General features: G+C 37.6%; 1 protein-coding gene across 2 annotated transcripts; it reads left to right on the top strand.

Annotated features, from left to right (window-relative positions):
• Positions 1-39810: 39810 nt before the first annotated feature.
• Positions 39811-56247, top strand: LOC110713109 (ADP-ribosylation factor GTPase-activating protein AGD12-like). 2 transcript variants are annotated; one of them, XM_021891567.1, is made up of 10 exons: positions 39811-40138; positions 41226-41316; positions 41712-41793; positions 43502-43577; positions 43855-44018; positions 44353-44500; positions 45011-45127; positions 49951-50019; positions 52275-52370; positions 55918-56247. In XM_021891567.1, exons 2-10 carry the CDS (start codon positions 41280-41282, stop codon positions 56197-56199), a joined length of 1071 nt encoding a protein of 356 aa, XP_021747259.1. In that variant the 5' UTR covers positions 39811-40138; positions 41226-41279; the 3' UTR covers positions 56200-56247. The 2 variants fall into 2 exon arrangements, with proteins under 2 accessions (XP_021747259.1, XP_021747260.1); XM_021891568.1 differs by lacking the exon at positions 49951-50019 and having other exon boundaries at positions 39818-40138.
• Positions 56248-72089: the final 15842 nt, after the last annotated feature.

The raw sequence follows: 72089 nt of genomic DNA, 5'->3' as shown, positions 1-72089 counted from the left end.
TTCCTTCTCATTTTTGGGTGGTGGCATGGCCATGATCGCCTTTACTTTTGTAGGATCTATTTCAATCCCTCGAGAACTGATCACGTATCCAAGTAATGTGCCTGACGTGACTCCGAATGCACATTTTGCTGGATTTAATCTCATGTTGTACTTACGGAGTCTTTCAAAGAACTTGCGAAGTGCAATAATATGGCCTGGGCGATCTTTAGACTTAACAATCATATCATCGACATAGACCTTCACCTCTTTGTGCATCATGTCGTGTAACAATGCTGTAGCTGCTCTTTGGTAGGTGGCACCTGCGTTTTTCAACCCGAATGGCATTACCGTATGGCAATATGTACCCCATTGCGTGATGAATGTGGTTTTCTCCATGTCTTCTTCGAACATCAATACCTGATTATATCCGGCGTAACCATCCATGAATGACAGGAGCGCATGGTTTGCTGTGTTATCGACCAGAATGTCAATGTGAGGTAGAGGGAACCCATCTTTTGGGCTTGCTTTATTGAGATCCCTGTAATCAACACACATTCTAACCCTTCCATATTTCTTTGGAACTGGAACCACATTTGCTATCCATTCTGGATATTTGGATACTCTAATGAAACCTGCGGCCAACTGCTTCCTGATTTCTTCCTTGATTTTGAGAGCCACATCCGGTTTCATATGGCGCAACTTTTGTTTGATATGCTTCATACCTGGAATGAGTGGTATCGTATGCTGAGCTATATCCCTATCAATTCCTGGCATGTCTTGGTATGACCAAGCAAATACATCAACAAATTCACTAAGCAAGTTAATTAGCTCTTTGCGTTCATCTTGACTTAGTGTTAATCCAATTTTTACTTCTTTAACAGTCGTATCATTGGAAATGTTAACTGTTTATGTATCTTCAATAACTGTTGTTTTATTTTCGTGTTCTTCCATTGCTTTTATTATTTCTTTGTCGTTTTTATCATTAGCAAAGCAATATTGATCAGGGCTAGGGGAATGGCACGCATCGTAAGCAAAGGTACTCATTTTATTGAATTCATTGTCTAATACATCAAGAGAGGCAAGGTCGGCTGCGACCTCACCAGAATTATTAGGACTATAAAGAGAGGACTCAACAAGAGACTCAGGGTTGAAATCTATAGCAGAAAGAGGGTCGGCCTCAGACTCTAAGGACTCGTCTACAGACTTAGACTCAGACTCGGACTCGGACCCAGACGACTCAGACTCATCAAACATAGGACCCTCGCCAGCGGTTATTTCCAACTTCTCTCACTCGGCGTAGTAATCCTCAATGTCTTGCGCCATCCCCTTGAAATGTTGTCAGCTTGGACGATTAACTCGGAAGGGTCAAAATCCTTGTTCGCTATGACAGCTTGAACGAGCTCGGAGTTATCATTGCGGACCGGCTTGGACTCATTTTTCTCCATTCCAAAAAGAAGGTTGATTCCTAGATCATAAGAGTTCAGGCTAGCTGGCTTCTCGGTTGTGAAGAGCTCTTCGTCTTCATCAACGAAGTCACAATCGAGGAACACCTTGAATCTTGGTTCACGGATCCCATCATGGACAAATGGTTCAGGGAATTCATAGCATGGGAAGTCTTCCCCTTCTTTGATGTACTGGCCATTGAAGGTGAACGGATATGGATCCATGGCCATTTCCGTCTTCGTGATTCGAGCATTATTGCGAGCCTTCATCTTCAATGAAGCTTGTTTCAGATCTTCTTTTGTTGGCTTGAATCCCAAGCCAAAAGTATCCTTCTTGAGTGCACCAAGATGGCCCCAAGATTCAGCCATTTTCTTCTTAAGTCCAAGGGTCATTCCAGGGAAATGACCTTGCTTCTTCATAATGGCATTGATACTGTTGTTTGAATAGGGATCGAAGTCGAGATGGAACTTTTCCTCCTCTTCAATCACGAGAACATCATCTAGTGAAAACCCCCAAAGATCTTCATCTTCTTCGTCATGTTCAACATGGACGATAGGAGTATCAATAATTTGAATGTGCATAGGAGAAGCATCAATAGTAATCGGAACCCCTCCAACTATGGCTTTCACTTTCTGGTGAAGCGATGATGGAATCGCCTTTAGCTCATGAAGCCAAGGGCGTCCTAACAACATATTGAAAGAGGCCTTAATGTCCACCACCTGAAATTTGGTGCGACGTTCAATGGCCCCAGTAGTTATATTCAGTATGATAGTACCCACGGCTGGACGGCGAGTATTATCATAAGCACAAATCCCTTGAGTGGAGGGAGTCAATTCTTCATTCTTTATGCCCAACTTCTTTGCAGTACGGAGTGGGCACACATTGATTGCGGAGCCATTATCAACCAGGCTCATAGGAACATTCATTTGCCTACACACCACAGTGAGGTGTAAGGCCTTAGTATGTTGGTCCTCTTCCGGGGGCAGATCCTTATCAGAAAACGAAATCAGATTGCTAGTACTTGGAAATTCAGTAGTGAGAAAGTTGACCAGTCCTTGAGGAGTCATGTCATCATCAACTCCTATCTTCACCAGAGCATTCATCACAGCCTTTCGATGCTCGTGGGAAGTGGCCAAAAGCTTCCATACATTCATCTCCACCTTGGTCTTTTACAGTTGTTTGACCACATCGCTGTTCACAGGGTCGATGGGATCAACTATCGGATGTGATTGTGGTGGAGGTGGAGGTGGATTAGGTTGTTGCAACCATCCACTTCTGGTGAGAACCTTGACCTCAAAGTCCTCCCAAACATCTTCACTGGTGCCAAGAGATGAACATGATATATCCTTGAGATAGACGTCTTCATCATCACTATCCCAAATTCCATTAACTTCTTCAGTACTTGGGATAAATACAACTTCCGGCAGAGGTTCATTCACAGGTTGAATGAGTATCGACGGATCAAAGGATACTTCATCTCCCATGATAGCCAAAGCATCAAAAAGAGGACTTATTTGAATGTTAGGCTTCTTGCCCCCTGGAGGGACAGGAAGTTGATTAGCATCGATCAAGTCTTGGATTGCATCCTTCAGCCTCCAACACTTCTCAGTGTTATGACCCTTGCCTTGATGATACTTGCAATAAGCATTGAGGTCATAGCTAGCGGTCCTATTCTCAGGTCGAGGTTCTGGAAATGGTCTGATTGGCATAATCAGTTCTTGACCATGCAAACGGTCATAAGCAGCATCATAAGTCATTCCTATAGGCGTATAAACCCTCCTTTGCCTTTGGAATCTTTGAGAAGGAGCATTAAGGGCCAGCACGTCATTGATGTTGATATTGTTGGTAGCATTATTGGGCTTAGAAGACGAAGAAGAAGGAGTGTCGTTCTTCTTGTTTTTCCAAGTGTTGTTGTTATTGTTGCTACCAACAGACTTCATTAGCTCATCCTCGATATTGATTCCAATATCGTATACAGCTTCAAAGGTACTCAAAGGTAGAAACTTCAAGTGTTGCTTGTACTTATGAGTCAGATTGGCAATGAACAAGCGAACCATTTCTTTCTCCTTGGGGGGATCAACCAGGAGCGCAGCTGTTTCCCTCCACCTGCTTAAGTAAGTAGTGAAGCCTTCATTCTCTTTCTGTTTGAGAATGGAGAGTTCACGTTCAGAAGTCTTGGCCTGGATGTTACACTTGTAACGATTCATAAAGCTTTCAGCGACATCCTCCCAGGTGGCGACATGTTTGGATTCCAACGAATAGAACCACTGTTGACAGGCATGCTCTAAGGAAAGAGGGAACACTGTAGGGAAGAGTGTCACATCTACTCCCTTAAGGGCCATAGTTGCAGAAAAAGCCTTCAAATGGAAAATCGGATTATCAGTAGGCTTGAATTTGGGAATGTCAGCAGTGGAAAACTTCTCAGGAAGCTTGTCTCTTATGGACGAAGAGATGACAGGTTGTTCCACATAAGTGAACTCTTCAGAAATCTTGCTCATTTGTTCCTTAATCTTGTCCATTGTAGCAGTAGTGACATTGTTTTGATTGTCTTGTTCTACAGTGCTGACTCTAGTGGTGAGTGTTTGCATCATGTCAGACAATCTATCAATTGTCCTGTTGAGGTTCTCGATGTCTTCCTTAGTGGCCATTGGTTGAAAGTAGACTGGAGATGGATCTTATGGAGATGATTGAGGTGGTTTCCTTGTACGCCTCTTTGGTACAAGAGGTTATTGAGGTATGGACTCGAACCGTAACAATCTACCCCTGCTTCTTGACCAAGTGCTGTGACACCGAAACAAACACACCTTTAATGACCAAACTTAACCTTAACCTATCCGGATTAAAAAGAAAATGAAAAAAAAAATATTTTTTATTAAAAATCTATAATTTTGAAACTCTACTTATTATTATTATTTAAATACATGGGAGGATACCATCCAATTTACTCCGAAAAAAAAAACGACACAAAAACGAGACTTCCCTAAAATACGGTCAAAAAAAGTGGTGCACGACTAAAAAAAGTGTGTGAACACGATATGTGAGTGATAAAGTGAGGTTATAGACGCGTGTTTTGACCGTATAGCTAGACACGACACAAAACTGGACACAGCATTCGCACAAAAATCGAAAAAAAGACTAACAGGACACTTTCCTAGGCACCGTGTCACGGTGCAGACTGTCACGGTAGAAAGCCCCGTGTCACGGCACTGTTCACCGTGGCGCGACAGAACATGCCGTGACACGGTGCGCAGTTCCAGGTTAGTTTTGTGATTTTTTCAGATTTTAACCGATTTTAGGTCCGTACTAATTACTATGTGAGAATAAAAACCCTCGGTCATGGGTTAAACAAAAGAGAAAACACATGAGGGTTAGCCCAAACAACCACATAGCATTTAGGCACGATGATGTAAAAAAGTTCGCAACCTAGGGTCAAGATCTATGTTCAACTATTGGTCCAGCTTTGGGTGTCAAAAGGGTACCATGGTTAAGAGTTTAGACGCGTTAGCAAGGCAGCCTCCCTTGAGGGTGTATGCCAACGGGCGGCTCCGCGAGTTCGTGATGAAATCGAACTCGACTCCATGGTTTGGGTGGATTTAATAACTCGGATGAACCCTTATTGCCATGAGCGTTTTTGGGTCGATAGAGCTTAAATCCCCCGGGGCTAAGACGCATGTAGAACACATACGTTTTTTCAGAAAAATCGAAGGAAGTCGACTGTGAGGAAAGAAAATAAGCCACCGGACTGATTTTAGGACTGCCGTGACACGGAAAAAATTCCCGTGTCACGGTACTGCGCAGCGTTAGACGGTGCACTGTACCGTGACACGGCAGATCTGCCGTGGCACGACAGTCAGAAGATCTAACTGGTGCCCTGTTTTCTTTCGCGCGCAACCAAGTTATCCAATTTTTCCTACGGGACAGACCTAATGCGACGTTAAAACGTTTATGCAGATGCAAAAATGCCAAATTAATCACAAATATTTTTTCAAGAATCTTTCAAGTCTCATCCACTCATCTTAATTAAATACCGATCACTCAAATCGATAAATAATTAAGAATCCTCCCTAGTGGAGTCGCCAAATTGTAGGCGTCGCTCGAAGTGCGCCTACGTTAAAAGCATGTGGTGAATATGCTTGGCACTCATAGGAAGTGGGAATTGACATAATACGATTAGGGACAACGATTAGGGACAAACAAAGTAGGGAGCCGCCAACAAGTTTTTAAGGAACTTGTAAACCGTTCACGGATCATAAAAGGCAACCACGAATAAGGGACAACGAAGGCAACAACGATTGACCCGTGAAGGTTACACCCCATTCATAATCCATGAGATTACTAAATCCATATGGTTCGGAACCACGAAAAGAGGATCGGGGATGATGGTACGAAGTGAGTCATGGAGTCACATTCGCTCGTATTGGCCTCTACTCAATTCTTATATTGAAAAGCATTCCTGTGATCTCAAGGGCATACAAAAAAAATATTCAATTCGCTCCAAACTATTATTTAACTAAATTGGTTGAATATTAATGCACACATAATTCTAAAATATTGGTGATCACTTCAATTAATAATAAGATTAAAAGGGATCCTAAACCGGTTGTCCAGATTATCTTATTAGTTGTGATTTTCAATTACATATTCCCTTTAAACATGCAATATGGTGATCAATAAAAATAATAGAATAACATTAATATCAATTTAATAACAATTCCAACAACATAAAATCGTTAGAAAAATAATAAAAACAAAAGGAGCATGACTCTTACTTTGATTCTGTTTGTTTGCAACTACAAAATAATAAACGAGTTAGTAATTTCAAGGAAATAATAAAACAATAATTAAATTAAATTAAGTAAAGTAAAGTTGATTTTGGGGCCAAACCCTCAAACAATTCTACCTTTCACGCCTTGGCTTAAGGACAGAACCACGAGTAAAATATGGACTCCTTTGAGTGTTTGAAGAAGGAATTTTGAAGTGAAAAGGGTAGGCTAGTGTTTAGGCTAAAGCATAGAAGAGAGAAAATAAAATAAGAGAATTACTCGGTGCCCCGTACATCAGAAATGAGGGGGTATTTATAGGGAAAATGTGCTGAGGGAGCACACGGAACCCTAAAATGATAAAAACCCTAAAAAAAGGTATCTCGTGACACGGTCAAACTCTACCGTGACACGGGAAGCTCCACCGTCAGACGGCACACTTTCCCGTGATACGGTACATTTTTGGTGTAACGCGGGAAATTTTTCAGAAAACGGGAAAGAAAACGCGTTAAGGGTTTACGCGGAAAAGACACGGAATGTCCCGTGTCACGGCAGACTTCCCGTGTCACGGGAAATCCCACCGTCAGACGGGAAGGATTCCCGTGACATGGTAGGTACCTGCCGTGGCGTGGGAAATTCCAACCCGTTTTTCCGTCTAAATACATTTTTAACCCTAATTTCCTTCGGCATTTTAAGTGCCGATTGATAATTTCGGGCCTTTTCTAACTTATTATTATTTGGGCTAAAATAAGAAAATAATAAAATAAAAATAAATAAAAGGTTTGGGCCAAAAAATAAATAAAAACAATAAAATAAAAAAGGTTTGGGCTAAACATTAATTAATAAGTTTTGGCTGAAATTAAAACTATGCTTTTACCAAACATGAAGACTAATCCATGGACTGTTCAAAAATATGAATAAAATACGATTTTTTAAGCACTCTCGGGATTAAATATTGAACCCGACCAATAGCGGCGGTGAAAGGTTGTTCACCATCGGGTTTGGTTTTTGGGAGACATTTTTAGGTGTCTACAGACCCGAAAGTGAGAAATCATGTACAACCACTGCATGTAACCAGACGCAACTGAAGGAGCTCCAGCACTAAGTCTGGTGAGGGCACCTAAAACTAAACTATGAGATACCCTCACAGGCTAAAGTCGTATCACCTAATCAAAAATCATTCCTAAAACCACTAACTAAATAGATAGGGAAGTAGGGTCGAATCCACAGGGAAACAATGTTCTTTTATTCCTAATAAATTATTATAATCTAAATTATCAAGAAACAAGGAAGAATTGAGAGAATTATACTATGACAATAATTAAAATAGGGGAAAAAGCAATTATAAAAAGATTTAGGGTCATAGGTTCACCAATAATTAATATTTCGAGATAAAACATAAGAATTAATTATCAATGTAAAAATTAACCAGATTATAAAGGGCTTTCGCTAGGCCTTACAATCACAGAATTAATCTACCGGTATTAAATCGCATCTCTCGAATCTTGACTTAACCATTTATAAATTAACCTGCCTATTGAAATTAAGTATAAACATCAATTCTCATCTCTCGATTCTCGAATCAATATTGCATAACTCATACAATTAAACCTATGAAAATCTAATTGCATAGCATTATAAATCAATAGGAAATTAACCTAACACATTAACAGTCAACAATAATAAATCATCCCTTCATATTAATCATGGATCCCCAAGAACTGTAGTATTAAACTACTCACACATAATTTAATTAAAACTAAACTAATCAATAAAACAAATAAAGTAAGCATGATTAAAAAACAAGAATAATTGAAACTAATATGGAAGCAATGAAACTAGATTAAAGTCGTTTGTAAAAAAAAAATAAAAAAAATAAAAAAAACTAGATTAAAGTTAATAGAACATAAAACATAACGAAAAGTAACAAATCTGAGGGCATGTTCTCATTGACTGAACTCAACTGAACTGAACTGTGTTGAACTGAACTGAACTGAAATGAATATTTTATAAGAGAAGGAAATTAGGAGCTGAATTGAAGTGAACTAAGCTGAATTGAACTGAACTGAACTTAATTTCAATGTAAGAGAACAGACCCTGACAAAAGTTGTAAAACTAATCTAAGAAAATTAATCTAAGAAATATACTAACTAAACCTCAAAACCCACGTAAAAAACTACTACTAGAAAGAAAAATGAAAAAGGAATCTAAAGTCCACTCTAAATTATCAAAGAAAACTAATTCATTAAAAAGCTGCCCCTTTGTTCCCCAAATTACGGGTTTTCTAGCCCACAAAAATACAAAAACCGACTTAACAAAGTCAGTGGATGAAAACAAGCTCGCCCGATCAAATATTTGGCCGCCCGATCGGGCCCGATCAACTAGGCAAAAAAAATGGGCCTTTCTTGTGAGAATCGAGTTTCAGAGTTGGATCTTGTTAACTTGAGTCCAAATTCTCAATTAGCTTGGTCCGTATTTCTTGCAAGATCATTAGACCTCTTTTAATAACCGAATCAAATTCCTTTACCTCAGTCTTGAGCTTCAAATATACAGTCATAAAATACAATCAAACTCTAATATCTTCGTAGCGGTTTAATAAGCTTTGGAATTGTCATAATCTGCAAATTCTTACAAAATAATACCAACTCTATAAAAACACTAGAATACGTATATTAGTAATAAAAATAGCTCCGCAGAGCTCAAATAAGCACAAATATGTAAAATAGGCTCATCATACCCAGGGACAAACCTCTTCCACAACACAGATGTCATCTCGTTCGAGAAGTCTACCCGGTACATCTTCAAGTTAGTCGGCCTCTTGGCCTTCTCTGGCATGATAATGTCACGTGGAATGTCTTGCACGAATCCAAGTTGTCGAACCACTCTATCATGCATGTACGGCTCAATGATGTTGCAGTACTGGATGCAGCCAATGAATAAAGTGGAGGGCACTCCTAGTCTAGGATCAACTCCGTACGGTAGTCAATTCACCTCAAGGTCCGTCAGCGCATCAATTCTAGTACGAAAAGATAATAGGCGCTCCAAGTTCTTGCTAGGACATCCTGCTCCAACATCCCAAGAAGATTCATGAGGGATATTAAGGTCCCTCATCAAGGTACCCTGTTGAGGTCGAAAGCACGAAAAGTACTTGTAAATCCATGCTTGAAAAAGCGTGAGACAACCAGCGATCGAATCAACATCTTTCCGTGAGGCCGTACCCAATTGCTGGTACAAGTATGCTAGAGTAGCTGCACCCCAGGAGTACTCATTAATAGGGGTATCTCCAACACATAGCTCGTGGAGGAAGGAATGATGCGTACAGTTACCACTCTTGTCTAAAAATAGTGTACCTCCAAGCAGTAACCACAAGTACGCAGCATAATGGACACTAAAGTGCCTCTGAGCATCAAACGTCGAGTCAAAATTCTTATCAGTGAACACCCCACTACCCTGCCAAATCATCATGGTGCCGCAAATCTCAGTCAACTCATCCGGAGTCATATCCATGGTAACCGAGCACGCGTCCCGTAAGACGTCAGTGCTAGGCGTAGTGGTAACCATCTATAATATCCCGTATTTTTATATATTATTTATTTAATATATTTTAGGTCAAAATATTTTAAGTATTGGATTATAAATAAATCAAGTATTAATATTTGGGTCAATAATCATTTAATCCAAATATAGTCCATCTTCGTAATAAACCCAATCACTCTGTTTTTGTATATTGGGCTACCTATTTTATTATTCGAGTCTACAATTTATGAGGCCCAAAACTTACCCTAACCTATCCTACATTATAAATACTCTATCTATCCCCAAAGTTTTCCCTCACAAAAGTCATTAAGTCAAAAGGTTAATTACTCCTTATTTTCTTTTTCCTTTTCTTTCCCCTTTTTCTTTTCTTTTCTTTTTTTCTTCTTCTTTTCTTATTTTTCCCCTAATTCTCCTTTTCCTTTTCTTTATTTTCATGTGAAAGCTAAAGGGAGGAAACATGGAGTGTTGCTGCCCCCACCAGCCACTGCCGCCACGCCGGTTGCCGGCGTCCACCAACCGACCACCACCATGGCTCCTTCTTTCTCTCTCTCCTCTTTATTTTCTTACTTTGTTATTTTGATTGATCTTGGTTTTTTATTGTTCAAAATTGTTTTAATTGGTATTAAAATCATGTTTTGATGATTAAAAAGTCTAATTTCATATTATTTAATTGGGTTTTAATTTTCAGATTTTATAATTTTTTAAGTTAGGGTTTTAAAGTTTATAAATACTTGATTTTTAGGGTTCTTTTATCAATTAATTTGGGGGTTTTGAATACCCATTGATTTTGATTATTAACCAAGTATAAAGATATTACTTTGATGAGTTTTCAAGGAGTTTTTAACAAAGTAATGTTGCTGGAATTTTATTTAAAGTAGTAGAATTATGATTTTATTGAAAAGGTTTAATTACTCATTAAAGAAAAGTTTAATTAGGGGCTTTTAAATAATTTTCAGATTTTTTTAAGTAGTCTAAAGTGAATTGAAGTTGCTAGAAATTGTGTATACAAGGGTAATTAATATAGTATTATTGTCCCTTTATGTAGGAGTCTTGATTCGGGAATTGTTGTAGTGTAATCGGCTACTTTAAGGGCTAAATTGAGGTATGTTCGTGTACTTAGCATAATTATGTTATTACGATAGCATGCTAAATGTGTTTGATTGATTACAAATAGTATCATGCTAGGTATAGATTACAAATTTTGATTTGGATGTTATTGGTGATTTGATTATGAAGCATGATTTATTTGTGATGGATTATTGAATGAATGCAAATTAATAGTTTGAAATATTATTTATGAACCACATATTTATTTATTGCATGTTACAGAGCATGTTTAATTAAACTAAATGTTTAATTTGATTTGGAATATTGAAAAGGAATTTTATTATGGTTCATATACTTTTTATTTATGCTATAAGCATGAGGAAAGAGCTATATAAGTGTCTATGTACACGAGTAATAAATTGTATGTTGGTGTCTTAGTGTACTTAAGGTGTTTTTAACACCGAGGGATAAGATTTGTGGTGCTTTATGCGTTTAAGGTGTCATTGGCACCGAGTTAGAATTAAAAATGATTCAACATTTAATATTATGTGGTCACTAATTATTCAAGAATTAAAATTGATACATTTTATTGATTGAATAATTATTGTTGATTTAATTATTATGGTTTGAGAGTCATCACCAAGTTTAATAATCTGTAAATAACGTAAAGTGAAAGAGATTACGCACCAAAACTCTTGGAACATATATACCTTGAGTATGAACATATGGGGGGAGTTATGTGACTTTATATTTGATCATAACTTCTACAAGATTACAGGACGTTGTACAATCCTTTTATTATTATTATGCGTAGGAATTCCGCCACCTATGTGTGGTTATTGATGCTGGCACGGTTAGCTCCCGTGTCAGTAACCTCAGTTTATTTGGGGGAGGTTGAGTGGGAAACCCGTTTGATGCTTAGTCAACAATAAATTAATTATGTAGTGGTCTAGTGAGAAGTTTTATTGAGTGTTGTATGCTTGAAAAACAGGTGCAATGAGGTAAGTTGTGTAATGATAGGGAATTGTACGCTAGTGTGTTATTTACGCTTATGTACTCAGCTTTGCTGATTGTGTGTTTGTTGGCCTTGTCTTTATCTTGGCCCTATGATGACTCATTTCTAATGCAGAGTAGTGGAAACAAGTAGAGAGAAGCTTTTTTAGGTGATGAAGCATATGCATGAATATGCATGAGTGAAGAGCGAATCATGCTAGTTTCTATAAGTATATGATGTGTTTACAGATTTAATTATTTATGATATTGTTATGCATGACTAACGAAGAGGTTTTGAATTTGGTTTGGTTTAATAAGGGCCTATGATGTTTCCAAGTTACAGGTTGATTTTATTTTACTTCGTTTAACTTGGGTTTGACTTTACTTTCATTTGATTGACTTTTTAAGCTGACTTGTTTTGAATGTTTTTTTAAGATAGTCTTCCGCTGTGTGTCTTTGATAGTTGCCTTAGCTTAACCGTTTTCACGGTGGCGGTAGTATCTTAGATATTCCTATTTAAAGTTTCACACAGGGTAAACATAGGTATTTTAAAAGAAAGGAATTTCTAGGGTGTTACACCATCTGACCATTGACACGTAGTCCAAGAATGTTGTACACATCGTGCAACATGATCGTGATCTCACCAAATGGCATATGAAATGTGTTTTTATCTGGCTGCCATCTCTCAACAAAAGCAAAAATCAACGACCAATTAAGTTTTTTAAACATTAGCCCGGGCAAGTGAGACAACCAACTGCCATCAATCAATTCAAGATTCTCCACTAATTGACGACCTCGCCACTAAACCAATTCAGAACACAACTTTGACCTACTCAAATACCACAAAACATTTTTCTCCTGCTTGACCCATATATATGATGCCACGTGACCACCAAAACTAGGAATAACAGTCCCATCCTCGGGACCACCTAGCATCGGCTACTGCACTAACCATTTCTCAGCAGAGCTGGTAGTATGCTGACTCGATTGACCACCAACAAATCTCCCGTGCTGACCCCTATATACCATATGATAATCCTGAGGGTCGATTCTTCATCCCGATCACCAGCATGACTAACCGAGTCTTCGTCCTCCTTGTCAGCTGTAGTTAGTCCACCCGGCGAATACATGGGCCAACTACTGCCTGATAGATGGTCTCTCGACCAACCACTATGAGACCCATATTACTGCTCGTGCTCAAGAAGTGACCCGGTCCTTTCTGAACGAGATGTCTGTCTCCTAACATACGCATTCAAACGTCATGATATTGCATGATGAGCACCAAAACCCTTGATCTACATTAAATTAGTACAAAATCAAAGATTAGTAATATTCATACAAACACCATCACAAAAAATAATTATAATAATAAACCACATATTTTCCAATGTACTAATATCAACTAATAATAACGATAATAATAATATTAATAATAATAACAATAAGAATAATAATAACAACAACAATATCCAAAAAAAACAACAATAATAATAAAAATAACAATAATCATACTAATCATGTTTTTTAACCATAACAACAAAAACAATAATAAAAATAATCACAATAACAACAACAATATCCATAATCACAAAAATCATACTAACACATTAGCAATAACATAATAATACTACTACTACTACTACTACTACTACTACTACTACTACTAATAATAATAATAATAATAATAATAAGAATAATAATAATAATAATAATAATAATAACACTAATAATAACAACAACAATAAAAATAACAAAAATCATAATAATAATAATAATAATAATAATAATAATAATAATAATAACAAGAAAGGAGGTTGACATAGGGTTGTCTAGAGGGAATGACGAGGCCCTCAGACCTGCCGATGTGTTACTTTATTCATGGGATCGTGGTCGTGATATATGTGTCGATATCACAGGGTCAGGGCTATCTGACTTTTTTCCAGGACTGGTTATGGCTGATGCGGCTCATCGAAAGCGGGTTAAGTATGAAGCTCGTTGTCGGGCAATTGGCTACGGTTTAATTCCTTTCTCCTTTTCTTCGCTTGGGGAATTAGAGAAGGAGGTTGTTACATTGCTGAGGCGGATTCAGAGATTCTCGACGACGCGGGACATTGGGGCTCGTGCCGCAGCTCATATCTTCACTAGGGTAGGCTTTGCTATAGCTAGAGAAGTGGAGGCCTAGATTGTATCTCGGCTTCCCACTAATTTATTATAGGTTGTATGACTTTTGTATTTGAGATAAAATAATAATAATAATAATAATAATAATAATAATAACATAATCATAATAATAACAACAAAAAAATAATAATAACAACAACAATAATCATAATAACAATAATAATAATAACAACACTACTATTGTAGACACCCATTTGTGTCTCCCCAAAATCAAACCCGGTGATGAGTACCTTTCACGTCGAATCATAATCGAATGAAGTGAAAGTGTGGAAAGTCTAGTGTTGCGGATAGTTTTAATTTCCCTTTGGACAGTCAATCCAGTTTGGTTGGTTCATAAAGAGGGTCCAATAATGGTTTAGTTGGATGGGGCTTCAAAAGAGCTTTCCAACGATATATTATAAGCCCAATTCCGATGAATAATGAGGAAGTTATGGCCAAATTACTAAACTTGGCCCGATTTAAGGCTTATATGTGGCCTAATGATCTAGAGGAGGGTCTAATATGGATTTATCATTCCTAATGCAATTAGGAATGGTTTTAGTCTTCTAGATTCTTCTAGAAGGTTCTTTTCGTTCCTAATTCAATTAGCATTGATAAATTGACTTTTGTTGACTTTTTGGAATTTTAATCAGAATAAAAGAGTGTTTTTGAGGAACGACTTTATCCTCCTGTACGGTTAAATTTTATCTGAATATAGAAAACGCGTAAAAAAAATTAATTAGCGTCTGGCGCTAATGTCAGCGTCTGGCGCTAACTTCGTTTTTTCACGTCGAAACTATGATTTATTTTTCTATCTTTTTGGCTGGTTTTCTCTATAAATAGCCTCCTAAAAACTCCATTTTGAATCATCTACAATCATCAATTCTCAAGAACTCTCTAATTCTCTTCTCTCTCGAAGTTTTCTTTTTCACTTTTCTAAACCAACCCTTTTACATACAAAATTCCGCATTCACAAGATCTAGACACACCTAGCATAACTCGAAGTTGCCTTCGCCCTAGACATGAAAGGTTTTAATTTCTGAGGGTTTGGTCACAAATCTCTCTTTCTATTATTTAATTTAATTGTTTTATTATTTTCCTTGAAGTTACTAACGCGTGTATTTTGTTATTAGAAAGAGATACGAGGCATCCAAGTAAGTGCTTTAATGGTTTTATTGATATTATGATATAGAAATCATGTCTAAGTTGTTATTATGATTCCTAGCGTCATGTTAGGGTATTTTGATCTTCCTAGTATCATGTTTAGGGTAACTTTAATATCAAATATGACAATTGTGATGTTTCCTATATTCTTTCCTAATAGCATGTTAGTATCATGTTAGGGTTAAAGCTTTGATTTTTATTGTTTAGTGACATGCTAGGGTTTGTTATTAATCTTGTTAGTATCATGCCTAGGGTCTTGCTAATATTATGCTTTATCATGATTATGATAAATATGATTATTTTATGATGATTATTATTATTATGATGATTGTTTTTATTGTTATTATTATGTTGCTTGATATTTATTGCTATTGCTTGATCACGCCTTTTATGCATGTTTAAAGGGAATTGGTACTTGTAACCACGCTTAATAAGATAATTAATAATCTTGTTTAGGGTTAATTTGATTATAATTTAAGTGATCGCCAATAATAGATTTATTTGTGCATTAATATTCAACCAACATAGATTAAACAGGTTTTGGGTTAATCCTATTGATTGCATGTTAGTCAGAAAGCGCACATGAATACGATCAGAATAAAGTAGAGGCCTATTATTAGGGCAGGTTCAATCTCTTTTAGGTTGGATTTGTACCTTCATCCCCGAACTACCAGTCATGGTTCTAGACCTATTGGAGTTGACAATCTCCTGGATCGTTAAGGGGTGTAACCTTCACCCTATGAACGGTTTACAAGTTCCTAAAACTTGTTGGCGACTCTTTTGCTCTATCTTTTTTCCCTTTGGACGCCACCGTACTTTAGTGTATGATCACAGTGGGGTTCAAGCTAGGGATAATGCTTGAAATATTTCCTACAGTTTTTTGGCGACTCTGCTGGGGAGGATTTCTATTTTAATTCCTGAAATTTATTTCGGCAATGATTTAGAATGAGTGGATGAGACTCGAAAAGTTCTAAGTATTTCATGTGCGTAATTTTGATTAACATTATTGTCATATGAATAAAAAAGATCTCATTGGATAGACCATCCGTAATGGGTTAAAACATAGGATTATTACACGTAGGAAATTTGAGGAATATCTTTCACAACTAGGATCAAAATAATGCTGCGCGAAACTGGAAAATTTTATCGAGCACAGTAAGCCGCTGAGGCATGTAGGAACTAGCTTCAGTGAACAAAGACTAGCGCCAACTTTTTGACGTTAGCGCTAGGTGACAGCTTCTGCCGCCAGGCGCTAAAGCCAAAAGGTGGCGATGGACTCTGTTTGCTGGCGCCAAGTTCTTCCAATACCGAGCCAGAAATATGCGTTCTAATTTCGACCAGTTTTTAGCACTATTTGCTCGATCCTACTTCTTAATTGAGTTTTTCTCACTTTTCTAAAACCCATATGTTTTTCTACATATGGACATAACCCTCTGGGAATTCATGCTCCATCTACCAGATTGAACGCTCTGAGCAACAAAGGGTACATCCGAGAATGTTGAATTCACCAGACCATGGAAGTGAGTTTTTCTAAACTCGCGGTGTCCCATCCACTCGCGCCAACCCTTCACGGTTAGGCTTCCGCGCGGTGCATCTGGACAATTAACCATGGACCCTCTATTGACTAACCCATATCCCGAACTTTAGAGAACTAGAGCCATGGTTAGGTTGCAAACTCATTGCATCATGTTGTGCCTACTTGACTAATTGTGCATTATTGGTTGTGCATACTCTATGTGTTTTTCCTAACCGTTTGTTTGACTTGTGTTAAGATTAAATAAATTGATTTATGACTAAAAAGAACTTTGCCTAACTAATTAATTAATTAATTAATTAATTTGAGTAAATAAAGTTTAATATTTAATCAGAGTTGACTTAGTACGACTTTAGGCATACCGTGTAGAGTAATAATACCGAAAACAGTTTCAGATCGACGCTTCAGCAATGGCGCCAAAATTTGAACTGTAGCGCCACTCTGTGGAGTGTAGCGCCTGGCGAAATTCCTGTCGTCTGGCGCTACACTAAAAAAGAGAGGCGCCAGTCCTGTCGTTTTGGCGACAGTTCGATTTATCGCTCGAGTCATCACTTTATGTTTAATTGAGCAGTTTTCTAGTCGATTCGGTTAATTTTTACTAGTAATTATACCTTGTCAAGTCATTAATCGAGGCTAAGCACTAAGTCCCATTGTCTTACACAAGAGTCAAAGCATGCCACTTACACTCACCATATAAAGCACACACTAATGTACACTTTGACCATGTCTAAGGGAGTCTTGTATGCGCGTTTTTCCGTCATTTTTTTAGGGGTAAGTCGGATATAATCCTCCAAATATATAACTTGTTTGAACCCTATACTTAACTCCCAAAAATATATACCTTATTTTTGCCAAAAATATGCACCTATTTTTGCCTTTTCTCTTTCAAACCGTAAAGTCAAGGTCAATTTGAGTCAAATAATTAAAACAAAAACGGTTTAATTTACATCGCGTGGTTAAGAAAGGAAGGGCATTTGATCAAAGACAACCTTTTTATCCAATTCCAACTTTTTGACAACCCCATCGCTCGTAAGAGGAAAGCTAAGACAATAATGGCAACACAAGAGGAAGTCAATGAGCTCAGGAACCAACTGATTACTGTGACTGAGGCGTTAAAGGTTCTAACCCTCAAGATTGATGATCCTGTGAAACAACAATAGATGGACCTCATGCAAGAGAGTTGATGAGTCATATTTCTATAGGATTTATAGGCACGTTTATGCTAAGTTTATAGTTTCTTTTTAGGTCTTTTAGTCGCTTTTTAGGTCGTAAATACATAAGTTGTTTGTTTTGTACTCTATTAAGCTCCGTTTGTGTTTTTCTTAATGTTTCAGGTGATTTGATAGACATCTGGACACTTTCGAAGTGTTTGGAGTTGATTCAGATAATATTTATATGGAAGCCGACGAATCGAGCTTATTAATCGTAGATACCATGTTCGTGAATGTTTATTTTGAGATTTATATGCATGAGGAATGATTATAGCATCCACAAGGGTTGTTATGCACTTTTCGGAATTGAATTTGAGTTAGAAACAAAGTTAAACGATGTTTTACCAAGTGGCAAAACAGACCTTTGGTCACTCTTTTGATCATAACTTGAGTTCTACAGATTGGATTGAAGCGATTCAAATTGCGTTGGAAACTAGACTTGAAGATCTTTCCAACAGTAGGTTACAAGCCTATATAAACTTATAAATCAGAAGTTACAAGCCTGTGAAGTTGACACAATGCCCAGTAGCCCAGAGCGAGAGCTCGCAAGGTAGCTCGCATATGCCTCGAGCAATAGCAGCCCCGAGCGAGAGCTCACTCGACCAGGGAGCTATAGCTCCAGTTTACCCATGAAAGCAGCAAGCAAGGGGCATCGTAGCACGTCTTTTTCTTGGCCCTCGATTCCATCGAGCATCTTCGTGCCACGTCATCTTCTATCGTCCAATCGTTTGACAACTTGTGTAATTTATATTCTACTTTTCTTTAATTATTTTTAGATTAGTTTTAGGATAATATAAATACTCCAAGGGATATTATTTTTCCCTTATGCCTTTTTATACTTTTTATTTTACGTTCGTTGGAGTTTTCTCTTTTGAACCCTAGTTTCTCATGGCATCTCCATGGATTTCTTCCATGGATGAATCTTGGGTTTACTATTTTAATTCATTGAGGTATTTTTTTTATATCTCTTATTTTTAATTATATTTTATTCCTTAGATCTAGTTTTAATTATTTCTTCCATGTTTGAGTAGTTTATTTCTAGGGTTTGGGAATCCATGTTTATACAATGAATCTTGATTGATGTTTTTAATATTTTGATTATTAATTTCTCTAATTGATAGTGTTTTATTGTTAATCTTGCAACCTGATCAATTTTTTGATTAATTCATGTTAATAAGAGTTTGAATCGAAAGATCTTACTTTTAGAGGCTTCCCTACAATTAGCAATTCTGATTATGTTAGCGATCGAACTACATATGTTAAATTAAGAGCGTTACGACCCGACTGTAGGCTTAGCAATTTCTCTAGATAATTGATTGATTGAATTGTTATTGATATTTGATAGATTTAGAGATATAAGCATGGTGAACCACAACCCTAGGTCTTTTTATTAATTATTTTTTCCCTCTTTTAGTTTAGAATATATTTTCATCCCAATTTTCGCGACATAGTTTAGTTTCTCCATACCTTGAAAGCTAGATTGAATATCCATCTCTCTGTGGATTGGACCCTACTTACCCTACTACATTGTTAGTTGGTTTTGTTAGGAATTTATTTTTGACAGGTGTACGACAACCTATCAAAAGTCTGAGCAAACTGTCTAATGACTACAAGTTTCAAAGGATTAGCTCACAAGGGGTCTCGGTGGACAAGGATCTTTATCCGCAGAAGTTCAATGCCAACGACATCCCGAAATTCAAAGCAACTGACTACCCTTACTTTCATTTAAGAGCCTTCGAAACAATAATGAGTATTAAGGGTATCGGGTATCGACAAGAAAGTATTTCCCTCTTTGTTCTCACTATCTCTCGAAACCGTTTGCCAACAATGGTTCTTTTCTCTTGAGAAAGAAAGAACCTCTACTTGGGAATATATAGTAAACTCTTTCATTGACAGATACAAATGCAATATTCAAGTTGAGACTGACTATAAGGAACTTGAAATCCTCAAGCAGAAAGAGAATGAAGGTTTCACCTCTTTCTTTAACAAATGGAGAGAAACCTCAGCTAAGATCATTGAGGTGCCAAGTGAAAAAGAGTCCGTAAGGTTATTCATCAAAAACCTTCACCAGAAGTATTCTAAGCATCTCAAATACCAAAATAATCTCCATACCTTCAAGGCCGTCTACGACATTGGAATTAATATTGAAGACGACCTGGCTAAGTTGAAAGCTGCTAACAGTAACTCCAACAATGGCTGGAAAGGCAAGAAGAATCACAATCCTTCTTCTTCCAAAACCACCCACTCAAATAATGTTGGTACCTTTAACTTAAGTGAAGTCCTTGCTATGAATAATCAAGGACAAAAGAAATCATTTAGGAGGAACTTTACTCCTATTGGTATGAGTTATGACACCGCATTTGACCGATTAAATGCAAAAGGTCTTATAACTCCTATTGGACCATTTGGGGACCCACCATTCAAGAAGAGGACGGCTAATTGGAACCCCAATGCACATTTCAAGTATCACCAAGGTAGGGGCCATTTTACCGAGAATTGTTGGAAGCTTAAGGAAGCCATCCAAGACTTGATCGACAATAACAAGCTACCATTGCCTCCTGCTAGTAAGAAGCCAAGTATTGATAATGCGCCTCTCGCTCACTCCTTAGCCATCTCTGATGAGGAAAACGAGGTTGATCCCTCATCTCTCATCAAACCTGTCGAAGAAATCCATGCTATCGAAGAAGATGAGGAGATCTTTTTTGATGCCATGGATAACCTTCCAGAATTAGCAAGTAAAGAGGACATATAATTGCTTACATTGTCCATGTTGGAAGGATCAAACTTGCTACGTGAAGCCCTCGAAGTTGTGAAGAAACTTCAGAAAAAGTATGACGAGGTTCCACCCTCGAAAAATAAACCTAGGAAAGAGTTCACACCCATGGGAATGACCTATGATGCGAAACACTTTTCTTTGCAAGTAATCGAAAAACCCAAGAAGAGTAATAGACTCTACACTCCAAATGGGATTCCATATGCTCAAATGTTCAAAATGCTCTCCGAGAGTGGCGAGGTCAAACCTCTCGAACCGAGACCATTTGGAATCGTTAAAAAGAACAGATAGATTTTATTGTCAATACATCAACCAGGGGGTCACACTATTGAAAACTATTTTAAATTTAAGGATTTAATTCAGAAGATGATTGATGACAAAAGACTAGTCCAAGTCCCACAAGAAGAAGACGTAAATATTAATGGAGTTTGGGACAGCGATGAAGAAGACGTTTACTTGAAAGACATGGTAGGACCTCCACCTTCGGTGTCATATGCCATGGATGACTTCTGGGTAGAAGAAGATTCATCTATAGACGTCCTCACAAGATCTGAAAGAATGCAACCTCATGTTTCGACACAACCTATGCAACCACACAGCAAGTTCCCATACCTATCATAGAAGACAATGACATTGTCAAACAGTTCAAGAAAACCAAGGTTGAAATGAACGTATGGAATCTTCTGGAAACATCTCGAGAGCATAGGTTGGCTGTAATGAATGCCTTGGATAAGATAGGGATAGATTCTGACACCACTCCTGAGGGGTTGGCTAACTTCCTTACGAGTGATCTCCCTAGTCCTATCAAATTGATCACCTTTTTCGACAAGGATTTACCTCCAGAAGGTGAAAAGCATTATAAGGCGTTAAACCTCACAGTGGTTTGCAAGAGAATGAACGTCCATATGACTCTTGTATACAATGGATCAGCCATTAATCTCAGTCCACTTAGAACTGCGAGAATGCTAGACATAAGGGATGAAGACCTAACCCCGTCAACGCAAGGAATAAGAGCTTATGATAATTCTCGTCGTCAAGCTCTTGGTAAAATCACTATGAATATAACGGCGGGAGCAATAGAACACGCTACTACGTTCCAAGTAGTAGATATTAAGGCTTCGTTCAATCTATTGTTGGGACGCCCTTGGCTTCATGACCTAAAGGTCGTCCCTTCATCACTCCACCAACAGGTAAAAGCTATAGTTGGAGGAATTCTCATTACAATCGATGCTTCACCCATGAGGATTAAAGCTATAGAGAATCCAATAATTAATTTGGAGCACGATGAAGACGATGAAGATTTGTGGGGCTTTAACGAAGAGGTCTCCTTAATCGAGGAGGATGAAAGGACCCCTCTTTGCCACGACCCCCACTCCAATATGGTAGTGAACGCTATTCTAAAGAAGCAAGGACATTTTCCTGGGATGACCCTAGGAAAGAAGAAAGGAATAGCAAAACCGCTGGAATCACCTAGCCTCCCTAAATTTGACACTTTCGAACTCGGTTTCGAACCGACTCAGGAAGATCTCAAGCGAGCCCAGGAAAAGTCAAAGGCACGTAGGGACGCTCGCATCCAAAAGAAAGTAATCCCAATGGATCAAATCCTCTTACCCTTAATGGACAATTTATAAAAAAAAGGAGATAACTATCCATGTTACGAATTTCCTGAACCATTTGTCGTAAATGGCATAAGGAAACCGGGATTCGAGATTTTCTTAGATTGCTACTTCATAGAAGAAATCCCAACTCCTTTCCACAAGGAGAAATCACCCCCATGCTTTGACTTTAATGTCATGGGATTACTATTCGGGCGAGAAAAAGATGAGCCAACATAGAAAGAGGATAGCTCCTCGCTCATCCAAACAGTCCTACAAAGCGAAAGCTTTGATCCCTCAAGGCTCATCACCCCCATGCTTTGACTACTCCAAGAGGAAGGAAAATCTCCATCACAACAGGGCAAGGACCGATGTTCGAAGAGTCGTCTGAGTTAGAGTCAGAGTCTCTCTCAATACAGTCATCTAAGTCTTTAGTTGTAGTGCCCCCTCCTTCTATCTCTTACCCTAGATAGTTAGTGATCAAATCCCTGAGGACATATCCCTCTTTGATGTAATGATCTCAGAATTTAATAATATGTCTTCTTCTCCTTACTCTTTGTGTTCTTCTTTAACCCAAGATGATGAGTATTGCTTAACTAACAATGAAAATGACAAAGAACTTATTAAAGCAATGGAAACACTTGAAAAGAAAACATCGATAATTGAGGAAACTGAGACGGTTGATATCTCAAATGATTCAACCAATAAAAGAGAAGTTAATATCAGATTAACGCTTAATGAACAAGAAAGAACCGATTTAATTAACATACTTAAAGAATTCATCGATGTATTCGCTTGGTCATATGAAGATATGTCAGGCATTAACAGAGAAATAGCTAAACACACCATACCATTAATTCCAAGAATGAAATCTGTAAAACAAAAGTTACGTCGAATGAAACCCGACGTAGCTCTTAAAATAAAAGAGGAAGTTCAAAAACAAATAACTGCAGGTTTTATCAAGGTATCCAAATACCCCGAGTGGGTCGCCAACGTTGTCCCAGTTCCGAAAAAGGATGGAAGGGTAAGAATGTGTGTCGACTATCGAGATCTAAATAAGGCAAGTCCAAAGGACGACTTCCCTTTACCACACATAGATATTCTAGTAGATAACACAGCAGATCATGCGCTCCTCTCATTCATGGATGGATATGCGGGATATAATCAGATTTTCATGGCGGAAGAAGACATGGAGAAAACAACCTTCATAACACCATGGGGTACTTACTGCTACACGGTAATGTCATTCGGGTTGAAAAACGTGGGTGCTACTTACCAACGAGCAGCGACTGCCTTGCTCCATGACATGATGCATAAAGAAGTTAAAGTATACGTGGACGATATGATTGTAAAATCAAAAGATCGTCCAGGCCATCAAATAGCCTTGAGAAAATTCTTCGAAAGGCTGAGAAAATACAACATGAGGCTAAATCCATCTAAGTGTGCTTTTAGAGTCACCTCAGGCAAGCTTTTGGGTTATGTCATAAGCTCTAGAGAAATAAAGATAGATCCAACCAAGATTAAGGCAATCATGTCAATTCCACCGCCCAAAACCGAGAAGCAAATTCGAGGATTTATTGGTCGGTTGAAATACATAAGCAGGTTCATATCAAAATTGACAACAATATGTGAACCAATCTTCAAAAAGCTTAAAAAGAATGTACCAGTGATATGGGATGATGAGTGTCAAAAAGCCTTTGAAAAGATCAAAGTCTATCTCGCAAATCCTCCCGTATTAGCACTAGAACTTCCGGGAATACCTCTTAGATTGTACTTAACAGTCACCAAAGAGACAATGGGAGCCATGCTAGCACAAGAAGTAGAAGACAAAGAAAATGTGATCTACTATCTAAGAAAAAAGATGCTCGAGTATGAAGCACGCTATACACCACTTGAGAAATTGTGCCTCGCATTGGTATGGGCCACAACCAAGTTAAGACATTACATGCTCGTGCATACAGTCTTCGTAGTTTCCCGATTAAATCCACTCAAGTATTTATTCGAGAAATCTACACTCAATGGGCGCATATCAAGATGGATAGTCAACTTAGCCCAGTTCGATGTAAGGTTCATGCCACAAAAAGCTATCAAAGGATCCGTGGTTTCGGATTTTCTAGCAGACTTTCCAATAGAAGACTCGACGCCAATACACGACAATGAATTTCCAGACGAAGACTTGATGGTCACTGAAGATGATACTTGGACCTTATACTTCGACGAAGCCTCAAACCAAAAGGGATGTGGCGTTGGAGTATTACTAGTATCACCCAAATAAGAACATGTTCCAATCTCTATAAAGCTTGATTTCGATGTTACTAACAACGCTTCTGAGTATGAAGCATGCGTGGTAGGCCTCGAAACAACTTTGGCATTGGGAGTGAAAAAGCTACGAATATTTGGAGACTCTTCATTGATCATCAATCAAATCTCTAAAAGATGAAAAGTAAGGAGCGATAGCCTAGCCCCTTACAAACTTATCTGGAAACTCTCACTAATTAGTTAGAGAAGGTGGAATACACACATCTACCTAGAGAAGAAAATCAATTTGTCGATGCCTTGGCAAGACTAGCCTCAATGGTTAGGATTCCTACGGAAATCGAGCAAATGCCTCTAACTATAGAAAAAAGGCATAAACCGGCTTACATTCAAGCTATAGAAGATGATGAGGTGACCCATGAAGAAGAAGAAGAAGAAGAAGAAGAAGAAGAAGAAGAAGAAGAAGAAGAAGAAGAAGAAGAAGAAGAAGAAGAAGAAGAAGAAGAAGAAGAAGAAGAAGAAGAAGAAGAAGAAGAAGAACCATGGTATAAGGATATACTCAACTATGTCACCAAAGGAGAATACCCTCCCCACGCTGATAAAAGAGAAAAACGAGCATTAAGACTCTTGGCTTCCCAATATGTACTCATAGACAACGAGCTACACAAAGGGTACCTAAGGGTCGAGCTCTCTTATGTGTAGGAAAATAAGATGCTCAAAGAGCAATGAGGATAGTCCACGAAGGAATTTTTGGAACTCACGTAAATGGCAAAATGTTAGTCCAAAAGATAATGCGAGAAGGATATTATTGGACTACAATGAATAGGGATTGCCATCAATGCGTTAAAAGATGCCCTAAGTGTCAAATCTACGCTAATTTACAACATGTTCCTCCATCTTTACTCTACACCTACACGTCGCCATGGACATTCTCTACATGGGGAATTGACATCATCGGCAAAATCACTCCCCCAGGAACAGGAGGTCACGAATATATCTTAGTGGCAATTGGTTACTTCACAAAGTGGGTCGAAGCACAATCATACGCCAAACTCACTGCAAAACATGTAGCACTATTTATCGAAAGAAATACTATTTGTCGATATGGAGTCCAACATGAAACTAATCTAATCTATCTAAAATAAAATGTTGATTGAAAGTTGTGAGAAAATAACCCCAAAGAGGGTATTTAAAATACAAATTAAAATAATATAAAAGAAATTAAAAGGAAATAAAACTAAATAAAACAATTAAAATAACTAATAACTAAACTAAAAACCAAAAAAACAAAACTACAATAAAATAAAATAAAATAAAAATGAAATGGAAAAAGAAACCCCAAAAACCCCCCAAAACCGCCAGACCCACGAAATCCCACCACTATCTCCCTTCACTTCCTGCTTTCATTTCACCATTATCAATCAGCAAACAATCATCATAATCACCACCGTAAATCAACATCATCATCATCTAGCATCACCAAGTTCTCGGCCTTTGGATTAATTGAAGGAATCGTGGCCGTCCAATTCTCATAAAAATCACGTGTGATGCTCGTGAAATGGTTCGATCAAACCTCGGGTAGGTTCGACCGAACTACGGGGTTGGTTTACGGCAGAAAGGCTGCTTGTTGACACCAACCATATTTTCTATTTTCCACCAAGGGATGACCCATTTGATGGCAAAATTGCAAGACCCGAAGAACTTCTTCCATTCGTGGCGCCCCATCTTAGAGAAGCGTTTTTTCCTTCTCACAAAGCAATTTGGAGTGTACTTCTCGATATTGTCTGGAGGACTAATTAATTCTAGTATTTCCATTAGCCACATATGTAAAAAAAATTCAATGCAAATAAATTATTATTACTATACAAAAATATGTTTTTGATTTCTGTAATTAAAAATATTATTTTTCTACTAGTAATAAAATTGGAGAGCCCCGAAAAGGCGCTTTCGGATTTTTCTTTAATTCGTCAAGACTAAGCATAGACTCTCCAACTATTAATGGCATTGGATTTCTCCCAGATTCTATCTGCTCCAAAACAGTTGATATGATTGCTTGACCCTCATTAGTTCTACCACTAATGAGAAGATATTGGTTAAGCATGCAAAAAAGAAAAGCTCTTCTTCTATAAACATGAAAAGACTCAGAATAAGGTCTACCGAAATAATGGCGAGCAAATTCTTTCAAATTAACTATGCTACCATCTACTATTTTTGTTAGATCTTTGTCTTTTAAATTGAAGAAGCGTTTAAAATCCTTATAATAATATTCGTTTATTTTAGGGATTACTACAAGATCTAATGCAGGGAAGCCTAAAATAGCATCGAATTCTTCTGGCAAAGGGCTAATTTCATCATACCCTAATCTAAAACAATAAGTATCCACATCCCAATATTCTAAAGCGGTATGAATAAAGTCTACATCAAGATCTACCCCTTTGACACCATAAATACTCCCCATATGAAAAACATCTAATTCTTTTCTCTCCTTGGCAGTTAGAACTGACACCATTCATGAGTGAAGTTGGTAAAACTTTTAGAGACTAGAGACATGATTATTATTTTTTCAAAAGCTAAGAATATATTTAATCTGCTGAAATTATAAAGAAAATCGGCTGGGCAAGGGGCTATTTATATACAAAATCGGCGCAGTTTTAATCCGGGAAGGATTCGGAGTCAGCGCTCATTAGCGCCAGACGCCAAATATTGGCGCCTGACGCCAGAGCCTGGCGCCAAACGCTAAGCGTAGCGCCTGGCGCTACACCAAAACGTGTGGCGCCAGGTGGCGCTAACGTGTCTTATTGTACGAGCTTTCCAAAAACCGCGTTTTTTAGCCTGATTCGAGTCTGGCCAATGACTTTACGGTCTTTTATTCTTTTTTTTATACCTTTTTTTTTCTAATTTCATTTATTTCTTCTTCTTAATTAATATAACTATTATATTAATTATATTATTTTTCGGATTTTATTTTGACTTCACTTCCAAGTTTTTATAAATCCAATATTTTTTTGACTTTTATTATTTCATTTTTTTCTTTTTGGGGGAGAAAGTCGAATACCCTCCATCAATAATAAAAATGACGGAATTTTTGCGCAAAATTAATTGTCAAAATTAATTCTTTGCACACACAAACATGCACATTAAAAAATGAAAAAAATAATAAATAATAAATAAATACTGAATAAACTTATAAGTAATATGTATATACAAGCATGTCTAAATAATGAGGCTAAATAAAGACAAAGTTCTATACAAAGTCAAAATAAAATAAAAAGCACAGGAACAAACTATGGCGCCGGGGGACGTACACCCATCATCTCATAAAACTGCGCCGTACGAGGAGTAACCTCTCCACTAGCTCCAGCTCTGGTCTCCTCGGGAGGTGGAAAACTCAGCACAAGACTTGTCCACCCAAGATTAACCTGAGGCTGAGGCTGCGGAGGCTGCTGCGATGACGAGCCGACCTCGTACATCCCACCACCTCTAAGAGTCGAAGTAGCCTCTCCCTGGCCCACCGGCGCAACATGTGCAACCTCAGATGAAGAGCATGAGCCCTCTACCGCCTCGGTGCGGGCAGCCTCAAAACGACCACCTCGACCGCCATAACCAGTGCGGTGACGTCTCGAGCTAGACCTCGTCGGCTCCCTCTGCACCTCTGGTCTCGTACGAGTATGAGAAGGAATGGGCTGACCCTGCAAATGAAACTAAAATCAGAAATATGCAAAATAGAAGCAGTAATGCAAAAACGTAAGAAGGGAAACTACATCCTGGACGGCGTCGTCACGACGACATGTAGCCACATTCCTCATCCGAACGAGCTGGCTCCGGAAGGCATCTATGCACCGTGCCATCGTTGTGACCACCTCGCGCGAGAACTGTCAAGAAAATAAAGTCAGTAAAGATGCATAACATATATGAACAAAAGCTGCAAATAATTAAGCTTACCCGAGTCTGGTGGCGAGGAATCGACCGCTCCACGAAGCGCTCACCCTCAGCAGCTAAGGAATCATCTCCTTAATCGGCCCGTATGTCCCCTGATAATGAATAGACATACGAGATGGCATGAACTCAGTAGGTTCAGCCTGACAAAAGCAAATCAAAGTCAGTAAAGCATTACTTGGGGGCTACTTAACGAAAAGTAAAAGCCGAACATCATACCGCCACTTCCTCAGCCAGTAAGGGACTGGGGCTAACAACGGCAGTAGCTCCTCCTCATAGCACTGCCCAGGGATCGTATAAGATCGCCAAGGGGTACCAGCTATCTCTGACATGCTCACCAACCTCGCGGCGTTGAACATGTGATGACTCGGTGGAGGAACAGGAACGACAAAGGTGTCCGAGGAATGCTGAATAGCAACCCTCTCTCCAAGATACGCGATTGCTCCATATGTCCCCAAGAAATAGCGACGCTTGGCAGTATACTGCACTGCTAGCCCAGTGTAACACCCCAATAATTCTCCCTTTTCCAAACCACTTACTTTAAATAAAAAATAGAGGAGAATCATTGGCATGTTACCGCCACGTGTTAAAACGTTAAGGCTTTATCAAAGTATTGCAGCGGAAATCCAACTTAAATATTAAAATAATATAATTTAGAAAACCAATAAGTCAAAGCTTACAAATTGGAACCATAAAGGCCCTTATTAAAACCAAACCAATATTCCAAAATCCCAAAACATAATTAAAATAGTAAAACATAAATAAGTTCAACACAAAGAACGAATACTCTCAATCACACCAATCCCTTGACAATGCGTATGTCAAATCCCCGAACTTCACATCATCAAGATAACCTGTGCAATACTGCTCCCCAATAATACAAGTGTAATAATTGGATCATCACAGGGTCATTGAAAGGCGAAGGCCATGACCAAAAGAAAACACACAAAAGTACGCAATCAGCAAAGCTGAGTACATACAAGCTACAACGTACCAAGCCTAGCATGCTCAACTAATTAAAGTAAATAAACATACAACATAAATTCATTAATCAAGACTCCACACTTAAACAATTCAATCGACTCAACATACTTGCTAATCAATTCCAAACACTTGACTCTTTATATTTAATTTAATTAATTTAGTTGGAGTAAGCAATAGACGAGGTTGTCCAATCCACCAAATCATTTTTGTCCCAAATGACCATTTAAAATAAAAGTTTAGCGCGATGCAAGAATGGGCACGACTCCATTCTCACAAAGTTAGTCTAGGATAATCAACATTACTAGCTCAATTAAATAATGTAGTTCAAAACTACATAACACATTGTACTCTGAAAATAACCTTTATCAACTCAACCTCGAATAATAATAATACCATTCTTTACTCAACTCTGTATCCCATAAGTGTGCCATATTCGTTGTCCTATACCTAGCCTTGGACATGGGTAATTCGAATAAAACCAACAAGTATAAAAACTTGAATACTCCCAATAACTAGAAAACACCCTGAACCAGACCACATACGGGTCAATTCCCACTGTAGGGGACCATAGAAAAATAAATAATAAAGATTGTACCTCATTCTTAACTCATGATCATTATCTCATTACCAACATGCCAAGGACTAAGGTCTATAACGCCGAGCCTCAAACCCATAACAAAATAATAATCTCAACCTTTTTGATCTCATACATCGATCAAATAATCATAAACTTGATAATAAATTCTCAATATTGGCACATGTTCCCAAATAATATAATAATTCGAACTCGATTCAATCGTAGTATATCTCAACTCTTATAGGGAAATCATACTAGTTACCCAAATGTAATCAATTTTCAACCCAAAATAATACTATGCATTAGTAACCCTAAAACCTCAATAAAACAATACTCCCTATAAAAACAACATTAAAAACCCTAGAAAAATAACACAATCAATCAATACCACAAAAATAATACGACAATTAGAATCATATAATACCACACGCTAATCATATACATATAAATCATGATCATATATAATTCACAAATTATAAAATTTACACATAACAATACGGAGTACAATTAATACTAACAATTTATAATCAAACAAGTCAAAAAAATTAATTAAGGTAGTGTGATTACATATGCTAGTAATACAAACATCTCCAAATAGGTTCGTGTGATTACACATAATAAATAATACAATCAAATTAATCAAACAATTTTCATCAAAGTGTTCTCTAATCATGAAACTAAGTTCTTTTCTTTGGTACCTAAACATGATACTACTTACAACGAAGTAGACATGTACGTACCTCGTATAAACAATACTTTGTGCCACTTTTAATCACTTAAAAGTCTTCTAAGAAATAATCACTTCCTAGAAAACAAGCAACAATAATAAATTAATACTTAACCAAATTTCCAGCAATATAATTTAGATTAAAACTCCTTAAAACTTCATTAAAAACATGTTTTTATGGTTAATTATGCATTAGAAATACAATAGGAACAAAAGTCCCAATTTAATTAGTCATAAGAACCCTAAAATCCCAATTTAAATAAATTAAAACCCTTTGGTTTTTAAACTTATAAAATCTGAAAATTATAACAACAATTATAATCTGAATTATTAGTTTAAAACATAAAAACATGATTTTGATACTAAAAATATAAACTTTATACTATAAAATCAAAACCCAAAACTAATCATAAACATTAAGCATAAAAAAAACTTCGTTAAAAATCAAAAACTGCCCGAAAATCATATTTAGAGGCTGAATTTGGCCACGAGAGGGTGGTGCACACTACCAAAGGTAGTGAATCTTTCTTAAAACACTGTTTCCACATGGAAAACACTACTTTTTTGTCAAAATCGGATGAGTTCAGAACCTGATCGGGATTAAAACGGGATTAATATTAACGAACCAAAATCTAAACATTAAAACACGAATTTACGTGTTCAAAATAATCTGGAATTAAGTTAAACTAATTAGTAGTATAATCACCAAAATTTCAAAACATCATTACTATAAAAGCCCTAAATCGATTGTTCATAAAAACCCTAAAATCATGATTTTCAATGATTAAAACCCTAGGTTATTAAATTTACAAAATCTGAAAATTTATAAAATCTGAAATTATAAAGTTTAATCATCAAAATACAATTTGATACTAATTAAATTAATTTCAAACAATAAAATCAAAACCCATAATCAATAATTATAATTACACAAATTAATAAAATAAAGGAGAAAGAAAATAAGACTAACCTTTTGTGTGGGGAAATTTTTGGGATGTATGGGGTATTTATAGGAGAGAGGGTAGTAGGGTAAGTAGGGATATTGGGCCTCATTAAATTAATGGGTCAATTAAGAAAGTAAACTGGGTTTGGTTTGTTTGTTGGACATAAATTATAGAAGGAAGGTTCATAAAAAGTTCTTTGTAATAAAATCGTTTATCAACCCCAAAAATAATTTGAAACTTTTGAAATTAAATTCCGGAAAAATACAAGTAAATATTATAAATAATATATAATTTCATTTATAATATATTTTAAAATATGGGGGATTACACCCAGGGACAACCAAACGACCCACGGCCGGTACAGAACGTCAGGCTCTTGCAAAGAACGCATATCAGATAAGAATTTATCGAAGTTAATGCAAAGTACCCAAATATACAAAGAATGATACCGAGATGATCCAATCTCGGACGTAAGCAGTGGACATCCCAGCACGGCGGCTTCCCCAGGAAGCACTCACTGGAAACCTGCGCGGCGATGGTCTTGTCGCCGTAACCGAGGGAAAGTACTCGTAGAACCAGATCTACAAAACGCAAAAATTATCAGCAAGTGATAATAAAAGCTTAAATCAGAGCTAAACTTTATGGGAGATAAAGTATACCTCTACGACCCTCCAAAAGCCGGATAGAGCGACGTTCCCCGTGAAGGACCGGTGTGGACACGAGTCTCGTAACGCTCGGATGAAGTCAGCATAGGCTAAGCTGGCCTAGTCATAAGTCCCGATCAAGTGTAGATCACGCATTGCAGGAAGGTAGTAAAGTAGCACTCTACTACCTTTGTCAGGGGAGAACGTCCCTGACAGCAAAATAAGTACAAAGATGTGCACCCGCTGCTCTCGGGTGGTCACATCGTCATCAAAAGCCGCTGCTAGAGTCGAATGGCGAATCCCCTTCGCGCTGAACTAGGTCGACTCTACCTCAGCACGAGCCCGAACATCAATTAGACCCAAGAGCTCCTCGACCTCGGGAGAAAAGATGCTGATCTCGTTGTCAAACGGCAGCGCAACAGAGCTAAATTCCAGTCCCGTAATGAGACTGAAGTCGGTCGGGATGACCATCATCTCACCCCAAGGAAAGTGGAAAGTGTTGGTGGTGTCCCAAAAGAACTCCACCAGAGCTCAAACCACATGGTAACCCCTGCTAGAGGTAATCATAGCCTCTGAGGTCTCGTAAAGCGCAACCAGTCCGCAAGACTCCCATAGAAGTCTCGCCTCGTTGTCATTGGCAATGTACATCTTAAACAGGTCGCCCAAGATGTCGCAATCAGAACCATGGCAGTGCGTCCTACCAACCGTAATACCCCGTCGCACCCTCTCAGAAATGTGGTGAACAGGAGAAAAGTGCAGAGTCCGCTCATCCCACTCAGGGAGTCGGCCGAGAGAAGTGGACGGATCGGCATCGTCCTCTACGGGCTCGTGCTCCCGTCGAACGTCTCGGGACCGTGAACCCGAACCTCGCTGTCTAACCATGATACATTGTGCAAAATTATCATAAATTAAGGTTCTATAGTATCTAAGGTTCTCTTAGCCGTATGATACTATGTTCGCAAAAAAAAAGAGTACGTAGTACTAAAATAGAGCACAAATTCAAATTGAGCATATACGACATTTTCCAAGCATTCAAACAATATCTTGAAATACTATAGTAATTATTGTGACAAATTGGACAAGAATTGCTAGCAAAAACGTCAAGAATAAGCTACATTGTCTTCCCGACCTTAAGAGGTCCAACAGTGGTGATTTGTTCGTTTCTTCACCAAATTGAGTCAAAAATGTCTCAAATTACTCCCAAGTCAATATATAAACATAATCAAGCAATTTCATGGCATAAAATTTGACAAACAAAGAGAATTAAGCAATTTAAGTTTTGAATTTTCAAGAAATTCGTGAACTAATATGTGCGAAATTCATTAAGACCGGGGTGAGTTTGAAGAAAACTTACATAGATCGGGAAAATGGATGGAATAAGCTTTGATTTGAAACAAATTTGAGCGAATTCGGTTGAGAAACGAGTAAGAACGAGCCAAATGAAGTTTTGAGCGAATTCTCGAGCAAAACACGAGCAGAAGCAACGGAAATGAAGAAGAGAAGGGTATTTATGGAAAACCCGACTCTAGCGCCAAGCGAAGGACCTTAGCGCCAGTCGATAAGGCTTAGCGCCTACCGCTAGTGCCAGCGTCTGGCGCTACAGCCAAAAATGCAGTGCTACAGCCAAATATGCGGCGCTAGCGTTATATCAGCAGCGACAAACTGTCTAGCCACTCAGGGCGGTTATTCCAACCTCTTGCAATATATTTTGGGTTCCTTGGTACGCCAGTTAGCCCCTCTAAGCAATTTGACATGATTTTAGTAATTGGCTTGATTACAATTACATAAAGTGATCGACCTGATGAATGATCGTCTCACTTGGCTTAAAGCGCCTAAGCATTGGCTCATTGCAAAGCACCGACATACTGGCTCATTCAGCGAAAGGCACCGACATACAGGTTCAAAAGCAGCAGAAGCGCCGACGTACAGGCATAATGGAAGCAAAGTTCAAGCGAGTTTTTAAAGATCGACAAGCGTGGGTCTTCGGTAATTTTCCTTGGAAAATTATCGCAACAAATGAGGATAGCTTCAAGCGAGGATATCTTCGGCAGCATTCCCCTAGCTTGCGGAGAGTTGTCACAAACAACTGGAGGTGATTTCAAGAAAAGTTGTCTTCGATCGTGTTCCCTGGCTTGCGGAAGATGATCACAAAATGCTAGAAGGTGGTTTCAAGCGAAGCAATCTTCGATGGTGTTCTCTAGCTTGAAGAAGTCTATCATAGCGGAATTGGAGGCAGTTACAAGTGTAGCAGTTTTCAGGCGGCATTCTCTAGCTTGCAGGAGGTTGTCGAAAATAAAAAAATACAGCAATGCGGCAGCAAAATCGGTTACTTTCAAAGACCCGTGCTCGACGGTACAGGATACGCGTTTCTTAACTCTTTTATTTGTTTAACTAACGCTAGTTTGCAGGTATCGGCGTTACAAGAGTGGTTTAGGATTGCAGAACGTTCTGAATCATTCTCCGTCCCTATCGCTACTTTGACTTTTGTTTTCGAAACTTGCATTTCTCCAAACTCAGTCAAAGTGGGGGCTTCTGTAGACACCCATTTTTGTCTCCCCAAAACCAAATCTGGTGATGAGTACCTTTCACGTCGAATCATAATCGAATAAGTGGAAGTGTGGAAAGTCTAATGTTGCGGGTAGTTTTAATTTCTTTTCCTTTTCTCTATTTTTGAAAACCTATTTTAAGAAAACAGTCAATCCATTTTGGTTTGTTCATAGAGAGGGTCCAATAATGGTGTAGTTGGATGGGGCTTGAAAAGTGCTTTCCAACGATATATTATAAGCCCAATTCCGATGAATAATGAGGAAGTTATGGCCAAATTACTAAACTGGACCCGGTTTGAGCCTTATATGTGGCCCAATGATCTAGAGGAGGGTCTAATATGGATTTATCATTCCTAATGCAATTAGGAATGGTTTTAGTTTTCTAGATTCTTCTAGAAGGTTCTTTTCGTTCCTAATTCAATTAACATTGATAAATTGACTTTTGTTGACTTTTTGGAATTTTAATCAGAATAAAAGAGTGTTTTTGAGGAAAATACGATTTTATCCTCGTATACGGTTAAATTTTATCTGAATTTAGAAAACGCGTAATAAAATTGATTAGCGCCTAACGCCAGACATTAGCGCATGGCGCTAAGCCTGGTGCCTAGCGCTAACGTTAGCGTCTGGCGTTAATGTCAGCGTCTGGCGCTAACTTCGTTTTTTCACGTCGAAACTATGGTTTATTTTTCTATCTTTTTGGTTGATTTTCTCTATAAATAGCCTCCTAAAAACTCCGTTTTGAATCATCTACAATCATCAATTCTCAAGAACTCTCTAATTCTCTTCTCTATCGAAGTTTTCTTTTTCACTTTTCTAAACCAACCCTTTTACATACAAAATTCCGCATTCACAAGATCTAGACACACCTAGCATAACTCGAAGTTGCCTTCGCCCTAGATGTGAATGGTTTTAATTTCTGAGGGTTTGGTCCCAAATCTCTCTTTCAATTATTTAATTTAATTGTTTTATTATTTTCCTTGAAGTTACTAACGCGTGTATTTTGTTATTAGAAAGAGATACGAGGCATCCAAGTAAGTGCTTTAATGGTTTTATTGATATTATGATATAGAAATCATGTCTAGGTTGTTATTATGATTCCTAGCGTCATGTTATGGTATTTTGATCTTCCTAGTATCATGTTTAGGGTAACTTTAATATCAAATATGACAATTTTGATGTTTCCTATATTCTTTCCTAATAGCATGTTAGTATCATGTTAGGGTTAAAGCTTTAATTTTTATTGTTTATTGACATGTTAGGGTTTGTTATTAATCTTGTTAGTATCATGCCTAGGGTCTTGCTATTATTATGCTTTAGCATGATTATGATTAATATGATTATTTTATGATGATTGTTTTTATTGTTATTATCATGTTGCTTGATATTTATTGGTATTGCTTGATCACGCCTTTTATGCATGTTTAAAGGGAATTGGTACTTGTAATCACGCTTAATAAGATAATTAATAATCTTGTTTAGGGTTAATTTGATTATAATTTAAGTGATCGCCAATAATAGATTTATTTGTGAATTAATATTCAACCAACATAGATTAAACATGTTTAGGGTTAATCCTATTGATTGCATGTTATTCAGAAAGTGCACATGAATACGATCAGAATAAAGTAGAGGCCTATTATTAGGGCAGGTTCAATCTCTTTTAGGTTGGATTTGTACCTTCATCCCCGAACTACCAGTCATGGTTCCAGACCTATTGGAGTTGACGGTTTCCCGGATCGTTAAAGAGTGTAACCTTCACCCTGTGAACGGTTTACCAGTTCATAAAACTTGTTGGCGACTCTTTTGCTCTATCTTTTTTCCCTTTGGACGCCACCGTACTTTAGTGTATGATCATAGTGGGGTTCAAGCTAGGGATAATGCTTGAAATATTCCCTACAACTATCAACAATAATAATTAAAATAATACTAATCATAATAATAATAAAAACAATAATAGTACTACTAATAACAATAACCATAATAATAATAACAACAACAACAAAATAAAATATAAAAATAATATTAATCGGAAATCCCAGGCATCTACCCAGAATTTTTTTTTCTTAAAAATAATATTAATCGGAAATCCCAGGCATCTACCCAGAATTTTCAGACACACCTGGGAGGATCCGCCTGAAATTTCCGGATCCTCTTAGGTTTCTTCGGAAATTTTAGGCGGATCCCTTATGTTTTTTTAAAAAAAATTTAGCTGCTCGCCGCCGCCGGCCAAGTTCCTTCCTCCGTAAGTCTCCTATATGCGCCGCGAATCAGCCATTCCTTTGTGTAGGTAGTTGTTGATGAAGGTTGATATTTTTTTTTTTAAATTTTTTTTTTTTGCAGATTTTGATTTTTAAAATTTTTAGAGAGTTAGAGAGATAAAATGAGAGTGAATGAGGTTAGAGAGTTAAAATGTGAATTATTATGTGAAAATTCCATATTTATATGTTAGGGGTAAAAATGAAATTCTATTAAAAAAATGCGAGCTTTTTCTTGTAAAATGGGAGCGACGTTTAAGAACACTCTTGTCTACATTTCCTAAACAATTTACAAATCTAATATATATATATATATATATATATATATATATATATATATAGGAAGAGGATCATGTGAAAACAAGATTAAATCTGAAAACTGAAAATGGACAATCTCCACCGTCCATAGAAATCAACGGTTGAGATTAGAGGAAAAAAAGTTATGTCGACATTCTATCTCCTTCTCAGGTCCTTTTTCTCTCTCCTCTCTCTAAGTTCTTCTCATTCTCTTTCTAAAGAATTCACAATTTCTGGCTGAATTTCCAACAGGTTCGAGCTCTGATCTCCGGTCTTCCTCTAGTTTGATATCATCTTCATCTTCTTACTCTATCAATTTTAAAATCAAAATTTCGCTTTTTCAATTCTAATCTTGATTAGAATATAAATTTGGAAATTCTTTATCGAATGAGCAGACGAGTCGAAATTCGAACAATGCGAATGTTTATCGAGGCTTAATGAGCGATAATTCTCACATATTTCTCTCGCACTCGCTCTCGAAACGATCCTTGATGAGAGAAAATGCTGCTAAAGCCTTTGTTCGAGGTCAGTCTATCAATTGCCTGCTAAGTGTTTGTTAAAATGTCAATGAGAATTTCTTGCGATTTTCGCCTAAACTTTACTAACATTGTTCATAAACCTGCAAAAATCAAGTCAAATCAAACAATTGAAGTTGACATTTCATCAATGAAACCCTAGATTTTCGCAACAAATCAAAGTAAAATCCGAATGAAACGAAGCGACGAACAATCGAATCTTACTAAACTTGGTTACGAAATGGAAAGGTAAGTACTTCGTTTTTGATTTTTGAGTTCTTCGTTTATGATTTTTGTTTGATTTATTAATTTTGCTCTTTTTTTGGAAATTATTGATTTGATTTGTATTTTTGAGTTTCGACTTTAGTTTCATTATCGACTAGGATAATTTGTTTCCAGAAAACGAATTTCATTTCTTATTATTTTTTGTTTCGTTTTGTTAAATCTTAGTTCGTCGATCGATTAGCTGTTTCATGGCTATCGAAGTGATTTAGGTACTAAGTTTTCGTGTCATGTAATTGATACATTTTGATAAACATGAATTTTGGTGTAATGTTACTCTGAGTTTTTTCTACCTATTATCATTAATCTCCTTAGGTTTATTATCTTTCTGCTTCATTGATTTCAATATAATATTGTTTGCATTTCAATAATATGATTGTTGGATCTATGTTGTCAGAGTATAAATGCGGAAGTAATTGAAGATTAAGAACGAATTTTAATTTTGGATGCTTATTGTATAAAGATAAATGCATAGCTGTAGGACTTGCTGGAATAATTAGGATAGTAATTTTTGCAAATACAATGAAGAAACTGTGTTACTTGTTTGGAATATTTTGACACCTTGATCTGAAACTGTTGACTAATTATCATGGTTTATTTGATGATGGATGAAATGAGTTGTGGCAACATTTTGCGATTTCCTGTTACTTGTGGCAACATAAGTTTGCTACTGGAATTGAGCATTTATTATTGAATTGGCTCTGTTGTGAAGATTGTGTAACAATGTGAGATGGTTGTTGTTTCAGACAATTGAGAAATAGAGATGCCGCGATGAGATCAAGAGAAAGGAAGAAGATGTATGTCAAGGATTTGGAGATAAAGAGTCGGTATATGGAAGCGAAGTGTAGGAGATTGGGGAGTGACCTTTGTGTAAATGTGGTCAAAATTGATAGTTACCTTATATTTGTAAATAGTGACTTCTATATACATGCGGTCAATGTTGTCAAAATTGATATAATTACCTTATTTTTATATACAGTGACCTTCGTTATTTTCATATATAGTGACCTCTGTACAAATGTGGTCAAAATTGATATAGTTACCTTATTTTTGTATATAGTGACATTTATGTAAATGTGGTCAAAATTGATATAATTACCCTATTTTTGTATATAGTGACCTCTAAGTAAATATTGTAAAAATTGATATAGTTACCTTATTTCTATATATAGTGACCTTGGTATAAATGTCATCAAAATTAATATAACTTGATATAATTACCTTATTTTTGTATATAGTGATCTCTGGGTTGTTTCACACTATCAGATTATCTAGTGAACATTCAATGGCTAAGATTGCTTGTTTTTAGTTTTCACCATAAGCTCTGTTTTCAGCGGAACCTCCCCGTATATATATATATATATAAAGGGGAGTTTTTTCCCGAGTTTTTAGAGAGTCATGTAGGATCTAATTTTCTCATTGCGCCATGTAGGATTATAAATCTTAATAGTAGCCAATTAAATAAGAGATTATTAATTTCTTTTAGAATTAAATAATTCAAATGCCATGTAAGCAAAATTGGCGAATAAGATTTTTAAGTTTAAATTAATTAAATATTATATATTATCTTTTAATATTAGGAATTATATATAACAAATTTTAAGCTCATAAATACAAAAAAAAAAAAAATATTATTTAAAAAAAATCAAACAAATCGTGCATCGCATGGGTTTAATCCAGTAATTATACGTAATTAACTAATATTTGAGAACGCTTGACTATCGGCGCAATGCGCGCGATAGGACTGCTAGTCATCTAAAAGCTGCCCCTCTCCCTTCTCTTTCTCTCTCCTCTCTTCGGTCTCCTTCCTCTTCTACCCCCTCTCTCTCCTCAAAACACCACCACGCACCACGCCACCGCGCACCGCACTGTTTTACAATCCAGCCATCACATATCACGCTTCGCCACCTCCGAGTCACCATTTAGCCACCGCAGAAGCCAACCGTCGCCCCAAGCAAAACGCACATTAAAAAGTCAAGGTTAGAATATCGATTTTTTTTCCTGATTATAATTAATTTGTTTATCTAATTGTAAATTTAGTTTATATTTCTTGAGATGATTGTATAATTGCGAATTGAGATTGACGGTGCCGGCGCCGCGAGTTGGGCATGTTCCAGAGTTGTGACCGTTGTTTGAACAATGAGAACACCGCCTTGTTATGGCGGAGTAAAATGGATGTTTCAAATTTTTAGAAAAAATGGATTTGCATGTGGGGTTGAAAAAAATTATTAAACGAAATAAATTGGTGATATTGGATTATGATTTATGAATATATAATTGTAAATTTGGGTAAATTGGATTGGATATTGAATTGGGTATATAATTAGATGAGATGTTTTGAATTTTGATTTCATGATTTATAGAAGAAAAGTAAATTTTGAGAACATAGAAGAAGAGTAAATAGAAAATGAGGGTTTATTTTTTATTTATTTTTTAATTTTTTAAAATTTTTTTTTTTTAATTTTTGTGTGTGTTTTTTTGTAGATTATTTATAGGAGTAAGAAAGAAAGAAAATGGGTAATAATCAGTTTTAAATTTTGGACGGTTGTTTTTGGGTTGTGTGGGTGGGTTAAAGGTGGGTTGCGGTGGGGCTGTGGGTGTGGGTGGGTTTTCCTTGGTGGTGTGTGGGTGGGTTAAAGGTGGGTGTTGGACGGTTTTTGACAATATACGGACTATTCTCGGCCATCGTTGATAAGACTTTTTCTTGTAGCGAGGGGATGGATGGAAAACTACTTACTACCCTCTGCAATTGTTATCATTGCCATTGTGAGAATAACATGATATTATAGCGTTAGTCTTATCTGAGAAACATGTTAACAATTTGTAATAACACTATAATTGTGTGAACAGTCCTGAACACTTCACATCAATTGCTTTGTGGTTAATTTAAAATGTTTTCTCACTGTTGTCTTTATTTTAGGTTCTCGTAGGAAGATAGTTTATTTTGGATGGGTGGAGTCTATAAATTTGTAATAACACTATAATTGTGTGAAGACTTCACAACAATTGCTTTGTGGTTAATTTAAAATGTTTTCTCACTCTTGTCTTTATTGGATAATCTTTTAGGTTTTCATCAGGAAGATAATTTATTTTGGATGAGTGGAGTCTATAAATAAAGCAATGAATAACCGCTCAGAGCTTGGTAGACCCACCTCAGGTACTTGTATGTTTTTGCAAATTGCAAATAACTCCTCGTTATGATTTATGAAATCCCCAAACATCTTATCTCCACTTGTTGGGGTTTCTTGCCTCGATTTTTAACACCAACTCCAAGGTTTATGATTAATGATCGCAAGAGACGTCTATGAACCTCTCTACTAGTCTAGATTAATTAGGGTCAACACTTTGTGTTTAGACCTCTTGGAGAATCCTACATTTCTATCAAGAATGCAAATTATACTAGGTCATTTTGTTGTCGTAATTTCAGGAGCTATTGGATGATTGGATTATAAATGTGTTTTTTTTTTAATTTTTTTAATTTAATTTAATTTTAAATAAATTGCAAGAGGGTTGACAAAGCCTGTTTGAAATCTTACCTCATTCCATTTTCAGGTAAAAGAAGGCTTAAGGATCTACTGCTTCAAAAGGATAACCGCTGTTGTGCTGATTGCAGTGCGCCAGATCCTAAATGGGCGTAAGCTGTTCTGTTATGATTCTATCAAATTATTATTTTTAATTATCTACACTCCCTTTGTAGTATTTTTTTTTTTCTTTCAATGCTCATTTTAGTTTCAATTTCATTCTTGTTGGCTATTTAATGCTTTTTTGAGAAGCACCAGTTCTTCAGGAAGAAATTTCCCAATTTAATACTTTTAACTGAAGGCACTCGATCCATTTCATTAATGGAAATTCTGCTGATTTCGATACAATCCTTGTACATCTTTGTCCGCAATTCTTGTGATTGAACCCAAATAGCTTCACGTATATCTCTCCATCTCTCTCCTTACTTTCTTCACTATCAACTTGTTTCTGCTATCATAGAACTCGGTCATGGCCCATATTTCTCCAGCCCATTTTTCACTTAAATGTGTATCCCATTATCCCCTGCTTCTAAAATGTTCAACCCCAGACCTCAGTTATATAATTGTTTGGACTTTGGAGTGAATTGCAATTTACAGTTTTGTTTGCATTCAGATCTGTGCTTCTTAGAATTAAAAACGCAATATCAAGTATAAGGAAGCAAAGATATTATTATGTAATGTGTATACAGTGCATGCTTGTTGTATATGCAACATAAACTCGATGTACCTAGAGTTTTGTGTGTGGGAGTGTGCGTTTGTGTGTTTGTACATATATGTAACTTAGTGAATGGTATGCAAGTGTGCGTACATATATGTAAAATAGTGAATGGTAAGGCAAGAACGGTATGCAAGACTGCAAGTGAACGGTTTACAGCAACTGCAAGGTCTTATGGACTTTAAGTACATAGATTCTCTTTGTGATCCTTCTGTGCTTGTAAAACTGCTAAATTTCTGCTTGTGTTGGGTCCTTTGCAAATACTCAACACACCCTTAGGCTTAAGATATCTGCTTTCCATTCTTTTGTCATTCTTACCCTTTTTTCCAAGAAGCATCCACTAGTACTAGTAGTATAGCAAATAAGGGTAACAGGTGTGGTAATAATGGTTGTTATCACATGTGAACAAGGGTTAGGAGGGGATTTTGTGTGTGAACAGCCAAAAAGGTGAAGAAAACATACCAAGTAAAGAAATGGTGCAATTAATATGCAAACTTTTAAGAAAAGAAAAGAGTACAATTATAAAAAAAAAAAAAAAGAGAGGAAGTAATTGTAATTATAAATGTTCAAAATTGTGCATTAGCACATTTTAAGTGTTGTGAATATTATGAAATGGAGGGAATATATTCTCCTTGGACATAGTGGCTGAGTTTGGTTATAGTGTTTTACTTTTATAATTCTTTCTTTTTAACTCATTTTCTTATATGGTCAGTCAATACTCAATAGTGTTGAATGTATTCTCATTCACACGATCCTTTTGTAACATTTTTGCTTTTATCTAAAATGGTTCTTATTTTAGTGTGACTATTTAATTTAAATATAAAGTTATTTATGAATGTTACATATTAGAATATGCTTGGCACAATGGTGATTGGGATTTACCATATGCATGACTATTACTGAGAAATATATATATTCTTGATTTAATTTTTATAATATTAAACGCATTGTAGTTCTTTTCGACAGCATGTCCACGTATATTAACTTGTTGCAATATCAAGTTGAAGAATTCTGCATTTCTACACTTATAGTAACATATTAGTGATTTGTTTTTATTCTTTTCAGCTTGCTGATTTTATCATAGAATTGATTTTTCTTTTTTTCAGATCTGCAAATATCGGAGTTTTTATATGCTTAAAATGTTGTGGTGTGCATAGAAGCCTTGGAACTCATATATCAAAGGTACTTGCACAAGTACATTGTATTGATCATCTTAGTATGTTAGTAATTTTCCCAATTTAAGCAGTTAGTGGATTTATTTTATACTTTCCCTGTTTTCTTTTATTTGTAACACACCTTCATAGCACACACTTTGAGGAAAAGATTAGGTAATACAAACGGACAAAATCCAATCCTTTTTTTTTAATCTTCTCAATTGTAAATGTTTTTTCTATTACTTCCTCCCATATCAATGGCGGTTTTTCAGGGTGCAACTGTTTTTTATTTGTTTTTATTTCAGGTTTTATCTGTGACATTAGATGAGTGGTGTGATGAAGACATTGATGCGATGGTTGAGGTTGGCGGAAATTCTGCAGCTAATGCAATATATGAGGCTTTTATTCCAGATGGATTCTCAAAACCTGGACCTGATGCAAGTCATGATGATCGTATGAGATTCATCAGGTTTGTCGCCTGAATTCTCTTTCAAATAGCTGTTACCAGATCTAATATGCAGTATTTAGACGAATGTCTCCCCTCTAAATTGCCTATCTCTAACGCTTTATTATGTCTCGCTCTACATATTATCCTTTATGCTCAAGTCGCAATATTTGGAGTAATTCAATACATTTAACATGACTGTATGACACTAACACTTTATGTTTAGCTATTTACTGTAAAGTGGCTGTTGAGGTTCAAATGTTCAATGATTTTTTTCTTATAAATAGGCATAGCATTGGCTTTGGTGGAAACAGAGCACTTTGTATTTATTTATAAACTTTGTCAATTGTCAATGTAGATCTAAGTATGAGCTTCAGGAATTCTTGAAACCTAGCTTGCGAATTCTTTCAATGTCTTCTGCAAAGACCTCGCTTCAGCCAAGCTTTTCCAAGAAGCTAATGAGTAGTTTCCGAAGTTCACAATCATCAAAAGTATCGGAAAGCTATGTAAGTTTGTCCTTTTAGTTTCTTCTATTCGTATTCTTCTTGCAGCTGATCTTGAACTGTAATGTGAAGGGAAAAAAATTTATATATAATGTCCCAAAACAGAAACCAAAGCTATCAATTAGTGTTTCCCATGTTCTGAGGGGCTAGTATGGTAAACTATTTTTGTTAAGCTACTTACTGCCCTCAAGCTCCTTGTATCATTGCAGTTCTCCTGTCTTACTGTATTTTTTGTAAATTTTTCATCTTTTAATACCCATTAAGATGTTTGTAACGAGGATAGTTACTGGACCAACCTAGGTTTAGCTATTGTGCTTGAATGCTCTTATTGAATTCTGAAATAAGAGCATAGGACTAATACTTATCTGATTAATTTCTTTTTAAGTTTATTGGTATTAATTGTCAAATTGATTTTTGATATGATTAAGAAACTTTTGTTATTACGTTGGTTATGTCTATAATGAAAGGATGTCTAACTAGTGCACACTTTTGATTTATGAACTTGTTGAACAGGAAGGAATGGTAGAATTTATTGGAATATTGAAGGTTAAAGTAGTAAAAGGGACAAATTTGGCCGTCAGAGACATGTTATCTAGTGATCCTTATGTTGTCCTTAATCTAGGGCAGCAGGTGAGTTACGCAAACTTAACATTTTGGTAATTATTTCAAGGTGCAGGAATAAAATCTCATTGGATATTGCAGTTGTCAGTTACATACTATTTGGTTACTCCTTTCAGCTTTTTCGTGTTCATAGCAAATGACTATATTACTGTATGGTTATCTATGTTTTCATTGACATGTTGCAACACCCCCCACCCTCATGCCCGCACACATACGCACCGAAATTCTTTTTTTTTAAATATTAAATGTGCCCATATTCCATTTTGAGGTTTTCACACAGTTTTTCTTTTTCTTTTTCCCTTAATAATATAAAATGTACCCGCATGCCATTTTGAGGTTTTATATTTGCTAAAACTCCTTTCACTTACATTATATTCCCCCCCTCCCTCCTACTACAATTAAACCTTTGCACTCCACTCTCTCCAACTTTATCTACTTATTTTATATGAGTTATATACACCAAACAGCACTGAACTTTGGCAAAAGTAAACTTAATTTGTTTCAATTAGAGTACTCCAACGGTCACCGGAGGTAAAGAATCCGATATTAACGACTTGTAACCGGGTGCTTCCTATTGTACCCGGTTTTCATATTTAAAAAAAAATTAAATTAATTGATTTTTATAATGATTAAAAAAAAAGCCCCCTTCCGTTACTCTTTCCTCTCCCCAACTGAACTAGCCCCCACCCGTACCCGTTCCCGTTCGCCGGAGCCATCCCACCCTCTTCCCCGCCGAACAGTCACATCCCCACCCATTTCCCGAATTCTCCTTACCTGCACTTCTCCTCACCATAATTCACCTGCTGCTTCTCCAACCTTAACACACCTCAAACCCTGCAACATCCATGGCTGATTTGCACACTGCTTCTCCAACCTTCACACACCTTATAAATTTTCCCGCATACCTCACAGCAGCCGCACCATGCATCCTCACATATCGATAATATTCCTCTCACCAACAATCGACAATTATACCCTGCCACGACCCCCAAACCGCCGCTACAGCAGCTCCTCTCTATCAGTCCCACCAAAGCACTCAGCAGCCGCCATTTACAGCAATTTATGCCCCAAAGCAGCCCAAAATGCCTTTACTTATCCAATTTGTACCGAATCATCAAATTAACAATTCGGTTTTTCAATTTTTAATCACTCAAATCAAACAAGAAAATGAATTCGTATAATCAAATTAATCGAATTGAAATTGTTAATGGTAGTAGAAAAATCAATTTGCAAATTTGAGGTGGATCGGAGTGGTGGATCGGAGTAAATTGGTTTGAGAGTGTGAAAATCAGAAAATTTTGTTCTTTGGTTGCTGAAGGTTACTAAGTTTAATACTCTACCAGAAGTACTCTAGTTGTAACATTTCAAAGTTCAGTACTCTAATTGAAACTTTGGCCAAAGTTCAGTACTATTTGGTGTATATATGTCACGGTCCGGGAGCTTGGACCCCGAAACGTGCGGTGGCTCTAGCCTTTTGGCGGCAAGAACGCTAGCCTTTAGCGGAATAGGGGCTTGCGAGCACAAAGCAACACAAGCGGGCAATTAAATCAAAGAGCACTCACGCCTATTTGGGCGACGGAGTGCGGGTGGTCGGGGCTTGTGACGGTTGATAATTTAAGGCAGGCACAAGCGGGTCCGAACCACGAGTTCTTAGTGCATCAAGTTGGTTTGGAGGGGAGCTATTATGCAAGTAAGACACAATATCTATAAAGGTCTAACAACAAACAAGCATAAGAGCAAAGCAACACTTAGTAGAAGGCTTAAGATTTCATTAATCATTCACCCCCTAAAGAGCTTTAAATGACATACAAGGAGAATCCCCACTGAACACTGAACACTGATTTGACAGTAACACAATAATGAGACCTCAAGCTAAGAAAGCATAAACTAAATTCTAGGAAAGCACCTAAAGGGAAACTAATACATCAAAAGGAGTTGGATTCTAACATCCTCCCCCACTTAAGTTGTCGACTTACAAGAGTTACAATCAAAATTAGAAGGTCCTAAACTATCTCGAGTTTCTGATGCGCCGTTGATGCGGCTGACTTCTGGAATCTTTGCTGACTCTTGAGCTAGGTCTTCTTTGTTGACGAGGAGCTTGTCTACGGGGTCGCTCGGCTCGAACATCTTGTTGAGAGCTTCATCTCTAAATTTCCTCGTGGGAGTGGGGTCTGTTTAATTCTTGGGGAGAGCTGCTTCCACGATCATCTGTTGGGGAGCTGCTTCCTTGAGAATGTGGTGGAGAGTTTCAAGTTGTGGCTGGTGCCTCTTGGGTGACCATTTTCTTTGTGATCCCTTGCACGTGCCCTGCGTTGTTTGCTCGACCACTGCTTTTCCTCTCTCTTGGGAGGTTCTTCTTTGGTATCTCCGGGCTCGTCGCTCTTTGCTTCGAATCGGGTGTCTGATTCTGTTTTTGGCGGGGGTGCATCTGGGATGTTGCTAATTCGTTGGGCTTCATCTCCTGCTTCTCTGAATCTCTGGGGCGAGCTTGTTTCTTCGATGTTGCCTTCTTCTCTGGCTCCATCACTCGCATTGCCGAAAGGTATCGGACTTCTGGTTCTTTCTCAGGTGCTATCATTCTCATAGCACTCAAGCGTCGTATGGAACCCATCCTGTATGTGGGCTCCTCATCGCCGCTAGTCTCTTTTGTGGCCTCCTGCACGGACATGGATGACAATCTCTTTTGGATCTTGTCAAGCTCTTCTTTATGCTTGCAATCCCACCATTTGTGTGGACCTCGACAAAGTATGCAGTTCATCGCCCTTGTGTTTGCTGAGGATGCGCCGGCCCTTGAGTTTCCAGGTTGGGGGAGGGGGTAGATGTTAATCTTTGTGCATCACCTCCTCCACTTCTTCTATGATAAGTATTGATGGTGTTGGATGATACTCGTGAGCCATTCTCTGTACCCTTTGGAGAGTTTGGAGACGGACTGTTAGAGCGTGTTGACGTCCCACTTGATTCATTCTCGGATTGACGACCCTTTCCGACTGAGTAGTCCATCAATCTCTCAGCACCACACATGGCAGCAGCAAGGGTATCAATATTCTGCCTCAAAATCTCTCGCTGCGCCCATTCCTTTAACCCGTTGACAAAGTTGAACACCCGATCTTTCTCATTCATGTCTGTGATGTCCAACATTATAGCCGAGTATTCCTTAACATAGTCGCGAAGAGAACTCTTCTAGCGGCACTCTTGCAACTTCATCCCAGGGTTACAAGGTTCGCGGTACGTTGGCCCGAACCGCGACCTGGTTCGTTTGTACCGGAACACAGTACAAACGCGACTCAGGTCGCTCTGGAGGTCGCGATTCGAGTCGCTAGAGTCCACGAACCGATTTCATAGCTTTTTAAGGGAAAAAGAAAGGGAAAAAATGGAGAAACCTCCATTAAAATCGATAGAGTTCTTGAAATAGGAGAGAGAAACTAATTGTGCAGGTGAGAGGAGAGAGATAGTGGGTTGGTCCTCAGCTAGTCGCGAGGTTTGGGCGGCTTGATCTTCATCGCACCAACCCTATGTGCGTCTCTGCCCACAGTGTGCATTAAGGTAGCACATTTCTCAAGTGCTTCATCGGCTTGTCCTTTAAACAAATTGTAATTGTTCGCGGAGAGCATCTTTATCTTCCATCAATTTCACAATTTGCTCGGCTTGCTCGCGCACAATGACTTGTAGCTGGGACCATTCGTCCGCTTTCGTCTCGATCCAACCGAGTCTTTCCTCTATGAATTCCATCTTTGTGTAGCCCTCCTTGGTGCCTACACGGGTTGCTTGCGACGAGATTTGGGCGTCGGCTCTGATACCAACTGTCACGGTCCGGGAGCTTGGACCCCGAAACGTGCGGCGCGCTCTAGCCTTTTGGCGGCAAGAACGCTAGCCTTGAGCGGAAGAGGGGCTTGCGAGCACAAAGCAACACAAGCGGGCAATTAAATCAAAGAGCACTCACGCCTATTTGGGCGACGGAGTGCGGGTGGTCGGGGCTTGTGACGGTCGATAATTCAAGGCGGGCACAAGCGGGTCCGAACCACGAGTTCTTAGTGCATCAAGTTGGTTTGGAGGGGAGCTATTATGCAAGTAAGACACAATATCTATAAAGGTCTAACAACAAACAAGCATAAGAGCAAAGCAACATTTGGTAGAAGGCTTAAGATTTCATTAATCATTCACCCCCTAAAGAGCTTTAAATGACATACAAGGAGAATCCCTAGTGAACACTGATTTGACAATAACACAATAATGGAACCTCAAGCTAAGAAAGCATAAACTAAACTCTAGGAAAACACCTAAAGGGAAACTCATACATCAAAAGGAGTTGGATTCTAACAATATAGCTCTATTTCATACACCCAGCCACTTTTTATTTTTTTATTTTATTTTTTAAATTTTTTTTTATTGCATCTGTCTTGCTTTTGATTAATGTTTTGATTGATTGATTGATCTGTCTTGCTTTTTATTCACCTTTTCTTACACCCTTATAACTACTCTAGGAACAAGTTAATGCGTTCATTAAAGCAAGTAGAGGGAAATATATAAATTATGATATTAGTTTTATTCCTCTATATTTTTTACATCAATGATACCCTAAACGTGGTACGTGGCCCGATCCAGTCTTGGAACCTGGTACTTTCACGTACCATTTCCTCGTCAATGGTGGCAAATTATATCGTGGCTCCGACTTTAGGATTATCATCTTTTAGATTTTAGATTACTACAATGATGCTTGTTTATGGTTACATTTTCAGATTATATGTTTAAGATGGTGATCATTAATTGGGGATGGTGAATAGTATTAAAATATGTTTTATTTATTAATATTTGTTTATTTAAATTAAATGTGGGCAACTACCATATGTATCCTTACTCTTTGTTATTGGAAGGTGGACCCTTATTATTCTTTAATTTGCTTAGTAAGTACTCTACTTATTTTCTCTAATTTATTTATTACAATGGTTTACAACTATATGTTATGTAGATATACTAATATATATTGATACTAGGAGTACTTCTTTTTCTCTTGGTTCAAACCTAGCACAAAACTACAATCTTATAGATTAAACCAATGTCTTGGGTACTTTAGAGGCTGTGTTCCAACGTCCAAGTTCCTGTTCCCGTTTCAAGTTCCGAAACGTCTTGTATTTCATGCAACGGTTGTCTACATAAAAAAATCAATATGTGGAGTCTTTTGCCCCTTGTTAAAGCCAAGGATGCACGAATATGCCAACCTCTTGACGTTTTCCGTACTGGGGACGGGTACGGCCCGGATACATCCCCAAGGCGTACCCTTGAAAAGTGGTACGAGAAAAAAAATTTGGGGACGGCTGGGAGCAACTTTAGAGACGTTTCGGGGACGGATTACCTCCTTTTTCGACATCCCCAATAGAAGCCCAACCCAATTTCTTTTAAAAAAAAATTACTTACCCGATTTTGATTTCTCGAAAACCCTAAAATTTGAAGAAGCCACCTACATTTTTTAGCACCTGCAGCGACACCAGTGAAGGTCCCAGGCAGCCATTACTAAACCTTTGAGAGAGGAGAGGAAGAGGAAGGGTTTTTTTTTTTTAAAAAATAAAATAAAATAATATTTAACTTTTTACTCTGTTAATTTTTTTTAATGTTTCAATTGGTATAAAATAATGATATAAAGTACTGTAGCTTATTGTACTAGTAGAAGTACAATATGGAATTGGAAATAGTAAAACATTATCACGTGGAATAGATAAAGTAGCTATAATTGTATTTAAAAAAAAAGATAACTTAGCAATAATCTGTAAGTTTTTTACTCCCTTTTTTTTTTTTTCTTTTTTCTTTTTTCTTTTTTAGTCTTACTTACTCCACATCTATTACTATGACTCATATTCAATAGAATTTAGGATTTTTTTTTCCTTTTTAAAAACATAGTATGGATTATTTTATAAACATCGTATGAATTTTAATATTTCTGTTTTTTTTTTCCATACCCGTTTTTTGGAATTTTCATTTTGCCTTTTTCCGTCCCCATATCCGTACCCGTATTCGTTTTAGTGCAACTTGGGTTAAAGCTAAAAGATTTTAGAGTTAAAATTCTGATTTGGACAATGTAGCTTGGAACATGGGATGTTCCAAAATTTGGTATGAAACAAAAACGGGGAAAACAACTTCTAAAGTACTCAGGAAGTTGGATTATTTTTAATGATTGTTCTTTGTGCTAGACTTCAGGCTTGAACAATGAAAGACTCCTAGTTATTTATTTATACAACTGTAAACCATTTTAATAATCCCTCTGTATTTTATAACTTGCTCCATTTCTCTGAATATGGAGTTTTAGGATGAATAGTAGAAAGTATTATGATGAAAAACAAAATTGAGTATAATTGGGGAGGAGGAGAGAAAATTTGAAAAATATTAAAAAAAAGATGATGAGATCACTAGTGGGAAGGAAAATAGTAAATTATTATTAAAAGTTTACAAAAAAGGAAACATAGCAAGTAATAAAATATGATTGCAAAAGGAAAGTGGGACAAGTAATAAAATATGGAGGGAGTTAATAAATGAAAGAAATTTTTTTGGAAAAAAAAAAAAAAAACACTATAGGAGTAGTTCTTAAAATATACAAGGAAAAGAAGGGTCTACTTTCCAATAAATCAGAGGAAGGATATTTGGGTGGTTGTTTCCATTCAATTTGAATAATCAACTAATCATAAATAATAATAAACATATTTTACTAAATGTAACACTATTCAGCTTCTTCTACCGTAGGCGTAGGTTACCATCACCATGATGATATGGTTTGCCACCTTTGACTATCCAAAATGTGAAACTTTGCGTACCGGTATGGGAAAGTACAGCAGGACAAATGACCCGGAGTGTCGCCACAAACCACGTTCTGGGTATCCCTGGTTGTTGACTATAGTTGACTTTTGTCTTACTGGAGTATCTATGAAGAACCTTTTCTTTCAAATTTGTGGGGTTGACGCATGATTCTGTATGCATTCTGCCTCCCCCCCTCCCTCCTCCCCTCCCCGGTGGGATACCCTAAGGGTTGATGCCTCTAGGCTGATATTTTTGGTGTGTGTCATACTTGGTTTTTCAGTTAGCATAGATTTATATAAACCATCGCTGTATAAACTTTTTTTTTTTTTTTTTTTTTTCCCTCAATGTTCAAATTCTTAATTTACTGTCCCAGGCTGTACAAACATCTGTTGTAAAGAGCAATCTGAATCCAATTTGGAAGGAGGAACTTATGCTTTCTGTACCTCAACGATACGGATCTGTAAAATTGGTAATTTTTCCCTTTATTTTTCTCATGACTCCATCAGGTGCTCTTATTTACTTTGCTATTTGGGCAATGTGCTTTTCCTGCTGGTTGCTTTTATCTATTCAGTGGCACAATTGTGTGAAACTTGCTTTTCATATGGATAACTGTGAAATAAATTCATGATGTTGGTTATTATCTACATTTCAGTGTATATGATTATTATGGATTTAATTTAATTCCTTCAATTTTGTATACACAGTAGTTTCCTAAAAAAATATTGAGCTGAATCAATAGTTCTCAGGTTTAGAAGTGAGACCAACTGCACTGTATTAGCTAAAAACTCTTATTTGCCTTTATTTGATCTTATTATTCTAAATAAATTGATTAAAATTTGTTGATAGCTTAGCTTAATTGTGTTTAGGGGTCAAAAAACAAAGTATTGAGGTCATATTTTAGAAATTTGAACCCTAATTAGTAGGGTTTAGTTTTAACTTGATATTTGGAACCCGTTAAACAGTTAAACCGAATCATAAAATCTTGGAATCGGGCTTGGAACTTTCGGCTACACGATTATATATATAATTGTTAAAATTTTTCGATATATTTGAGAAGGTTTATAAAGCGGGAAGAAAATAAATGTTTTATATTTGTAAGGAAATTTGTGGTAAACCACCGTAAAAAAAGTTTTAAAACCCACTAAATTTTAAATTTTTGTCGTAACTTGTCACCACCAACAGAACAAATGACCACTGAATCGTTAGTAGTCAACATTCATTTTCCTGTAGGTGCTGGTGAATTACAACAAAATATTTTAATTGAGTGGTTTTTTATGACATGTTTTTTAAATGATGGATTTTCACAAAAACAAATTTCCTATATTTAACTGTATGTGTTAATATTTTCTAATAAATATAATTTGATGTTCTATCTAGCATAATTTTTTATGTTTCTTAAAAATTGGATGCATATCGAATTTGAACCTTTTTTTTATTTGCACATGTAGTTCAAAAAATACGTAGTATAAAACATATGCATATAAAGATCTTACTCCCTTCGTTTTTAAATACTTGCTCCATTTTTCCATGCGTGGAGTTTTAGGAGAAATTGGAGAAAGTAATAAAATATGGAGAAAGTGGGGTAGGAGGAAAAATAAAAAATTGTAAAAACCAATAGTAGTTTGAGAGAATTGGAGGAGAGAATGTGAAATTAATAAAATATAATTTATGTTAGGTCCACCATCCACCAGGCGAGAGAAATGACTTAAATATTGTAAAAGCTGTACAAATAAGGAAATGGAGCAAGTACCTAAAAACGGCCGAAAATGAAAAGTGGAGCAAGTATTTAAAAACGGAAGGAGCATATACTAATATACTCCATGTATGAAAATTTTACATACTTTTTTTTTTTATTTATTATTATTTTATTATTTATTTATTTTATTTTATATATTTAAGGTTTCAATAATGCTCTTTCTTAAGCTGAACAGATACATTCAACAACCTTTGTATTTGGAATGCATGTATTACATTAGTATTTTTAGATAATAATATTCAATTGGTTCATAACTTTATTATTTGGAACAATCCGGTTTATTTTTGTTGGAAGCTGGAACCACCAATTTAAGTTCTGGGTACCTAAAGTTTTTGCATGTGGATTTGAATTTATTTTATTTTTCTCTATAAATCAATTTTCCCCTAATCCTATTTGGTTTTCTTATTTGGAATAGAGAATAAATTCTGAAAAGCGATGATTAAAAATTGGAATCTATTAGGGGTGAAAGTTCGGTTTTCGGTTTGGTTTTTTGCACAAATCGAAACCGAACCACCATAATTTGGTTTCATGATTTTGCAAACCACACCGCACCACTTTAGCTTTGAAACCGAACCAAACCAAACCACCTATATTTCGGTTTTCTAAAACAAAAACCAAACCGCAAGCAACATAAACATCAAATTTAGCAAAAAAAACCGAACCAAACCACACCAATCAAGACCGAACCAAACAAAACTGAACCCCTAACCTAGATCCGCACCCACCATAACCCACCGTATTTCACCCTTCCACCATGCCCTAACCCTAGATTGACTCACCACCACAATTCAATCACACCACCATTAAAATAAAGTAGAAAATAAAACTTAAACCAAAGTAAACGAAAGAAAAAAGAGGACATACCTCACGTCCTCACCTTCCACCAAAAGACGTCGATTTTGGATTTTAAAGGTCAAATTTAACCATAAAAACTCTAGATCTAGAGTTTTTAAGGTCGAATTTGACATGAAATCCCTTTAATTGATGGTGTTTGAAATGAAAAACCTTTAGTAGATGCCTTTGATGGAGTTCGAAAACCTCGAAATCGTGGGCTAGAGGGGAAAAGAGGAGATGAGAGTGAAAGTGGAGAAGATGAAGACGAAAGGAGAGAGAGCGAGAAGAGAGAGGGCGGAGAAGATGAGAGAGGGGGCGAAGAAGATGAGAGATGAGAAGATAGCTTAGATTAGGGTCTTTTTTCTTTATATACTTAAGATAAAATATGTTGGGTTTGGATAATTTTTGAGATTGGGCCTAAATTTCGGTTTTTTCGGCTTTTCACTTTCTCAAACCGAAACCGAACTACAACCGAAATATTTATTTTTTCAAAAACGAAATCAAACCACTTTTGAAAAAAACTGAACCATATTTGTTATTCGGTTCGGTTTTAAACCGAGTTTGTTTCACCCCTAGAATCCATGCATATAGGGAAACAATAAATTTTCGAAATTTTACATTAAATAGTCTCATTTTTCAAAATAACAAATACGAAAAGGAAAATGCTATACATAGTCCTTAAGGCTACATAAATTTAGAAAATCATGACTAAAACACACTAATTACACTGATTTACGCGTGTTTTTGTCATGAATTCCTAATTTTATACAATTTTCGTAAGTGTTTTTAATGCTTATATATATAGCTCTAAGGGCTATGTATATCATTATCTATAAGAATCATAAAGGAAAAAAGGGGGACTGTAATAAATGTGATTATTGGGAATAAAAAAATGATGATTAAAAATTGGATTCCATGCAAAGGGAATTTCACTTGGTGGAAGTTTTAAAGTTGTATGGAAAACAGAATAAAGTAAATTTTTTTTTGGCACATTAGCTAAATGGCCTAAATCAATAGATGAAATTGACGGAAATTTTTTATTATATAGGGAAAGATTTCATGTGGAAAGATTTAAATATTCAAATTGGGAAATAGGATTTAAGATAGTATTACCTCTGATTTTTTTTAGTTGCAAGTTTGGGGTATTATTTGAGAGATATAAAATATTTCAAAGTTGCAACTAAAAAAATTGGAGGTAGTAATAAGGATGTGTGATTTTTTTCCCCTTTTCAATATGAAAGGTATTTTGTGATAACATACAATGTTTGTGATACCATATGATAATTATATTGCAGCTGACATGGGCTATGACTGACTCGTGGATTAATAGTACATCAGTACTGCTACTGCCAAAGTGCCAAATAGTTATTGATTTATGTATCTGATGCATTCTATGGTTGGTATTTTCGTTTGTCTTTCACTGCAGAAAGTTTTCGATCATGACACATTCTCAGCTGATGACATCATGGGTGAAGCTGAGATCGATATCCAGCCGTTGATAACCTCGGCGATGGCTTATGGAGACCCAGGAATGTTTGGTAACATGCAGATTGGGAAATGGTTGAAATCACATGATAATGCCCTTGTAGAAGACAGCATTATTAACATTGATGATGGTAAAGTTAAACAGGAGATGCAATTGAAGCTCCAGAACGTCGAATCTGGAGAGCTAGAATTAGAAGTGGAGTGGATGCCTCTTGAGCAATAATCAGTTAATATTAAACCCCAGAATGTAAATGATTGGGGAAAAGAAAAATCACATGAACTTCACAATATTAGATGAAATAACCGCCAATGCCATTGTGAGATTTCAGTTTTCTATCTTCTGTCCTTTGTGTTTAATTTGTTTTTCATCTGTTTCATAATCACTGAAAGTTAGTGTGTACTATTGGTTTTAAAACTACAGCTATTCATTGAGAGAGTTTTACTTAAAATTATTGTATTGATAATTTTTTCTAAGATATTGAAAGTTAATCATGAAATCGGTTGATGTGTTATTATATAGGCCAACATCAGCGTTATACTTCCAAATAGCAATTGACTGGGTTCAAACACGTACGATGTACAAATCTTTATTAATAATTAAATTTAACATCACCTTCCTTCAATTCTAATCATTCTCATCTTATGGATTTTTTTTTATTTTTTTATTTTTTTTTTCAGACAATGAGAATTTCATAAATAAATAAAGGAAAATTACAACCTAAGAGAATTAAATCAAAACTAAAAACAACAAAACCCACTTAGCTAGACCAGTAGAGGAAAATCGAAGCGAATGATTACACCATTGTGCATCATACAAAATACGTCGGAGCTCAGAAAGCCAAAAGGTTTTTACCAAAACCTTTTCTTGGACCAAAAGTTGCCGAATGAACCCAAACCATGGAGAATGTCCGTTAATGCAAGCAAACACTAAAGAAGGGAACCGAAACTTGTCATAATACCTATGCGAAATCTCGGTGGAAGCAGTGTAGTGACAATACACCCGATAGTTGAAAGCACCCTGTTGCCGAAAAGAAAACCCATCACACGACTTCACTCCTAGGGATTGAAAAGCATAGCCACCTCCTAAGAGTCCAGGAGCCAAACCACAAGAGTCGAATTTTTCTACGACTCTACCAAGAGAAGCCTTACACCAAAATGTAGGTTTCTTTTCTGCAATTCTACCTATATAAAATGCAAGAAAATGGAGGACTTTGCTTACCCCAAACATTAAAGATGAAGAGCCTCCTTCAAGATTAAATTTTTAATGATGACTGTCTTTGTCATCATCAACACCAACACCGAAAAATGGGATGATAGTCAGTGAATGAAGACCCAAATCATCCCGCAACCAGAAACAACACAACAAGCAAACAAACCTCTCCCCTCAAACTTACCTTCTCCCTGCAAGAATACTTTCTACTTGTATAAATACCGCTAGCCTCTGGAAAATAGCACAAACACTAAGGACATCGCCCAAACTATCAAAGAGGGAAGCCACACATGCAACATGACAATCCCTTTGATATGTCTGTTTTATATAGTGTTTTACCCCCGTCCCGTGGTCATTATTAGTAGTGTTTTTGGCTCTTTCGGGCCACTTCTATTACTAATATGTGTTTTCTAGTGTTTTCGTAGTTTTGGTTGAGTTTTGCAGGGAATTGCACCTTTGGAGCATTTTCCCGGGATTTTTATGAAGCAACTATGAGCATTGGAAGAACACGACCACTTATGGAGCCCAAGGCCGGTTAGAGCCATCGAGCCGGTGATTAAGGGCTCGGTTATTTGGATCACGAGGCAATTGGACCATGTATTCGAGACCCGAGAGGAAATATGGATTGGCCCGAGAAATCTAGCCCAATCGAAGTCCAAATCCTTGAAGATAAAGACCGGGCCCGATCGGGTAAGCAATCGCCCAATCGGGCGGATGCGCGTGGGAGTGCCATCAAGGAAAGGCGCGCCCGATCGGGTGAGCTGCTAGCTTGATCAGGCGCGGCATCTAAGAAGACATGTGCGACAAAAAGGCGCGCCCGATCGGGCGGCCTCTAGCCCGATCGGGCGCGTGTTTCTGGAGAAGTGTTTTTGACGAGCAATTAGTTTCTAATTAGGAGTTGTTTTTAGTTTTGTTTAAATACGTTTTTGTACGGATTAATAGGGAGACTACTTCTACTTCTTCTTCCTTAGTCTTTCTCTCTCTACTTAGACTTCTCTCTCTAAACTCTCTCTCAAAAACCTTTGTTTTTATTTCTTTGATTAATTCCAGATTATTTTGGTAACGATTTCTCTTCCCTTAATCTTAGTTATTTATTTTATTCCTTTCACCATGACTTATTTTATTGCTTTGATTGGTTTAGTTTTTAATATGTGTGAGTAGTTTAATTTCTAGGGTTTATGGGGATCTAATAAAAAATATGAAGGGGTAAATAATTGTTGTTGATTATCAATGCTAGATTAATTTCCTATTGATTGGTTTAATGCTCTGTGACTAGATTAGGCCTATCTTTTATGCATGAGTTTGACAATATTGATTCAAGAATCGAGAGATGAGAATTAATGTTTAGGTCTAGTTTCAATAGGCAAGTTAATTTATAAATGGTTAAGTCAAGATTCGAGAGATGAGATTTAATACCGATAAATTAATTGTGTGATTGTAGCGAGAGCCCTTTACAATCTGGTTAGTTAATGCATTGATGATTGACTATTATTGATTGTTGGTATTACATGATAATTTCTTATTGAATTGTTTTAATGTTTTACAATTGCGGCTTGTAAAAGTATAGCAATATTAAATTGATGAATCGAGCAGATGTTAATTTGATATTAAAGACTATTTTCAATAAGAACTTAGATCTACTAAATTGCGAGAGCCTGTTAGATCTATGTTGGTTAATAAATTGCGAGAGCCTGTTAATCATGTTATTTATGCAATGTCAATGATTGATTACCCTATTTACCCCGGAGTATTATTTATTGGTGAACCTATGCCCTAGATCCTTTATATATTATTTTCTCCCTATTCCTACTCTTTTTAGTTTAGTTTCATATTCAACTATAAATATTGGTTACTTAAATAGTTTGGACTATAATAATAAATTAAGAGTAAAAAGACTAGTTTCCCTGTGGAGATCGACCCTACTTCCCTATCTACCTTAGTAAGTGATTTAGGTAATTATTTTTTGATTATGGGATACGACTTTACCCTGTCAAAATTTAGCGCCGTTGCCGGGGAAACGGTTTTATTTTTATTTCTGATTGTTTTTGTAGTCTAGATTATTTCTCTTTTGTCTCAGAGAGCGTTAGTTCTCTGAGACAAATCTCATACTTGCTTCTAGTTTTTGTTTATGCCCAGGTGTTCTAGATCAGGTTATATTCCATTCGATCCTGAGATCGAACGTTCCTTCCATAGACAGAAAAACTTCTACAAGCAAATCCTGGCGGATTTTGGTGATACTAACAATAATCATCGTGATCCTCCAACTGATTCTAGCGATTTAGAAGCATCATCAGACACAGAATCAGAGATGGCGGTTCCAAAGAAGCTTAGTGACTATTCACAACCAAAGCTTACGGATTTTCCACATCTCACCCCTACTCCGACTCTTGATGGGGTTCAATTCGAAATCAAACCCCAATTTATAACGATGATAGAGAGGAAACAATTCAGTGGAGCCAAGGGTGAAGACCTGAATCTTCACATTGCCGACTATTGTCAATATTGCAACACCATCAGGCAAGCCGGGGTCACTCAAGACCAAATCAGGGAGATTCTCTTTCCTTTTTCTTTAACTGGAAAAGCTAAATTGTGGTTTAATGGTTTGAGTATAACTACACTTGGTATAACTGACTGGGAAACTCTTATTTTAAATTTTTATAACAAATATTATCCTGCAGAGAGAACAGCAGTACTACGAAGTGCGATTCAGAACTTTGCCCAGGAAGCCGATGAATCTTTATATGAGGCTTGGGAAAGGTTCAAGGACTTACAAAGAGAATTCCCTCACCATAATTTAGCACAATGGCAGTTAATCCAAGCCTTTTATAACGGCATTGGAAATTCTTCTAGAATAATTTTAGACTCTGCAGCTAGTGGGAGATTTATGAATCTTAATGTTGATGATGCAGGTCAGGTTATTGAAGATATGGCGATACACAATTCCCAATATGGGAATCCCAGAGGATTTTCTAATAAAGGGAAACATAGCGTCGACTCTGTATCCTTTTTGCAAGCTCAACTGACCTCTATTTGCCAAAAATTTGATAATCTGAGCACTGCTAATGTAGCTAATGTTTCTGCAATTAATAATAATTCTAATGAGGCTTTCTGTGAAAATTGTGGTATTGTAGGTCATTGGGAGCAGGATTGCAGGAGTTCCGTGGAGCAAGTTAATGCCTTCCAAGCTTATAGGCAGAATAACCCATACTCCAACACTTACAATCCTGGGTATCGAAATCATCCATATCTTTCCTACTGGAGCACCAATGTTCAAAATACACCACCACAAGAACCACAGGTGCCACAGCAACAACAACAGAAGTATTATCACCCAAATGCTAGCCAGAAGAATCAACCACAACAACCCCCCTCATCTTCAGACCCTTCTTTAGGGGAAATTAGAGCAATGTTGGTCAATATGCAAAAGCACATGGAGAGTAGAGATGCGACAATTGATCAAATTTTAGCGCATAATAAAATTGTAGATAATCAAATTGCGCAACTCTCCGCTACTCTACAAGCACGCCAACAGGGAGCCCTGCCGGCACAGCCGACTAGGCCTACGGATCAAGCATTTGCAATTACTCTAAGGAACGGTTCAAACTATGAAGGACCCTCTATGCCCAGAGTTGATGAACCTATTTTATTAAATAATGCTAATCTTGATTCCATTAAACCAAACAATGTAGTTGCTAGCCCTGCAGGGCTAGAGGATAATACTAACATATCTAATTCTACATTGCAGGGTAAAACTCCAGAAAAGGTGGCTACTCCAGACAAAGATAAGAATGCTCAAAAGCCAATTATCAAACTTCCTTTCCCCAATCGTCAATTGAAGACAAACTTGGATAAGCAGTTTGGTAAGTTTCTGGAGGTGGTAACAGATTTAAAGGTAACAGTTCCCTTTACTGAATTTATCACACAAATCCCCTCGTATGCAAAATTTATGAAGGAAATATTGACGAGAAAAAGGTCTATTAGTGAGGTAGAGATAGTAGCTTTCACTGCAGAGTGCAGTGCCGTACTTCAAAATAAGTCTCCACCTAAGTTAAAAGATCCGGGTAGTTTTTCTATCCCTTGTCATATTGGTAATCACTTGATCGATAATGCATTATGTGATTTGGGTGCTAGTGTTTGCGTCATGCCATTATCTGTGTGTTCTAAGTTGAATATGGGTCAATTAAAAGCTACCAATATAACTCTGCAAATGGCCGACCGTTCTTTCAAATACCCCCTAGGTGTTTTAGAGGATGTTCCCGTCAGAGTAGGTAAATTTTATATACCTGTGGATTTTGTTGTTCTTGATATGGCTGAGGATATGCAAACCCCAATTATTTTGGGTAGACCATTCCTTAACACTGCAGGAGCAGTCATAGATGTTAGAAGTGGTAAGTTAACACTATCAGTAGGGGACGATAAAGTTGTTTTTAATCTGAATAATGCCCCCAAAAGCTCCATGACTGAGGAGAAATGTTTCAGTGTCAATGTGGTTGTAAATTATTCTAACAAGCCCCAAGCTCTTGAAAAAGATCCCTTGGAGGCGGTATTTTGTGTTGCATCCCTTTCAGATGAGATCGAAAAATGGCAGAAAGAAGTCGATGCAATAGAAAGAGCACTCTACAATGTTGGTCTTGATTTCGAGGATGAACAAATGGAACCGATCGAGCAAGTTGTGCGAATCGAGCCTACAATATGTGTTCCGCCAGATCGAGTTGCAAGTGTTGAACGCAATGATAATTTGAAGCAACATTCGATCGAAGAAGGGTTTTTAGTGCGTAGCATTGAAGATCCCCCATCCCAAGTCAAGGAGGATCCACCAGATAAGGCAACTTGGCGTCCCACAGGTTATGTCAGGAAGCCGCATCGTAGCCTAAACATACTAGACCGGGTGGGAAACCACCTGATCAAGCGTTAGGTAAAGGGTCCTAGGAATTGTACTCGGTAAGAAGGTCGTGCGGGACCTATATAAACCAGCGCTTTGCGGGAGGCAACCCGTATTTTATGCTTTCTAGATTAGTTCTTCTTTTCTCTCATTTTTATTTTTATTTTAGAGAGGTGAGGAGAGTGATATTTCACCAGTTTTAAGTGTCGTTGTACAGGTATGAATTTGACAGGTATAAAGACTTAGAAAATTTTTGAAGAAGAAACAAAATCGGAGAAACCCCAGTGCTTGGTACGAGCCCGATCGGGCGCGCAAGTGAGGCAAAAATAGGAGCAAAATTCGCCCAATCGGGCGTGCAAGCAACCCAGATTTCAGCCTATTTTTCGCCCGATCGGGCGCGAGAGGAGACCTGGAAACAAGGTCTATTTTCGCCCGATCGGGTGCTCATCGAGTAAGAAGAAAAGAAATATCGGGCGAAGCTCGCCCGATCGGGTGAGTAAAAGGGCGAAAATTTTGTTCGCGTTCGCGCCTGATCGGGCGCGCAGCTTACATTCTGGAATTTCGCAACGTCGCCCGATCGGGCGAGGCTCGCCCGATCGGGCGCGCCTTCAGGCCGTTCCCCCTTTTATTTTCTTTTCTCTTCTTTCTTTCCTCATTTTCTCCTTATTTCATCTTCTTCATTCACTTTCTCTCTCTAAAACCTCCATTTTCAAACCCTCAACTCACACTTCAATCCAAGATCTCTTCCAATTCCTCCATCCAAATTTAAAAATTCTTAAATTTTCCAACTCCTCTCATCTTCCTCTACAATCTACACTAAATTTTCAACACTTTCTCTCAATTTCTTCTCAAACCCTAAGAGAGAGAAAGCTTCAATTCCTACCTACTGTTAGGGGTGAAGGATCGAGGCAACAAGCACCTACCATTGACCCGGAGCTGAAAATTCCGGGGTGGGAGAGGGTGGTCATCACCACCCATGAGCAAAGGCAGAGGATGCTCAACCTCGTCACACGACAGGTAATTCCTACCCATTTTATTCATCACCCCACGCTTTCTAGACTAGGAATTGATAAATATGTTGAAAAACTGTTCAAGGGAATTGGCATGAGTGGTTTGTTCCAATTACATTATGATACATATGATTATTTGACTTTAGAATTCATTTCTAGTTTTAACGTCATAAAATCAAATGCTCTAATCTCTCATGTTCAATTTCATTTGTTTAATAAAGATATTAGATTGTCTTTGAAGGATTTTGGTAAATTGTTTGAATTGAAAGCCGATAGACCAATTGAACCACCCCAAGACAACATTACTTTTGTCTACCGTGCTTTAACAGGGAATCCTAACTTAAACTTCCAACATGCCAAGGGCACTTGGATTCAACATCCCGTGCCAAAACTTTGGCAACGGTTTGTTGGCCTCACCATCTTTGGGAGGCATGAACCGACTAATGTGAGGAGAGATGAACTAGAATTATTAGGATCATACATGATTCCTAAGAGTGACAAGCTTAAAATAGTTCATAGGATGGCCCAACATTTTCAGAGGGTGGCCAATGCGGCCGAATCGGGTAGGTCTAGGGTCCCAATTTACTTTGGTGGGTTAGTAACCTACATTGCGGTCAAATACCTTAGTTGGACCCCTAATGATGATGGTAAGGTAGCCGGACCAACCCTAATGGACGCACCCTACTTAGAAGGCCTTAACTGGATAAATGTGATAGGGGGTGAGACTTGGTGGGTAATTCATAGGGAGTCGGGTAGGAAAGATAACGCCTTCACCTTGCCTAACCCGGCCTTGACCAAATTCGAGAAGGGTCTTCCCTCCTATACCTTTGATTTAGGAGACCAAGGGGAGGCCCAAGCACACCACCAAGCACCTCCTTCACCACAACAACATTTCCACCAACCATCACCCCAACACTACACACATAACATTCCCACTTCCTCAACCAACTACAACATCGACCCTAACGCTCCATATGACTTTTCGGCTTTTAGAAGCCAATTGGATCGGATAGAGAGTGGGCAAGGGAGGATGGAGGGTATGGTTAGGAATTTGGACTCTAGGGTAGGAGCCCTAGATGCTAGGGTTGGGGTTGTGGAGAGGAACCTAGGACAGGGTTTATACCCCATGTATGATGATTATGCCCGTCGGGGGGCTATTCCCCCCGATTCACTTGCCCCTGATTGGTTCCAATACCCCCAAGGGGGTTACACGGACCCAAGTGCTTTCGGTACTTATGTGGACTATTCATCGATCCATGGATATGGGACCGATGCTCCTATTGGTGGGTTTGGGGGAAATGTAGACCGTAACCACTATGCCGGTGGTTCGGGGTATGGTGGTGGTGGCTCTAGCCATGGAGGAGCCGGCTCTAGCCACGGTGGGGGGTACCCAAGGATGGATGAGGATGAGGAGTAGGCTACTCTCCCAAGTCAATGAGGGCATTGCTTGATTTGGCTTGGGGGGGTGTTCTTTCACTTGGAAATTCTCTTCCTTCTCTATTTCTATTTGCTTTCTAGGTTAGATTTCTTGCTTTCCTAGTGTAGTTTTTATTGCTTTCTTTATATATAAAAATACAAAAAAAAAAATTGAAAAATAAAAAAAATTTCAAAAATACGTTCCAATGAATTGTAAATCATGCTTCCCTGTGCCCCCTACTTGAGAAAATTTGTTTTGATTCTTGGTATTTGATGATGAATATTGTGGATTTTTTGGTCATGATTTGAAGTCTAATTGTTTGGATTCCTTAACTTGCGTCAATTTTGCCTAACTACTTGTGAATATAGTGCTTGACTAGTTGATTTGGTTAGGAAATGTGTGATAGTTCCATAATTCCTGGTATGTCATTGAATTTGAGTATTGATTTACAACTATGAGTAGTGTTTCATGACTTTTTATTATGCACATGAGGAGGACGAAGGCGTTCATTCTTTAGGTAGCCTTCAGAGTATTTACATACATTTGTTCCCTTCTTGTCACCCATGTTTTTGCTTGTGCCCTTTTATTGTTTATAGCCACATTACAAGCCTTAATTTCCCCATTGGTTACTAGTTCCAAGCTTGGCTTGGGGGAGCTATTAGTGAGTGAGGTGAGGGAGTTTGTAGTCTGCACTTTATTTGCACAATTTGGGTGGGTTTTGAGAAGTAATTTGTTCTTGATCATATTTTTGTTTTTATGAGTTTGAAAGTTGTATATATTTGAGAGAAATAAAAGTGTGATGAAACAAAAGAAAGTGAACTTCTAAGAAAAAAAAAAGAGAAAAAAAAATGCTTGATGTTCAAATGTTCTAAGTGAAGGTTAATCAAAAGAAAAGAACAAAAAAGTTGAGTTTCAATGTAAATATTTCAAGTTATGAGTTCAAAGTTTGTTATTCACTCTTGTTCTACATTATCATATTTCTTATGAGTGAAATTGTAAGTGTTTGGATTGTTTATAGTGTTTGGAGTATTTTTGGGGGATTGTTGTTTGGAGTTGGTTATGTTGGAGGTGTGTATGATCGTTATTTTTTATCATGAGTTTTATTAGGATTTGGCTCCCTTAATGCATAGCTTTTCTCTCACATAATCCCAAATTTATCCTACCTTTACCCTAGCCTTACATTACAAGCTTAAAAGACCTTCCGACCTTGTGCATAAAAGTTATGTAAATGTGAAAGTGTTGTTTTTCAATGCAAGTTATGACTTGACATATTTCGAGTCGACTAGTAGGATGAGCGTTCAATGTTTTTATACACACGAGAGTGTGAGTTGGGAGGGCATTGTTCACATTAAGAGGGTTGGGTGGAGAGCGATCGAGTACATTCTTTACTCTCCACATAAATGAGAGTCGAGTGTGTGAGCACTAGTCTTGAATTCTATATGCTCTTGTGGTTTGCTCTACTTGACAATTGTTGGGGAGGAAGGGTGATTAGATGAATAAGATTGATTGATGTTGAAGCATGTTCATTTAATTTTACCTTGAATCGTTGGTTGTTGATTTGATTATTGGGGTGAGGCATGTTTTATATGTTCATTGATGAGCTCTTTGCTTAGGGACAAGCAAAGGTTTGGCTTGGGGGAGTTTGATATGTCTGTTTTATATAGTGTTTTACCCCCGTCCCGTGGTCATTATTAGTAGTGTTTTTGGCTCTTTCGGGCCACTTCTATTACTAATATGTGTTTTCTAGTGTTTTCGTAGTTTTGGTTGAGTTTTGCAGGGAATTGCACCTTTGGAGCATTTTCCCGGGATTTTTATGAAGCAACTATGAGAATTGGAAGAACACGACCACATATAGAGCCCAAGGCCGGTTAGAGCCATCGAGCCGGTGATTAAGGGCTCGGTTATTTGGATCACGAGGCAATTGGACCATGTATTCGAGACCCGAGAGGAAATATGGATTGGCCCGAGAAATCTAGCCCAATCGAAGTCCAAATCCTTGAAGATAAAGACCGGGCCCGATCGGGTAAGCAATCGCCCAATCGGGCGGATGCGCGTGGGAGTGCCATCAAGGAAAGGCGCGCCCGATCGGGTGAGCTGCTAGCTTGATCAGGCGCGGCATCTAAGAAGACATGTGCGACAAAAAGGCGCGCCCGATCGGGCGGCCTCTAGCCCGATCGGGCGCGTGTTTCTGGAGAAGTGTTTTTGACGAGCAATTAGTTTCTAATTAGGAGTTGTTTTTAGTTTTGTTTAAATACGTTTTTGTACGGATTAATAGGGAGACTACTTCTACTTCTTCTTCCTTAGTCTTTCTCTTTCTACTTAGACTTATCTCTCTAAATTCTCTCTCAAAAACCTTTGTTTTTATTTCTTTGATTAATTCCAGATTATTTTGGTAACAGTTTCTCTTCCCTTAATCTTAGTTATTTATTTTATTCCTTTCACTATGACTTATTTTATTGCTTTGATTGGTTTAGTTTTTAATATGTGTGAGTAGTTTAATTTCTAGGGTTTATGGGGATCTAATAAATAATATGAAGGGGTAAATTATTGTTGTTGATTATCAATGCTAGATTAATTTCCTATTGATTGGATTAATGCTCTGTGACTAGATTAGGCCTATCTTTTATGCATGAGTTTGACAATATTGATTCAAGAATCGAGAGATGAGAATTAATGTTTAGGTATAGTTTCAATAGGCAAGTTAATTTATAAATGGTTAAGTCAAGATTCGAGAGATGAGATTTAATACCGATAAATTAATTGTGTGATTGTAGCGAGAGCCCTTTTGTAGGGAATAATTTCAAGCCTTTAAAATCCCACTAGCTTGAACCCCACTGTGATCATACACTAAATTACGGTGGCGTCCAAAAGGGAAGGAGATAGAGCAAAAGAGTCGCCAACAAGTTTTTAAGGAACTTGTAAACCGTTCACGAGGTGAAGGTTACACCCCTTAACGATCCAAGAGATCGTCAACTGCATAAGGTCATGAACCAAATAAGGGTCCGGGGATGATGGTACAAATCCAACCTAAAAGAGAATGAATCTGCCCTAATAATAGGCCTCTACTTTATTCTGCTCGTATTCATGTGCGCTTTCTGACTAACATACAATCAATAGGATTAACCCTAAACCTGTTTATCTATGTTGGTTGAATATTAATGTACAAACAAATCTATTATTGGCGATCACTTGAATTATAATCACAATTAACCTAACAAGATTATTAATTATCTTATTAAGCGTGATTGCAAATACCAATTCCCTTTAACCTGTAATAAAAGGTGATCAAGCAATAACAATATAAAATATATATGCATATCAAGCAACATAATCAATAATAATCACGATAATAATAATAATCAACAACATTAGAAAGAACATAGGAAGCATCATACTTTAAATCATACTTGATATTAAAAATACCCTAGACATGATACTAGGTATCATAAATAACAGTCTAAGCATGATATCTACATCATAAAATCAATTAAACCATTAAAGTACTTACTTGGATACCTCGTACCTCTTTCTAATTACAAAATACACACGTTAGTAACTTCAAGGAAAAATAATAATCAAAACAATTAAATTAAATAATTGAAATAGAGATTTGGGACCAAACCCTCAGAAATTAAAACCTTTCACATCTAGGGCGAAGGCAACTTCGAATATGGCTAGGTGTTTCTAGATCTCGCGAATGCGGAATTTTGTATTAAAGAGCAAAGTTTAGAAAGAATGCTAAAAGATTAATGTTATCGAAAATTAGTGAAAGAATGATGAAGATGAACGAAGAGGATTGAAGATTAGGAAAATTGATGAATGATGATTGTAGATGATGAATGAAAACGGAGCTTATTAAAACTTAAGAATAAAAGAATTGGTGAATGATAGGTGTAGATGATGAATGAAAACGGAGTTTTTGATACGATATTTATAGAGAAAATCATCCAAAAAAGATAATTTATCAAAACAGAGTCTGAAGATCGAAAAACTAACTTGGCGCCAGCCCTGGCTCATTGGCGCCAGGACCAGTGGCTAGCGCCAGGCGCCAATGGCTGGCGTCTAGCGCCAATCCTGATTCCAGGCGCCAAGGCCTGGGGTTGGACGCCAAACCGGCTTTTAACGCGTTTTTGAAAATCTGATAATTTTACTGTACTGGAAGATAAATTAATATAATTTCAGTCGAAAATGCTATTTGATCTTGATTAAAACTCTGAAGAATCCTAATTTCATTAAGAATGATAAGACCTCCTAGAATGTTCTAGAAGACCAAAACCATTCCTAATTACATTAGGAATGATAAATCATATTAGGCCCTCCCCTAGATCATTGGGCCGTACTTAAAACTCAAACCGGGCCCAGTTTAGTAAATTGGCCATAAATTCCTCAATATTCATCGGAATTGGGCTTATAACATATCGTTGGAAAGGTCTTTTCAATCCCCATCCAACTATACCACTATTGGACCAATATCATGGACCAACCAAACTGGATTGGCTGTTTTCTTAAAATAAAGTTTTCAAAAACAGAGAGAAGAGAAAAGAAAAGAAAAGAAATAAAACTTTCCGCAACACTAGACCCTTCCACACTTTCGTTTCATTCGATTATGATTCGACGTGAAAGGTACTTATCACCGGGTTTGGTTTTGGGGAGACACAAATGGGTGTCTACAGAAGCTTCCACTTTGACTGAGTTTGGAGAAACGCAAGTTTCGAAAACGAAAGTCAAAGTATCGATAGGGACGGAGAACTATTCAGAACGTTCTGCGATCCTAAATCAATCTTGTAACGCCGATACCTCCAAAACTATGTTAAACAGATAAAAGAGTTAAGAAACGCGTATCTTGCACCGTCGAGCACACGTCTCTGAAAGTAATCGATTTGTTTTGACGACCTCCTGCAAGCTAGAGAATGCCATCCCGCTTGAAAACCGCTACGCCTTGTAACTGCTTCCAAATTAGAAGATTGCTTCGCCTGAAATTACCTTCTCTGCAATGATAATATTCCACGTCCAAGGGAATATCATCGAAAATTATTTCTCTTGAAATAGTTCTCATCCGCATTATGATCATCTTCCATGCCTCAGGAACTATGATCGAAGACAATTTCGCCCGAAATTACCTTCAGTTGTTTGTGACAACTTTCCGCAAGCTAGGGAATGATGTCGAAGACATCTTCTCTTGAAGTCATCCTCATTTGATGCGATAATCTCCCAAGGGAAAATACCAAAGATCCACGCCCGTCGATCTTTAAAAGTTCGCCTGAACTTGCCTTTTGCTATACCTGTACGTCGACGCTCTTTGCTCTTGTACCTATATGTCGGTGCCTTTTGCTAATGAACCTGTATATCGGTGCTTTTTGCTAATGAGCCAATGCTTAAGCGCTTTAAGCTTAGTGAGACGATCTTTTCATCAGGTCGATCACTTCATGTAATCAAGCCGATTACCTAGTCATGTCAAATTGCTTAGAGGGGCTAACTGGCGTACCAAGGAACCCAAAATATATTGCAGAAGGCTAGCACAACCCCAAAAGGTGGCTGGCTGCTTTGGCGTCGCTGAAAATCAATCAGCGCCAGACTTATGGCATTAGCGCCATGCGCTGAAATTGGCGTCTGGCGCCAAGCACAAAATGTGACGCCAATGCCTAGGGACTGGCACCAACACGGAAATCACTTTAAATTCCCATTTTCAGTTCATTTCGTGCTCTGGTTTGTTGCGAACGCTGCTCGAAAGAAGTCGAAACTTCAATTGATCTTTGCTCATTCGTTTCTCAACCGAATTTGCCCAAATTTGTTGCAAATCAAAGCTCTTTTCATCCATATTCTCGATCTATGTAAGTTTTCCTCTAACTCGGTTTTTATGAGTTTTTGGCATGTTCATTCACGAATTCATGAGAATTCAAAACTTATAATGCTCAATTTGCTTTGTTTATCAAGTTTTATGCCATGAAATTGCTTGTTTATGTTTGTATATTGCCTTGGGAGTAATTTGAGACTTGTTTGACTCAATTTGGCGAAGAAATGAGCAATCCACCATTGTTGGACCTCCTAAGGTCGTGAAGAACAATGTGACTCGTTCTTGATGTTTTTGCTAGCAATTTTTGCTCAATTTGTCACAATAATCACTATGGTGTTGCAAGAAATTGTTTGATTGCTTGAAAAAATGTTGTTATGCTCAATTTGAATTTGTGCCCTGTTTTAGTACTACTTACTCTGTTTTTGCGAACATAGTATCATGCGGCTAGGCAAACCTTTAGATACTATAGAACCTTGATTTATGATGATTCTGCACAATGTAGCATGGCTAGACAACGAGGCTCAGGTTCACGGTCCCGAAACACTAGACGGGAGCATGAGCTCGTGGAGGACGACACCACACCGTCCACTTCGCTTGGTCAGTTCCCAGAGTGGGATGAGCAGACCTTGTTCTTTGCCCATGTCCACCACATTTCTGAGAGGGTGAGACGGGGAACCGAGCCTGGGAGGACACGACATCACGGCTCTGGCTGCGATGGCCTTGGCGATTTGTATAGGATGCATATCGCCAGAGATCGAGAAACGAGACTCCTATGGGAGTCTTGCGGATTGGTTGCCCTATTTGAGACCTCCAAGGCTATGGTTGCCTCCAGCGGGGGTCACCACGTAGTACGCGCTCTGGTGGAGTTCTTTTGGGACACCACCAACACCTTTCATTTTCCATGGGGTGAGATGATGGTCACTCCTACAGACTTCAGTCTCATCACAGGACTGGAGTTCTCTTCTGTGCCGCTGCCATTTGACGGCGGTATCGACATCTTTTCTCCGGAGGTCGAGGAACTGTTGGGGCCGATTGCTGTTCGGGCCCGAGCTGAGGTCGAGACGACTCAGTTCAGTGCTAGAGGGATCCGCCGCTCGACGCTGGCAGCGACTCTTGATGACGATGCGACCACCCGAGAGCAGCAGGTGCGCATTTTTGTGCTGATGTTGTTGTCAGGGACATTCTCCCCTGACAGGGGTATTAGGGCGTTGCTTTACTACCTCCCTGCTGTTCGCGATCTCCGGCGGATAGGGACTTATGACTGGGCCAGCTTGGCCTATACTGACTTCGTTCGCGCAATGAGGGACTCGTGTCGCCACCGCTCTTTTAGGACAAATGTTGCTTTGTCTGCTTTCTGGAAAGTCGTAGAGGTAAACATTATTCCCTATAAAGTTTAGCCCTATATGTTTAGTTAGCATTTACTCATGCTTTAGCTTTTTTGTAGATCTGGTTCTATGAATACTTTCCTTCCATTGCGCCGGAGAGACCATCGCCGATGGGGTATCCGGTGAGCGCCTCTTGGGGCGGCCACCATGTGGACCTGTCTACTGCACGTGTCCGGAGTCGGATCATCTCGGTACGATTTTTGGTGCTTATCTTGCTCTTCTGCGACGTTTTAGACATGTTCTTACCCGATTGGTATTTTTATAGGGACCTGAGGTAGTATACCGACCATGGGGCGGTTGGACAGTCCCTGGATTAGCTGCACAGTACTCTGCTGAGCGCCGTTACTTTCTGGGGACCTACGGAGCGGTTGCGTACTTAGGAGAGAGAGTTGCTAGACAACACTCTTCCGATGCC

This window comes from Chenopodium quinoa, unplaced genomic scaffold, assembly GCF_001683475.1.
Source record: "Chenopodium quinoa cultivar QQ74 unplaced genomic scaffold, ASM168347v1, whole genome shotgun sequence".
Classification (NCBI taxonomy): domain Eukaryota; kingdom Viridiplantae; phylum Streptophyta; class Magnoliopsida; order Caryophyllales; family Amaranthaceae; genus Chenopodium; species Chenopodium quinoa.
Note: the sequence above shows the minus strand (reverse complement) of the source record. Positions and strands in the feature narration are given on the sequence as shown.

What these genes read in the sequence shown, in the direction of transcription:
- LOC110713109 (XM_021891567.1), top strand. Translation starts at nt 41,280, where the DNA reads ATGAATAACCGCTCAGAGCTTGGTAGACCCACCTCAG. An exon ending in GATCGTATGAGATTCATCAG is followed by an intron (nt 44,019 to 44,352) that starts GTTTGTCGCCTG and finishes TTGTCAATGTAG; the next exon opens with ATCTAAGTATGAGCTTCAGG. An exon ending in ATTATTCTTTAATTTGCTTA is followed by an intron (nt 50,020 to 52,274) that starts GTAAGTACTCTA and finishes TTACTGTCCCAG; the next exon opens with GCTGTACAAACATCTGTTGT.